General features: G+C 47.6%; 3 protein-coding genes, 1 long non-coding RNA gene and 1 pseudogene across 13 annotated transcripts in view; 1 reads left to right on the forward strand and 4 right to left on the reverse strand.

Moving 5' to 3' along the window:
* Positions 1-3,961: 3,961 nt before the first annotated feature.
* LOC148123106 (paired immunoglobulin-like type 2 receptor alpha) lies at positions 3,962-19,347 on the reverse strand. Of its 2 annotated transcripts, XM_087903361.1 has the most exons (7): positions 19,134-19,343; positions 18,424-18,825; positions 13,221-13,421; positions 8,952-8,982; positions 6,612-6,658; positions 6,297-6,328; positions 3,962-6,133 (listed from the first exon to the last, which is right to left on the reverse strand). In XM_087903361.1, the coding sequence occupies exons 1-7, from the start codon at positions 19,180-19,182 to the stop codon at positions 6,008-6,010; spliced, it is 888 nt and encodes a 295-aa protein (XP_087759487.1). In that variant the 5' UTR covers positions 19,183-19,343; the 3' UTR covers positions 3,962-6,007. The 2 variants fall into 2 exon arrangements, with proteins under 2 accessions (XP_087759487.1, XP_087759488.1); XM_087903362.1 differs by lacking the exon at positions 13,221-13,421 and having other exon boundaries at positions 19,134-19,347.
* A 7,680-nt stretch (positions 19,348-27,027) lies between these two features.
* LOC148123107 (paired immunoglobulin-like type 2 receptor beta) lies at positions 27,028-31,803 on the reverse strand (annotated as a pseudogene). The gene is made up of 3 exons (XR_015737271.1): positions 31,388-31,803; positions 30,687-31,074; positions 27,028-27,221 (listed from the first exon to the last, which is right to left on the reverse strand). The product of XR_015737271.1 is annotated as a paired immunoglobulin-like type 2 receptor beta (transcript).
* Positions 29,951-37,406, forward strand: LOC148123108 (uncharacterized). Its single transcript, XR_015737272.1, has 3 exons — positions 29,951-30,126; positions 30,754-30,844; positions 32,074-37,406. It is a non-coding gene; the product is annotated as an uncharacterized LOC148123108 (long non-coding RNA).
* Positions 37,407-39,138: 1,732 nt separating this feature from the next.
* Positions 39,139-45,250, reverse strand: LOC148123109 (paired immunoglobulin-like type 2 receptor beta-2). 5 transcript variants are annotated; one of them, XM_087903370.1, is made up of 5 exons: positions 45,015-45,250; positions 44,320-44,706; positions 42,250-42,439; positions 39,997-40,027; positions 39,139-39,487 (listed from the first exon to the last, which is right to left on the reverse strand). In XM_087903370.1, exons 1-4 carry the CDS (start codon positions 45,181-45,183, stop codon positions 40,015-40,017), a joined length of 759 nt encoding a protein of 252 aa, XP_087759496.1. In that variant the 5' UTR covers positions 45,184-45,250; the 3' UTR covers positions 39,139-39,487; positions 39,997-40,014. The 5 variants fall into 5 exon arrangements, with proteins under 5 accessions (XP_087759496.1, XP_087759497.1, XP_087759495.1 ...); XM_087903371.1 differs by having other exon boundaries at positions 39,970-40,027; XM_087903369.1 differs by lacking the exon at positions 39,997-40,027 and having other exon boundaries at positions 42,250-42,436.
* Positions 45,251-50,363: 5,113 nt separating this feature from the next.
* Positions 50,364-52,140, reverse strand: part of LOC148123110 (paired immunoglobulin-like type 2 receptor beta-2) — a 6,844-nt gene continuing 5,067 nt past the window's right edge. For 2 of the 4 annotated variants that reach the window (XM_087903374.1, XM_087903373.1), the window contains exon 4: positions 50,364-50,711. In XM_087903374.1, coding sequence (XP_087759500.1) covers positions 50,693-50,711 — 19 coding nt within the window. In that variant the 3' untranslated portion in view covers positions 50,364-50,692. Of the gene's footprint in view, positions 50,712-51,204; positions 51,263-52,140 lie in introns of all 4 variants that reach the window. The other 2 variants (XM_087903377.1, XM_087903376.1) reach the window with 2 other exon arrangements.

Consider the following 52,140-nt stretch of genomic DNA (forward strand, 5'->3'; position numbering starts at 1 on the left):
ATCAATCTGATTATAGGAGAAGGCCAGTTCAGGTTCCCTCTCCACTATTGCTAGGAATTTAGCCGTGGTCATTCTTGTGGATTATTGGGATTTTCCCTAGCACCAGGTTTCTCCCTAACCCCATAGTGGCTCCCTCTATCAAGATATATTTTCATTGTTCCCCCCGTCTCTCACCCCAAATTGCCCATCACGTTCTTTCATGTTCTCATCCCCTGTACCCTCCTCCTTTCCACTGTGCCCCCTGTTTACCCTGGAAATCTCATCTACTTCCTATGATGATTGCCTTCCTATGGCGATCCTTGTGTCTCTGTTAGGGTCCTCCTTGTTACCTCTTAGTTTCCCTGGGGCTGTGGATTGTAGCCGGGTTTTCCTTTGCTTTCATCTAGTATCTACTTATGAGTGACTACATACCATGTTGTCTTTCTGAATTTTGGTTACCTCACTCCGGATGATTTTTTTCTAGTTCTGTCCATTTACCTGCAAATTTGATGATGCCGTTGTTTTTTACAGCTGTGTAATGCTCCATTGTGTAAATGTACTACATTTTCCTGATCTATTCTTTGGTCGAGGGCCATTTAGATTGCTTCCAAGTTCTGGTTATGACAAACAATGCTGCTATGAACATAGTTGAGCATATGTCCTTGTGGAACAATTGAGAATCCTTTGGTGTATATACCCCAAAGTGGTATTGCTGGCTCTTGAGATAGGTTGTTGGCTAATTTTCTGAGAAATTGCCATACTGATATCCAAAGTTGCTGTACCAGTTTTCACTCACAATAGCAATGCAGGAGTGTTCCATTTACACCAAATCCTCTCCAGGATAAGGTGTCATAAGTGTTTTTGAACTTGGCTATTCTTACAGGTCTAAGATGGAATCTCAGAGTTGTTTGTACCCCATTTTTAAATGGAATTATTTGATATTTTGAGGTCTAGTTTCATAAGTTCCATATATATTTTGGAGATCAGCCCTCTGACAGATGTGGGTTAGTGAAGATCTTTTCCTTATTCTGTAGACTGTCGTCTGTTTTATTGACCATGTCCTTTGTCTTACAGAAGCTTTTCAGTTTCAGGAGGTTTCACTTACTGATGCTCTCAATGTCTGTGGTACTTGCGTCATATTTAGAAAGTGGCCTCCTGTGCCCATACATTCAAGGCTACTTCCCACTTTCTCTTCTATTAGATTTAGTGAAACTGGGTTTATGTGAGGTCTTTGATTTACTTGGACTTGAGTTTTGTCCATGACAATAGATACGTATCTATTTGCATTCTTCTACATGTCAACATAGAGTTCTGCCAGCACCATTTGTTGAAGATGTAATCTTTTTCCAATTGTTCCATTTTGGCTTCTTTGTCCAACATCAGGTGTTCATTAATGTCAGGATCATCAATTTGATTCCATTGGTGCTACATCCATGGCTGTCACGCCAGTGTAGCAGAAATGCTGACTGAATGGACTGTTGCCGTAGGATTGGGGTCTGTGCTCCATGGAGTTGTTGCCTCAGGCTGTCCCTTGGCAACCAGTTGTGGCCATGATGCCACCTGAAGTTGCTACCTGCACTGACTCGACCTCGCTGTCCTTGGCGCCGATATGGCTGTCTTTTCTTTGTCTTTATGTTTTGTGTGATTCTTGCATTTTGCCAACAAATCAGACTATTCCAGGCAGTTGCAGATACAAACAAGACTGCTGAGGACATTTTGAGCTCTGCCCCACTATTCATTAAAGCCTTTAAAGAAGTAGCCAGTTCTGGGAATTGGGGATCATCGTTAGAATAATTCCTTGATGATGTGGAGCTAAAGGAGTTGCTCTTATCAGGAGAAACTTAGAAGCCTTCTGTAGGAAAACAGCTGCAGCAACCCCCACTAGACATTTGCCTGGGGAATATGTGCAGTTTAACAGGAGGCCTATGAAGCCTTCCTTATGGCCAGAAAAAACCTAGGCTGATTACAACATCTGATCCTGAGAGTCGGGAGGGAGGAGAGTTGAGATTAATGGTATAAGACGAGTTTCAGACAAGTTTGAGATCATGTCTTTAAAATTTCCTAGCAGAAAGTTTTCCCAGGAAGATAGTGGCCTTCTCCTCTCACACCCCAAGATATTCTGAGCACAAGGTCACTTAGCCCAGCCAACTGCCTGGTACAAACTGAGCAAACGTCCTTGTACCCAAGTCAAAGCATTTTCAAAGATTCTCTTTGTAAACTGTTTTATGCTGTTCTTTTTTTATGATCTGATGATGTATGCCTTTGCCAAGTTCTTTGTTTGTAAAAATATAAAAGCCTTACAGTAATTGAAGTAAAGTTGCAGTAGCATATTCAACTACATTGAATGTGTCTGTCTGTCATTTTCCCCTCTGATTCCTGAATTCTCCTGAGCCTTCGTCCTGCTTCTCCCACAGCCTGAGTGGCTCCCCTGAGCAGGTCCGTGGCACATTGGCCCACAGGACACACTTCTTTATCCATTCATCCTGCCCCTGAAGATGAAGAGGCACAGAATCTTTGGGATGAGTTGACTCCAGATGGTTAGTAATGAGAGTGAACGGGGCCTACTCTACCTGTCTGAAAGCCGCCCCCTTTATTGAATGGGTTTCCTTTAGCCCAGGCTGGGCCTTGAACTTGTTATGTAATCAAGGACGACCTCGAACTCCTACAGATCCTCCTCTTTGCTCTTCCAAGTGCTGGGTGATAGGTGTGCCCCCATCGTGCCCATTTTTCTCCTGCTGGAGTAGAACCTTTAGGGTTCTGTGCATGCCAGGCAGGTAAGCACTCCCCCAGATGAATCATGTCTTTAGCTTCAGTGGGGTCTGAGAGGGGCCCTCATGGTCATGATACTCATCTCCAGACTTCATCTGCCCTTGCCCTACTGTCTGGGGGTCTGTGGGAAAGGTCACCTGATTGCTAAGTCGCCCACGGAGGCACTGACTTCACTAGACCTGACATAGCCAACTACTGGAGCACAAGGATTTTCTCTCATTGTTCTGTTGGGATCCACAGGGTCCCAGCTGCTTCATGTGCTCAGCCTCACTGCTGCCACCTGCTGGTTCATTAAAACCAAATCATGGGCTCTGTTCTAGGTTCAGTTCCTAGACAGATGAATCCCCAGAAGGACACTGCTGTAGGCTGACATTTCTGTCCAGGATGCTGCAATCAGTCTTCTGTACCGCCATTCCTATTTCACCCAAAGCTGTGTACGAGTCAGGGTTCTAAAGAATCACAGTATTTATGGAATGAGTCTCTCTCTTTGTCACTCTTATCTCTGTCTTCCTCTCTCCCTCCCTCCCTCCTTTCCCCCTCTCTTTTTCTCTCTCTCTCACACACAAATTGATCAAATAAAACAACAACAAAACAAATAAAAAATCCAAAATCAAAACAAGTAAACAAAGAAACAAAAATCTAAAAAACCCCACAGAAGTAGATGGTGCCCTGAGCAGTATTGCCTGAATTTGACCCCTGACCTCTACATACATGAGCACATACTTAGTTGCACCCACACGCACCTGTACAAAGACACATACAAATCACTCAAGGCACCTTACACAGTGGATCTGCACCACATGTATATCCAGTCCTCATCCTTAGTAAGCATGGCCTCCCCAGCCCAGCCTTCGTGAGTCTTCAGACTCCAATTCCTGATAGTGTCCTAGCACTCAGGCTCTGATTTTATACCCAACTGTGTTTTCCCATGACAGTGGTGGCAGAGAACAGGCTCAACCTTCCTGTTTCTGTCTGAACCATCCAATTCCCGTGCAAGTCTTGTGTGCCCTGACCCAGCAGATAACCTCCTTGATGAAACTGTCCATCTGTCCACACCTCCTGTCAAACACAGGTCCTGGTGTCTGTGTGGCCAGTGCTGTACTGACTGAATCATCTCTCAAGCTCCATTGCATGCGTCTAACATCAAACTTCCCCAACCACCTGTGGTAGTCAAAGTTCCATTGCTGTAAACAGACACCATGACCACAGCAACTCTTATGAAGGAAAGTATTTAATAGTGGCTGGCTTACAGTTTCAAAGTATAGTCCTTTATCATCATGGCAGGAAGCACGGTGGCAGGCAAGCCGACATGGTGCTGGAGAAGTAGCTAAGAGTTCTACATCCACATTGACAGGCAGTAGGGAGAGAGACACTGGGCCTGGCTTGAGCATTTGAAATACATAATCCCACTCCTAGTGACCTAATTTTGCTATCAATGCCTTGCCTATCCAACAAGGCCACACCTACTCCAACAAGGCCACACCCACTCCAACAAGGCCACACCTACTCCAACAAGGTCACACCCACTCCAACAAGGCCACACCCTCTCCAACAAGGCCACAACACTCCAACAAGGCCACACATCCTATGTGCCACTCCCTGGTGAGAAAGCATACAAATTCTTGAGCCTATGAGTGCCAGTCTTATTCAAATCCCTAAACAACCCCTCATGTGGTCGTTGGGAGGACAGACACCTTCATATCTGGGGTTTGGCTTTATCTGCTGTCCTGTAGGAGAAGCAGCAGTGAAAGTGTGGCAGCCATGCTGATCCTCCCTCTGTCTCTCAGCAGTTTCCTGGGTTCAGACAACATGAGGAGCCCAGGGCAGCAAACAGCTCTGCAACAGTCATTCAGGGACAGGTCTCAGAGTCACAAGACCTCAGCTGTCCTGTACTTCACAACCCATCAGAGGACAGCTCTCCTGTCCTCACCCCTTGTCCATGCCCTTCTCTTTTTCCTTCCTTCCCCTGCCTTGACCTCATGCCCCTCCCCTGCTTTCCCTGCTCTGCACTCACCAGGCCTCCCTTTTGTCTCCCTGGGACCTGGCTCTCCCACCTCTCAGTTGCTCCTCTTACCTTTGGTGGGCTGAGCCCTTTGAAAACCCAGTCACTTCCCATATGTGATTATCCTTTCAGATGCTTTAAACATAAGAATTCAGAAATCTGGGTGGTAAGACGTCAGAATAGGTTGACTTAAAGGGACTCTCAACTTTTCCTTTGTTCTCTTTGGCCCTAAAGAAATTTAAGGCTCCTGAAAGCAAGGCCTCAGCTAGCAACTAACCTGAGGAGAAAGAAATTAAAATTGCATCAGAGTGCTCCACCCTACCAGATCGAAATGGGGTTTGTCTTTTGGGAAAAGGAAGGTCCTGGACCTCAGGAGCCCCTGACACAGGAGGCGGCCAGTTTTCCCCCTGAAGATGATGGTTCCAGTGACCTGGACTTGGAGCAGCTCATGGAAGACATTGGAGAGCCAGAGGAGGGAGGGACTCGCAGCAGAGGGACGGCTCTGAGGAGTTCCTGGCGGCCCTTGTTGAGGAGTAGCGGCTCTGGTTCTCCTACTGCTGTCTGTCTCTCAGCGTTCTTGAGAAGCTGTTGAATTCAGGGTTGTTGCCCTGCCAAGTGGTTCTAGTCACAGCTGTGCAGCCCGTGTCAATAAAGCCGGTCTCTGGCTACTGCTGAGGTGTGCTTCCTGTCCTGTCTCTATGGCGGAGACCCAGACCTGGGGAACCTCCAGGACAGCGTGTCTGTGAGTCCTGGCTCTCCTTCCTGGCAGTGACTTGACCTTTGGAAAGCACCGTAACCATCTGGTGTTCAGTTCCCTGTCTCACGCCATCTCTCTAGGGTTTTTGCTGCTGTCTTGTGCGGTGGTGCGTGGGGACCAGTCACAGTGTGTGCTGGTCTTTATACTCACAGATGTGGGTGCACATCGTGTGGACAGCTGCCAACATTTGGGGCATCCCCTGCCTTAGGAAACTAGAAAAAGGTGATGGGGAGGGGTCTGAGAGGGCCCATTACTAATGATCCTTAATTAGATTCATTTAGCTTAATTCGGTGGATCTTTTTATTTGTATAAAAAAAGCCTAGGAAGTTAGAACAGGAAACTGGGAGTTTCTCAGTTTCTCTGAGTTCCTGATGTGTGAATTTCTGTCCTGGCCATGGGTATCTGTGACTTGTGAGCGTCTGACTCTGTGGGCATCAGTGGAAGCTGGGAGTCTTCCTACTAGAAGCAAAGGTGACTCTGAGATGGTCACCCAGACCCGCTCATTTGGCCTTGACAATGGAGTATACAGTCTCTTCTTGGGGGTTCTCATGGACAGCCAGGCAGGCTGGTGTTCCTGGGGAGGTTGGGCTTGAGAGGGCAATGGAGGCATACACGATGTTGTTGTCCTGCAGGGGTGGGGGGACAAGGCATTAGATAGCAGCAGTGCAACTGAGGCTCCCATAAAGCAGCAGCTGCAGCCCGAGTGTCCCTCCCACACCTTTGACCTCCAACCTTCTGCCTCTGTCAACACCCCTTTACCTCCTTCAGACCTGAGTCTGAATTGCTTACCTTGGGGATTTCTTTGGGGTCCATATGTCGTCCTAGAGAAAAAGCAACAGAGAGTTCTGAAGTCAAGGTGTGTGACAGGAAGGGAGACAGATGGTGAGGTGAGTACCTTGGTTACTTGGGAGGGACAGGGTGAGGAAGGGACAGGGTGGGGGAGGGACAGGGTGAGGGAGGGACAGGGTGAGGGAGGGACAGGGTGAGGGAGGGACAGGGTGAGGGAGGGACAGGGGAAAACACTGAGGGAATGTTTGTGTAAGTGCGGGGTCTTGGGAGAAGAAGGCAGAGCCAAGTGTGGAACAGGAAGCTGGCAGAATTTACCTTCAGGCTCAACTTTCTCACATTTCTCAGTGTTTTCAATGAGTTCTCTGCATGAGAACAAGATGGGCAACAGATTAGAGGCTGGACAAGAAAGAATTAAGACATTAGGTGCTGGGCTGGAGAGATGGCCCAGTTAATAAAGTGCTTGTCACATACACATGATGTCCTGACTTCAAACCCCAGAGCCCACCCACCTACAGCTGGATGCTGGAGAAGCAGAGACAGGCAGAGAAGTCCCTGGAGTCCACAGGCCAGCCTGGATTAACAGATGAACTCTATATTCAGTGAAAGACCCTGTCTCAGAAGATGAAGTTTAGGCTGGAGAGATTGTTCAGTTGGCAAAGTCATTACTTAAACATGAAGATCCAAATTTAGATCCCCAAGGACCCATGTAAAAAATGCTGGGTACAATGTGCCTGGAGGGTGGGGTGGAGATGGGTGGATCCCTGAAGTTGTTGTCTGGGAAGCCCAGGCAAACTGATGAGCTTCAGTTAGTGAGAGTCCTTACTATATATGTCTCAAAAATAAATATTAAATAAAGGTTAGAGAAACTTAGGAGAGTCACAACATAGACTTCTGGCCTCCCCACACACGTACAAGTACACACACAAGCACAACTTACATGCATGAACACAACATAGAACAGAAAGAAACCGAGAAGACTAACCATTGATCTCTAGCTTCTACACACACAGGGCATGTGAGCATGTGCACTGCCCATATATACATACACAGAAACATGTAATAACACACACAGGATTCGGCATGGTGGTGCATGCTTGCATTCTCAGTGCTCCAGAGATGGAGATGGGGACTCCTGATACTCAATGACCTATCACCCTGATCTAATTGATGAGTTCCTGACCACTGCAAGACCCTATCTCAAACAAAACAAAACAAAACAAAACAAAAATCCCAAATGCCACCACCAACAAAAGCCCAAATCGTGTCCAGTGAAATGACTTAGTGAGTAAGGCCATGCCATTAAGACTGACAACCTGAGTTTCATCCCAGGGATCAAAGGGTAGAAGAAAAGAGACAGCTCTCAGAAGTTGTCCTCTGTCCTCTACATGTGTGTTGTGACAAGCTCGTACCCATACACATGCACACAATCAAATAAAATGTATTAAAATAATTATTTACAGAATGTGAGAACAGACACACACACAACATACACGCTTGTGTATACCTATGTACACATGCCCACACACCAGGAACTACTTCCTTTTGAGTGGTCTCTGCCATCCTCAATGACTCACAATGAGCATGTTGGTGTTTGACCTTCCCTTAAAGAGGAATGAGAGGCCATTGGTAAGGGGGCCTGGCTGAGGTCTCTCAGCACTAGCTGAAGGTGAGTCACTCTAGGAAACCGCCTTACACTGGGCAGGAACAGAGGCTAGAAATAAGAAGAACCAACGCTATCCTCTCTCACTACCTTGATTAAAACTAGAAGGCAGAAAAATTTCAGATCTTCTGGGTAGGTGCTCAGGCTAAGTTCATGGAAGAAGGGACCTGAGATCAGACTGGAGGAAGGGCATCTGGCCAAAGAAGCCACAGGGAGAGGAAAGAGGGAGGAGCTGGGGATGCAGTGTTGCTCTCAGAGTGCTTGTGTTAATTGACAAAGCCCTGGGTTCCATCCCCAGCCCCTCATAAACCGGGTGTGGTAGGATGCCTGTCATTCCAACAGTTGGGAGGTGGAGGTGAAAGGATCAGAAATTCAAGGTCATCCTTGGCTACGCAGTGAGTTCAAGGCCAGCCAATCCAATCTGAGACCCTTTCTCAGAAAAAAAAAAACAAAAAACGAAGGCTCAGAGCAGGCCATGTGCAGTAAGGAAAAGAAAAGACAGGAGAGAAGGGCAGAGAGGTTGGGAGGTGAAGACAAAAGGGCAAGAGATGTGGAAGATCTAGAACAAAGGATTCCTGGTGAGCACGACTCACTGACCATAAAGACAGAAAGAAGAAAGGGAAAGATGGAGAGCTGGTGAAATCCAGGCCGATGTTCAAGGCTGAGAGGAGCCAGAGCCACAGAGAGGGAAGCCTAGGAAATGGAAGGAGAGAAGGAGAAAGACCCCATGAGGCCTGGGGTGGGGGTTGTTCTGGGAAGGAGACTCCCTGAGACTCTGCTGCACCCCTTGTCTGTGTGTGAAGCTGGTGGTCCTGAAGAGCATGGCGTCATGGAGGACATGGAGGAAGCAGACAGGATGAGTCAGGGGTGGGGAGATGTGCAGAGCCCTGTGTGCGGTTCTCCATTGCTCCTCTAATGCCATTTGAAGGGGCTGGAGAGATGGCTCAGTGGGCAAGAGCATTGGCTGCTCTTGCAGAGGACAGCATGGCGCTCACCTGGCTGGGGTTTCGGCTTTAGTCCTCTGGCCTGTGGGGAAAGAGACAGTGTCAGTGTGACATCCGTGCTGATTGTCCATCTGCCCCCCAGCTGTTCTCCATGTTCAGCTCCTTCAGAGGACAGGGGAGCAAAGAGACCACCTCAGACAGCCAGAGAAGAGCCTGGACTACCTCTGTTGGGTTGTTGTCCTACACAGCAACCCCTTCCCCAAATCCATGCCAGGTCCAGGCCCCACCCTTGTCTCCTTTGTTCCTTCACCAACCTTGAGTTCCCCTTGACCCTGACCCTGACCCTGCTCCTCTACTCTGTATTCTCCTAGCTTCCTTTTTGTGCCCTTAGGACCCGCCTCCTTCTGGATTGTATTTTACTCTACTTTCTCTATTTGTCTTGGTGCATACTGTGCTGTTTTAATTACTATAGCTTTTTTATTGCCACTTATTTATTATGTGGCAGGGGCTGTGCCAGTTTGTGCGGAGGTCGAAGGCATCTTGCAGGAGTTGGTTCCCTCCATCATCTGGTTCCCAGGAGTGGACACTGAAACATTTTACCCTCGGAGGGCTACTGTATCCTTTTTTCTTTGTAATTTATTCCATATTGATTTACCTACTGTATTTTTTTTCTAGAATTTTAAAATTTTGTGCGTCTGTTTTGGGGTAGATGCACATGAGAGCAGAGCCTGTGGATTCAGGAGAGAGCTCCCGATATGCCTAGAACTGGAGTTACAGGCCTTTGTAAACTACCTGATGTGGGTGCTGGGAGCAGAACTCAGGTTCTCTGCAAGAGCATTCAGTGCTCTTAACTGCTGAGCCATCCCTCCAGGCTCCTATTGCAACTTTGAATAAATTCTGGGGTCTGGCAATGAGTCCTCCATTATCGGTCATTTCATTTCTGTTGTTGTTCATCTCATTTTGTCTTGTTTTGTCTTTGAGAGGCACCTGAATTGGAGAAGATAAACTGTTGGTGCAAAAATGCCATTCTCATTTAGATGGGAATTATATTGAAATCAATTTTTGTTGTGTACACATCTTTTTAAAAAAATCCTTAATTATTTTTATTGTATGAATGTTTGCCTGCTTGTGTGTCTGTTTGCCACATGTGTGCCTGATCCCTGTGTCAGTTAGAGGAGGGCATCAGGTCCCCTGGAACAGGAGTTACAGGGGCTTGTGAGCCATCGTGTGGGTGCTGGGAATCAAACCCCAGTCTTCTGCAAGAGTATCCTATACTATACTAAATGCTATAGAGATTTGCATTGGTATTGATCTTAGTTTATTGATACAAATTTAAGATCAATTGTGTTACATGTATTTGTATTTCTGCTCTTGATTAAGGTATTGTAACTGTGTAGTTCATTTAAAATGTAATATATAATTAAAATATAGGTTAATAGATAATCATCTGTAATAGTCAAGCTTGTAGTCGTGTTAGTTAGATTTTCTAGATGTATAGAGAAACATTTCAGGTAGATAGGTATCCTTCAGATCTTTCAGAGACCTTCAGAATATGACATTTAAAGTGTTTAAGAACTTCAGACTTTTTATGTCAGTGAGACACATCTGCTCCTAGCAGCACCAAGCTACTTCAAGAAGATGTTGGCCATTGAAGAGGCTTCTTATGTAGGTGGTTGACCATTTGGCAAGAAATTGCTCTTGTTTGGACTGCTAGGACCCACAGAGAAATGACCGCTAACCTTGCCTAAAGGTGAGACAATCCTTCAGGGTTCCTGCATCATGAATGAGTCTGGTAGACATTCTGCAGGACACACGGACACACACACACACACACACACACACACACACACACACACACACACAAATGTGATGGACAAACTGCCAGCATAGATGGAACTGTCTTTGAAATTTCCTGCTTTGTAAAAGAGTCTGCTGGTTACTATGGGACTGTATGTAGGCTGAAGATGGATGCTCCAGTGGTACAGAAGAACTTTGGGTGACTGTCCAAGCAGTAAGATGTCTCTGTCAATTCTAGAGTTTTTGGAAGTCGCTTACAATGTACTTCCTGCTTACTTAGATAATATTGTAACCTTCTGGAGTCTTTGATTGAGTTGAAGAATAACTGGTTATAGTTATAGTTTTCCCTAATTATGATAAAAGATAAAATAGATATAAATGTTGTAACTGTAATTCTTGCTTGATACCTGTTTTGTTATATGTAATTTTACTATGTTAAAGTTAAAACCTTCCTTTTTATTTAAACAGAAAAGGGGAGGTGATGTGGAATTTCCCTCTGGATGCCATGATTACTGTGAATGAAGAAACTGCTTTGAGCCAATAGCAGAGCAGGGTGGGGCAGAACAGAACTAGGCAGGAAGGACTGGACTGAATGCTGGGAGATAGAAGGGTAGAGTCAGAGAGAAGCCATGTATCCTCCACCTGAGGCAGATGCTGGGGACTTTGGCTGGTAAGCCACAACCACGTGGCTATATACAAAATAATAGAAATGGGTTAGTTTAGAATATGAGTTTTGCCAGAAATATGCGTAAGCTATTGACCAAACAGTATTGAAAATAATATGGTTTTCTGAGTGGTTATTTCATGGCTGGGGGGTCGGGATGAACAAGCAACTCTTCCCCCAACAGTATCCAGTGCTCTTAACCACTGAGCCATCTCTACAACCACTTAATAGAGACATCTAAATTAATTTTTTCATTTTCAGAATGAGATGTTTCCTACTCACCCACTTCCTCTGTCATTCAACAACATCATTGTTATTTTTAAGACATCTGTACTGGCCCCTGAGGTTCAGACAAGATATGTTCTCAGTGCAGCCACTAACAGTACCTCCTGTGTGCATTTGCTAGGGTTCCTTTTAAAAAGTGGGCCTTGCCCACCTCTGTCTCTTCCACTCTCTTTCTGCTTCTCTGCCCTGCTCTCTGTCTCCCTCTGCCTCTCCTCTTCTGAAGATGGTCTCTCTTTGCCCATCCCTTTGCCTCTCTTATTGTAAGGCCTGGGACCTGACTTACAAGGTTCCCTCCTGTCATCTCCTGCCTCCTCTGCCAGCATCACACTACTCAAGAGTTCCTGACATGGTTTCCCTTTCCTGGAAAGCCAGAAAGTGTCCTGCATGACTCCCAGCACTTTCCTGACTATTCTGTTGAAGGGAGAAGGGTTGAAATAAATTGCAATGGAGTCAAGATCCTCCTGCCTCCTCCCCAGGTGCACAGACTGAGATGTGGACCACAGTGGCTGTCATTGTTTTTATTTTGTATTGTGTTATATTTATTTATTCACCGTGTGTGAGTGTGCACAGGCCATGGCATGCGTACGTCAGAGGACAACATACAGAACTCAGTTATTTCCTTTAGCCCTGTGTGTTCTAGCATGTCCAGTGCCTTGACCTCCTGAGCCATCTCACTGCCTCTGGCTGTCCTTATTTATTCTTTGACATTGTATGTAATTTTTCTTCCTCTGAGAGTTCCTCTCACCACCTGTCTCTCCTCTGACCATGTCTGTAAGTACCACAGCCCTCTGTGAAATGAACACTCAGCCCTTGGGACGCCTCCCCCGTCACCTGCAGTTACTGGGAAACTGGATGTTCATCTACTTAGGATCTTCCAGTTTCAAGCCAGACTTTGGGAAGTGGAGCAATCAATAGAGCTGAGCTGAGGCGACTTCCAGTCCCTTCTGCTTTCCCCTTCCCTGGCTTCCTCTGGGCAGGCCCTTTCTCCTCTGATGACGAAATAGCTGAGTCAACAGAAAAGAACTGACTTTGTGACTGGACTGTGCGGTTCACAAACTGAACCCTCAGAGGCTTCACTTGGGGAATCGGCTTAAAGCAGATTCCCGGTGGGGTTAGCAGTGCAGGCCTGCAGCCAACCAAACTGAAACAACAGCAACAAAAAGACCCCAGCTACTCTAAGCAGAAGCCTCAGAGCCTGACTCTGGACTCAAGAACAGGCCATCAGGGATCTGCCCTGGGAAAGTCGCAAGCCACCTTTAGGCATTGCTCCTCAAAAGCTGTCACCTTGTTGTTTTTAAAGACAGGGACTCTCACTGGGACCTGAGGCCCAACAATTAGGCTAGTGTGACCTAGTCATCAGCCTCGGGGTTGATCTTGTTCCCCCTGCTCAGCACTGGGATTGCAAGAATTGAGGTGACGGATCCTCAAGCTTGCGCAGTAAGCACTTTATGGACTGAGTCATCACCTGAGCCCTAGGATCTGAGCTGTCAACAATTCCCTTCAATGACTCTGGTGCAGATTGTCCTGTGGAAACACTCAGGAAATGTGATGGGGATGCAGTCTGGACCACGTACCTTTCCTCCTCTTCCACCTGATGAATACCATCAATCCCAAAACCCCAGCCAGGAGTACAGCAGCAGCCACTGCCAACACAACTCTGGTTCCCAGATTCAGGGTGAGATTTTCTTCACTCATCTGACTTTCTGTGGCCATGAGGGTATTTTTGGTGCGTGCAGAAGTTGCAGTGGTGGGGCTTGGAGAGGTGGTCCTGGGGGCTGGGAAGAGATAAAGGAAGTCAGCATGGAACTTCCCCAGTAGGAATGAAGATGTTCTAGAGATGCTTCTGCAGAACTCTTTGCCGTCAGATACTGAAGCATGAACTCCAAGGAACTGGGGACACCCAAGGAGTCTCAAGCTGGGAGAAGGAAAAGGCAAAGCATGGAACCAGCCAGTAAAGAACTGATCTCCTAGAAAGAGAGTTCACACAGTTCTGACAACTCCTCAGATCACCTTGCAGGAAAGACTGGAGACAGAGGCTGATGGCTCACTGTGGGCGGGGCCACCCCGGAACTGGAACTGCTTAGCTGTGCTTATGTCTAGTCTTCTATTCAGGCCTAAACCTCAGGTCAGGATGGGTCAGATCCCAAGTACAGAGTTTAGGGGTTGTCACTGGACCTCCTTGTTCCTCTTCCCAATCTGGCCAAGCTGAGCGCTGGAAGCTGCGACATCATACAGTAATTGCTCGGTCATCTTTCAGGTACGACTTATCAGAACCCAGGGATCCGCTAAAGGCTAAAACCAAAAGCAAGTCTTTTGGCGTTTTTGCTTTGTGAATAAAGTGACTGTCCTTTGCTGTAGATTTTTCACTGTAGTTGACTTCCCCTCTGTTACATATTTGGGAATTAATTCCCTAGTTCAGAACAGTTTCCCACTGCCAGGCCTTGTTCCTCTCTCCTAGGTAAGCGCAGAGATCTGCCTTCCTGCAATTATCTTTATCAGCAGGCATTTTGTCAGGGCTTAGGGTCCAGGCATAGAACATCACCTGCCCAAGCTGCTGCTCTGGTTTTACCCCACTTAAAAGATTCTTAACTCCTATGCTCACCTTCACCTCGGTTCACTGATGATTTTAGTTCAGGACTCTCAAGGGCAGCAGAAGAAATAATTAACTGCAACCCAGAGAAAGGCCCACAACACCCAGGATCACAACGACTGATACCAGCATAGCCCAGAAGTGAGAATTTAGAGGCCTGGCTGTCTTCTTGGTTTAGAACAGTGAGTCTCACTCCAGACCTAGACCATAGAAACTGCAGAGTCTGGTGTGTGTGCTGTCTGATCAGGAGCCATCAGCTTCTCCCTGACCATTTACATAGGTTACCTGGAAGCCTCTAGGCATGTTGGGAGAAAAGAAGTGGCATGCTGATTTAAACAATCCCTGCCCTGTTCTTAATTTTACTGAAATAAATCTTTTAGCTCTTTCTGCCATCTAAAAATGTAGTGTAGTGCACTAGCCTTCCCCTCTAGAGTCCTCTGATGTCTCTCTCTCTCTCTGTCTCTCTCTCTTTCTCTCTCTCTGTTTCTCTCTTTCTGTCTCTCTCTCTCTCTCTGTCTCTCTCTCTCTGTCTCTCTCTGTCTCTCTCTCTCTCTCTGTCTCTCTCTCTGTCTCTCTCTCTCTCTCTCTCTCTCTCTCTGTGTGTGTGTGTGTGTGTGTGTGTGTGTGTGTGTGTGTGTGTGAACCCTTATCTGACTTTCTATCAGGCAAAAGACTTCTGGCCCTGGAACCTTTCAGGGCTGAGGAATTGCTGGTTTTAAGGATATATATGGCTGGGAACATTTGTAATGGGTAGAACTGAGAACAATGTAGAACAAGGACCAAGGGAGAACAAGAGGAACAATGAGAAATGATGGATTGAAGAGAGAAGAATAAAGAATCGTGGATAGACGGAAGCTGTTGGGAGTAGACTTTTTCCCCTCAGATCTTTCCCCTCAGATTTTAGCCCCCCCTTTAGCTCATCCTGGCATCTTTAATTGAACCCTCAATGGGGAAGTCCTACAGTCAAGAACTTTAAGGCTCCCTAAGCTGAGAATGCCTCTTTCCTCTGCATTTCACTGTGACCCGTCTCTCTAATTGTCCTGTTGAGGACAGGGGGTCAAGCCTGGCTTGTTAGAGCTGCCAGGGCCCAGGCTCGGATCCTACACTCAGGTAACAAGTGGGTTGTTCTTCAATGGGGGAATGGACAGACAGACATGGGCATCCTGGCTCCTTTGGGGAATGCGGGATAGGGAACAGCTCTGAGAAGCTCACACAGGAAGAAGGGAACAGATGCTGAGGCTGAGAATCGGGTGAGCAATGCCAACTCTACTTCCTGGTAGGAATGTCCTCAGATGCTCATGTCATCCCTGACAAAGAGCAATCTCCAAGTCACACAGATCTAAACGGTTATTTTCTAGTAACAGTCCTTGTTAGAGCAGAAGTAGCCTGCCAGGGTGGACAAGGCTGCTCCTCAGATGTAGTTATGGAACCAAAATCTCAGTGACAGGCATGGCTTGCCTCCCTATGCGTTATCTGTGAGTGAGGTTCAGAATCTCAGTCCCACACAGACTACTGGCATTGCTCTTGGTTACCCACCCCAGCTAGATGGTAAGAACCTATTGCAGAAATCGCTGCTCGCTTTTAATGTAGATATGATGAAAATATATTGTAAAATGTATGAAATATTTACTCAAATACTACTAAAAATCTTTTTGCCATTTGTTTTATGTGTGTGTAGTAGTAGTATGCATCTGCTGAGTGCATATACATGCACCTATACACACAAGCATATGAGCACACACACACACTCTCTCTCAGAGGATAGAGATGTGCGCCTGACTATGTATGTGTGGGCAGAAGAGGCTTCTATGTCCTCTTGCAACATGTTCCATCTTTTCCTCAGGGACAGTATCTCTCTGTGAAATGGGGGCTCAAGCATCAGGTAGACTGAAAGCCAACAAACTCTGCAATCCTCCTGCCTCCATCTCCTTGGCATCATAGCATATGCAGGGACACCCAGCATCCTCCATGGGTGATGGGATTTGAACTTTGGTCCTCACAATCACAAAGCCAGTGCTCTTAACCATTCTTAACATTTACTTAAAGATGGAGTCCATGTTGCCCAGATTGGCCTTGAACTTGCTATGTAGCTAATGACCTTAGACTCGTGATATTTTTGTTTCCACCTTCCACTGGGATCACAGTTTTGCATTTCCCCACTTTAAAACATCACCTTTAAACTGACTTTGGTAGAGCACACCTTTAACCCCAGCATTTGAGAGGCAGAGACAGGCCTCAAGGACATCTAGTCTACATAGCAAGTTCTGGGCCAGCTAGGGCTACATAGTGAGACCCTGTCTCAGGTATAAATGTATGTAATGTACGAGATATCATTTGATATCAGCAGCAATATGTGCTCCAGTGTCTGACAGCGCACTCATTTTGTGAAGCAGCCATCATTACTATTCAGTTCCAGACTTTTTTATATATAAAGAATTTCCTTTGTTGCCCTAATCTTAACAGGTAATGTAGCAAACATGGTGTATACATAAGTGTGTGTATGCACACACACACACACACACACACATATACATATATATATATATATACATATATATTATCTTCTTTCCCAGAATGTCCCAAAAGAACAAAACAAAAAACAAAGTTGTTGGAAATGTCGGGGTTGAGTAAGGACTGAGAGGGAAAGAGTATCATCACCCGCTGTCATGGATACGGTTAGAGTCACTAAGAAAGTGTAGTCCTGAGAGAACAGGCAGGCCAGCAACTGAGGAGATGGCTCAGTCAGAAAGCACTTGCCCTGTGCTCTGGTTAGTTATTGTGTCAATTTAACAAAGCTGTAGTTATCTGGGAAGGAAACTCAACTGAGAAAATGTCTCCATCAGATTGCCCATAGGCATGTCTGTAGGACATTTTCTTGCTTTGATTGATATGGGGGGGGGAGGTCCAGCTCACTGTGGGTGGTGCCATGTCTGGGCTGGTGGTCTTGGATACTATAATCAAAGCAGGCTGAGCAAGCCCAGAAAGCAAACCAGTAAGCAGCCCTCCTCCATGGCTTCTGCTTCAGTTCCTCTCCCAGGTTCCTGCCTTAGGTGTTCCTTCCTGAGATATCATACACTTTCTTTCTATGACAGACCATGTGAGTACCTGTAACCACAACACCATGAGACACTGGGGACTAGAAGATCAGTGCAGCTTCATAGCCCTTCAGCCTGGCCCAGAACAGTGAGCTCCAGATTCAGTGAGAGACCCTGCCTCAAGGGAATAAAGTCGGTCTTACAAGAGGAGGATTCCCAGTGCCGCACACTGGCCTTCCCAAGCACAAAGATGCAGTATATGTACACACACACAAACATACTAGACACACGTACATATATGTTTACACCATATTTACATGCTCCACAAAAATCAAGATAGAAGGAGGCAAACAACAGAGAGAACTCCAGCAGAGACCATGTGTCTATAGTTGAGAGATGCTTGGAGATAAAGGGTCCTTTTGGGGTCTGTTGGTCACCAGCATGAACTTGGGTAGGGGTTGAATTCTTCTGGTCTCTGCATCTCTCTGTATAATGATCATGAGAGTGCCCAGCAGTGGTGACAGGTGGCAGGGGTAACGCTCACACAGTGACTAGGCTGGGCTGAGTGCACTCTGTGTGGAAGCTGAAGTCACAGTTGCAACAGAGGAGGTGAAGCAACCAGAAGACCTGATCATGGTGAGAACGTGAGGGAGAAGAGGGAACTGAGGGAGGGGAAAAAGAAACTGGGCCAGGGAGAGGTGAGGGATGTGTCTTAGAGGCAGGTGAAGTAGGGGGACCCCGAAGAGAAGGGGTATACATGGGAACCAAAAGGCACGAGATATGGTGTAAACCGGGAACTAACGGAGACCCTGAAGGCATCAAGTGGAGGCTGCTCCATCCTAGAGAGGCCATATATACATGGATATATAGCAATGAGGGCTGGGGTGGGCAGGGCAGTAGTGCACTTTGGAGAAAGGAGCAGGAGACTGGGCATCTGGGAAGAGCTGAGGCCTGGGAGTGCGGTGGGATCTGAGGGCACAGTGGGGGAGCAGCTTTGAGAGAGATGCTAAGGCTTACAGATGATTATGGGGAAAAAAAGGAGGTAGAGCTCTGGGGAGGGGACAGAACACACCAGAGGACTCTGGGAAGGATCAGACTTGTAAGATCTCCAATGATCTATGGTATAAAAAAGCCAGGAACATCAGGGCTGACCTGGGATGTGCTTAGGACGGGTGATGGTGAGTTGGGTCCCATCAACTGGCTGCCACTTCTGTATGCCATCTTTCGTGTTTAGATGAATTCGGCAGAAGTACACGGTCTCGTCCTTCTTCTTCAAGTTCAGAATTCTGAGGACTCCAGATGTCTGAGGCTGTGTCCAGTTCAAGATGAGTCGGTCCTTGAAATGCTCATGTATGAAACCCGAGGAGGAATTGTAGATAAATTCCCCATGGAAATGCTTCCATCTCCAGAGAATCCACATCTGTGGATCCTTTGCCAACTCCCAGTGGAAGTAGAAGGAGAAGGGGATCTCGATGGAGCTGCCCTGGACACCAGAGAGGTGTGCTGGTTGGTTGACACCAAAGGTATTGACTCTGTTGTATCCTGCTGAGTTCCCTGGAAGGTTGGGGGAGAATCTGAAACCGCCACAGGGGATGGAAAGGACAACCCAGATTTCCTGAGTCTCCATTCAAAGGCAGGCTTAGGACTCAGGAAGGGCTTTCCCCATGTCCCACTGATCAGTAGGGGACAGGACAGACAGGAAGAGCTGAGCTGGACCCACTCTGAAGATGAGCTCTCTCTTGTGGCTCAGAGGACAGGCTGGTTCCTCTAGCAGTCACTTGTCCACAGGACAGCATGCTCTTCCCAACCCCACTCACCCCTCCTGTGGTTAGGTTCCCAGTGGTGAGGTTCCCACCACTCACCAGCTTGCAGGCAGGCTGCTGGCAGCAGCAGAAGTAGGACCCAGGCCATGTCCGGAATCCCTCCTGGAAGTGAGATCAGCAGAGTCAGCAGACAGTCCAGTCTAGGAGTCTCCGTGGAGGAATCCTGGGTGCTCAGGAGTCAGGAGAGAATCAAGGTAAAGTGACCCACATTCCCTGGGTCTTCTCATGCGGAGAACTGAGTGGGGGCAGGACTTCCCCTTCTCCACTTCCTTGTGGCCAGCAACTTCCTTTATCATTCTGCCTTCTTTCCCATGTTGCAGTAGATCTGCCCTTGTGGTCACTGAGAAGATGACTGTGCCCTTGAGCCCAGCCCCTATTTTTGGCTGGAAGATACGACCTTGTCCCCTGCCTGCTGATTGTATCTCTCTCTCTCTCTCTCTCACTCTCTCTCTCTCATAATCACAGTCAAGGGATTGATGATTTTCTGCTCACCAGACACTGTGAGGAAGGAGGTGATGAGGAAACACATTCAGTCCCCAGCCCTAACTTGGTGCCCCCACCATTGTCTGCTCTTTGCACTCTTGCTGCCTGTCAGGGACTCCTCACAGCGGCCCTGGAATCCTAAGGCCCAGTGGACATTCTTGCCCTGGCTGCTCGCTGCTGCCGAGTCTGTAACTTCCCTGTACTTCTGGATAAGTTATATTCTCGTCTCCCTCACCCTGACCCTGGCTCCACAGAAACTCCATCTTCTGAAGGAGCCTTCCTGCCTCCCATCGCCCTTAACACACTCAGAAGAGGAAACCAAGGGTCAGAGAAGCCTGGCACATGTCACATGACTGTCACAGGGCAGGTGAATAGACTTCAGTTTCATTGAGTTCTCATAGTCTCACTCTCCACATTGACTTCCAGCTGCCTGCTTGGTGTAGCCTCTGATCTCCCCTCAAAGGCCACGGATCTGCTGCTGGGCTCCAGGGAGGCTGTTTCCACAGAACACTTCAGTGAGTCCTTCTAGCTGTAGCTGTTCTAGAACCTTCTTTGAATGGGCAAAAAGGGTTCAGAGCAGCAATGTGTCAGTCATGACATATCGCGTGGGATGTCTCTGACTGTGGACACAGTGGTCCATGAATAGGGTTGAGTCGTGAGATGTGGGGGCAGCGGCTGTGGTGGCCAAAGGGGTGGTTCCTTAGGAGGTCATCCTACCCTTCCCCATGACAAGGTGCCATCAGTTCCCTGAAGGGCAGGAAGATGTGATTGTGTCCGAGGAAGTGGCATTATTTTCTCTGAATGACGTGTGCAGAGGTGACTTCCCATTCCCTTAGATTTCCTGGCATTGACTGCCTTCTCCATGCTCCCCTGCAGGTGGCTACACCGCTGCCCTCTGTCATGTCTGCTTTCTCTGCCTTCCTCACCCCCTGCTAAGTCTCTAAAGGAAGGACTGGGCCTAATGAGCTTGCCATGTGCCAGCTGTTAGTCTCCAGCATTTTTACACAACAGGTTCTGGTTTTTCCTTCAGGATCCCAGCTGTCCCTTGTGTTCAGCCTCACTAATGCCACCTACTGGCCACTCAGTCCCAAACATGAACTCTGTTCTCATTTCAAGTCCTGGACTCAGTTGTTTCCCATGGGGACCCTGCTGTTGGACGATTTCTGTCCAGCAGGCTGTAATCATATTTCTGTTGTGAGAACCCAGTTTGCCCCAGTAGCAGTGACTGCGCCCTGCAGTCATGACGCTTTCATAGGGGAGGGGCACTTTCTGAGGAAGGTGAGGCTGGGGCTGTCCAGTGCACACATGGGGCTTTTACATACATGCGACCATGGGGAATGTCAGACTGCAGTGTTAGAACCTGGCTGCTGCTCAGGCTGTAGCACAAGTGTGCCTGCACCCACAGAATAAATACGTGCAATTTTAAAGACTAAACTTAAAGTGGGCTAGGCATGATGGTGCATGCCTTTAATTCCAGCTTTGGGGAGGCAGAGGCAGAGGCAAACTCAGTGAGTTTGATGCTATCCTGGTCTATATATCCAGTTCCAGAGCAGCAATGGCTATACAGATTTTGTCTCATAAAAAGCAGACCTAACAAACAAACAAAGAAATCCAAGGTAGAATGTGTTCTGAGTAGTAACGCCTGAGGTTATCCACTGGCCTCCATACAGATGAGCACACAGTTGCACACATGTGCACCTGAATACAGACAGACATGTCATGCAGGGAGACATCCATAGCTGATGTGCCCCACATGTCTACCCAGTCCTCATCCTGAGTAAACATGGCCTCCCGATGATAGCCTCTGTGACTCTCAGACTTCAGTTTCTGATCGTGTTCCCCAGCATTCAGACACCGATTTAACACCCAGCTGTGTTTTCCCATGCCAGTGATGGCAAAGAATAGACTCAACCCTTCCTATTTCTGTCTGAAAATCCAATTCCAGAAACTTCCCTCAAATAACACAGTGAAGGGCAGATTGGCCCTGCCGCAGCAGACAACTCATAGATGAAAACTGTCCATCTGTCCATCCATCTGCCACACCATTCAGTCTCCTACTCCCAGCATTTTTTTCCCAGTGACAACTGGTACAGCCCAGAAGGAACCCAGAGTAACAGCCCAGACTGGGTCTCGAGAGAGTTGAGGGGATGCTAGAGAGAGGGTGGAGGATGATGACCTGTGGTGTAGACAGGACACTCAGGCTGCACTAGGACAACACAGTAGCACAGATGCCCCGCCCCCATCTGAACTATTTTTTCTCTTCTTGATGACATCAACATCTGTCTTTTGCTGCTCAACCTAGTGTGAGCACCTCCGTGCACCCTGTAGAGAGGAGCCCCAAGAAGAGACTCTATACGCTGTCCTAAAATTCAGTGAGTGGCTGGGTGACCAGATCAGCTACCTACTCCTCTAGATGAAGTCATCCATATCCTGCAGATAGCCAAGACCAAGGAAGGAACTCACAAGTCACCGAGTTTGAGGTCACAGAAACTGAGACGCTCTCAATTTCCTCTCCAACTTTTTATATTTCTTAAATGAAACTATTCATAGTTACAAAATTTATTTCAGTGAATCTAAAGGAAAACTGGTTACGTCTTCAACTTCTCTGTCTCCAAACAAAGTGAATTAATGGATGACCTGCCTCCCTGAACTCTCTACTGTTTGGATTTGGTTAGTTTTGGTTTGTCGGTTTCAAAACAGAATCTTGTGTAGCCTAAACTGGATTTAGACACTATAGGTACTAATGATAGTTTCCAATTCATAATCTTGCTATGTCTACCTGTCAGTTATTGGGATTACAGGCTTATGTCACCATGCCTGGTTTCCTCTAGTATTTTTTGTTATGTTATGGCTCTGGCTGGGGAACACAAATCCTAAACTGTGGTAGCCTGGCTAGACCCCTTGTCTGCTCTTATTCAAACAGTACTGCTCCCTGCACCCTGAGGGAATTTTATGTAAATGATGTTGAGAATGCTGGTTCTGTGTAAGTCTTTGCTGTGGGCCCCTTTATTGTTCCTCCTTTTTGAACAAGGGAAATTTACATGGCAAGTCTCATGACTTTCAGAGTAACATCCATGAGGTCTTTTCTCTGTGCCAAGCTGCCTGTACGGAGCTGATAGTAAATTAACCATACTGTAGATGACTGGGCAGATGGTCATCATGGCAGCCTGCTTGTGTGAACCCCTCATCGATGCTCAGAGGAGAAACCACCCCAGATTCCAAGATCACTGTGACCACGGCTGCGGCTAAGTTCAGCCTCAGAGGCTTGGATCCAGTTACACCACAGCAGACATCTCATAGCTGCCCCAGGAGACTCCACTTTAGTCATGAGAAGCCTTGGTGATGTCTCCATCACCCCTCCTAGCTTCAGCTAGTCCCATGGGAATGGCACAATTTCCAATGACTCAGCAAAGGCCCCTGATTGATACACATTCGAGACTTGTCACTGATGGAATAAGAGCAGCATCTATGCAGGACTGTGATTGGTGGATCTGAATCATGCATACCTGTCTCAGGGTTTCTATTGCTGACAAGAGACACCATGAGCATGGCAACTCTTATACAGAAAATAATTAATTTGGGGTAGCTTTCATTTTCTGAGATTTAGTGCATTATCTTCATGGTGGGACATGGTAGCATGCAGACAAACATGGTGCTGCAAAAGGAACTGAGACTTCTCCACCTGAATCCACAGATAACATCAAGTGAACAGTATCGACAGTAAGTGCATCCTGAGCATTGGAAACATACAACCCACCCCCACAATGACACACTTCCTCCAACAAGGCCACACCTTCTCCAACAAAGCTATGCCTCCTAATAGTGCCAACTACAGCCACACTGCCAAATGCCCATGCACCTCTTCTGGCTGTGAAAGCAGCCTGAATTTCATCCTTAATGGTCATTATGGATGCTGTCCTTATGTCCCAGCATGCTCTTTGGTAGAAGCTGACCCACTGACTATCAAATGTTAAGACAGACTGGACTTAGGAAGGAAGTCTTGTTCTAGGGGAGACTCCCGAAGTCAGAATATCAACATGGCAGGAAATAAGGAAAGCCAATGCATGTAGATGGGCCTGTGAGGAAAGGAAGCCCAGCTTGGGACCCAAGCAAGCCATGGTCTGTCACCTGAGGAGGAGCATGGAGTGGTCAGAGGGTGTGGCTGAGATGACAGCATCCAGGGAGAACGGACAGAGGAACAGGGTTCTCATGCAGTGGTTCTCAGTGTGGACCATGGTCCCTGCCTCTTTCAGTGTCCCTGCTCATGGACATAATCTGCTATTCTCTAAGGTCTCAGATAGGTGTTAAGAGAGACAGGATACACATTGCTTGGAGGAATATATTTATTAAAATGTTATTAACTCCATGGACAGATAGGTAACAGCACAGTTGGGGTCTCAGGACAAGAGACAGAGAGATTGACTGGATTCCGAGGAAAGGAAATCAGAGCTCACATGGCAGAAGTGGTGTTGTCATCTTGTACCTGTCTATAGACGGATGTTTCAAGCACATTCTGCAGCCCTGCTCTCTGATCCTCAGGTTGATGTGAAGGAAGAAGGGGTTCAGATGCAGGATGTGTGGCCACCAATCGCTACTTTGATGGAAACTCACCACCCTGGTGAGCGATGCTGCCCCCTGGAGTTCTGTTAGCTGGGGACTAACAGACTGTGCAGTGCCTAAGAAGGAGAGGACAGTTTTCAGTAGTCAGTTTTCTACTTGCCCCATTTAGTTCCCCAAATGGATGCAGGTCATTGGGCTTGGCTGCAGATACCTTCTCCCACAGAGCTCTCTCTGTGCTCCCTCTTTTTCTTTTGTCCATTAGTATGTAATTTTCAAACTCTTCATTTAAAATAAACTTAGAAAATGACATGACCATGATTTATCCCCTAGAAGAATCCACATTATTTTTTATGACATGGTTTCTTATTGGCCTGAAACTCAGCAATTACGCTAGACTAGCTGGACAGACTGCTCCACGCTTCTGTCTGTCTCTTACTTGTCCGGAAGTGGGATTACATATTTCTATCACTCCCCTTGTTTACAGTGTGGGTGCTCCCAGTCAGACTCAAGTCCTCCTGATCGTGTTCAAAGGTTTCTAACTCAGATCATCTCTCTAGTTCCCTTGAATGCTCTCATAATAAACTTACTCAAGCAGCCCCTCACCTGCTCCTTGGGATGACAGCTGCTCACCTGGCTGGATTTGGGCTTTACTCTGCTGGCCTGTAGGAGAAGAACCAGAGTCAGTGTGGCAGCCATGCTATCCTCTGTCTGCCTCTCAATTGTTCTCTGTGTTCAGACATTAGGGACCAAGGGCAGCAATCAGTTCTGCAGAGACCATTGAGTGACAGGTCTGAGAGTCTGTTCCTCAGCTGTCCTTCTGCCAAACGTGACCATCAGAAAAACGCTCTTAATGTCCATGGTCCCTTCTCCATGCCCTTCTCCCTTTGCTTCCTTCCCCTGTCTTGAACTCACGTCCCTTCCCTGCTCTCCCTGCTATGCACTCACCAGGCCTTGCTTTTGTCTCCCTGGAACCTGGCTTCCTGGCTTCCCTGTGAGTGCAGCTGTTGCCCCCTGCAGATTCAGTCTCAGGGTTCAAATCCCAGTCAGACTTCTGCTGCCCCCCAGACTGCTGCTCTCCAACTCTCAGCTGCTCTTCTTATCCATTGCAGGGCTGAGCCCTTCTGAAAACCAGGACTCCATGTTCAAGTCTGTATTTCTGGGCTTTCCAATACACTCTGCTGTCTGCTCATCTCTGCTCCTGTCCTGTAGTCTACACATTATGAATTTAAGTCTGCTCTGAATCCAGTCCACACTTTGCTTTTGTTTTATGTGTGTACAAGGTCTTATAGAAGCCAAGTTTACCTTCAAATTTTTAGAAGCTTCAGATCAGCTTGAACTCTTAATGCCCCCTGTGTACTTCCCAGTGTTGATATTAGGGTACCTCCTACTGTGTCCCCATGTGTGTTTCTTAGAATCTTTTTGATTTTAGTATACAAATCATTTGTCTTTACAGACAAGCAATTGGGATTTGAATAGAGACTGCATTGATTTTTAGACGGCTTCACATTGTAAAGAGTTATTGTATAAAATTTTCCATTATGCAAATAATCTTACATATTTCAGTATTTTCCTACTTTTTATAATTTTATTTCTGTCAGTACACATATGTATGTATAGATTTGCATATGTGTACACACATATGGGTGGTAGAGGACAACCTTGGGTATCATCCGGCAGGAGCTGTTTACTATAGTTTTGGGGACAGGTCTGTCTTTGGCTTGGGGTTCCCTGATTGAGCAAGTCTAGCAGCACAGTGAGCCTCATGGATCCTATCGTCTCTTCCTGTCCAGTATCTATCTGTCAATGTGGTCAACTTATCTGTGAATATTGGAGATGGAACCCATGTCCTCGTGTTTGTGAGGCAAGCACTTCAGCAACTGAGCCATCTCCCGGCTGCTATGCAATTTCTCTCAGCAGTGTGTCGTTTTAGGGTACAAATCTTTCACCTCTCTTAGTATAGGAACTTCTCAGACTTGTTCTTTTCACTCATGGGTCTATTGCACACTGTTGTTTAATTTCTGTGTTGATACCATATCCCCAACTCAGCAGTTCTCTGTCTTCACGGTCTCACCTCCTGTGAGATGCTGTCCCTGAAGGCTGCTCTACCTCAGACCTTGTTTAGCAGCCACAGCTCTTTCCAAATGAGACCCTGGGGCTCCCGCGTGCCCCTTGAATTCCTTAGGAGCGGGCTGTGTTCATCTGCACTCGATCCTCTAATTTCCAGCTTGGACTCTAAGGAAGTAGGAGCAGATTCAGTCCTGGGTGGGTTCAGCCTCCTTTCTGTCCCTGTGTCCTCTGGACTCTGCCTCACACAAGTTTCCTGTGATGGCTATTCTTGTCGATGGGACTGTATCTGGAATGAACTATAGTCCATTAATGAAGGAACATACTTGTGATCTGGATCTTGAGGGAGGAAGACAGCATGCCTTTGATCCAGACCATGAGGCTGGAAGGCACACCTTTCATCTGGGCCACACCTTCTGTCAGAAGCCTGTGTAAGGACAATGAAAGAGGGAAGGGTGTTCTTCATCTGCTTGTTCTCACCTCTGTCACACATTCATTTCTGTTTTCGAGATCCTAACACAGCAGCTGAGACACCCAGCCTCAGGGGACAGAGTAGCTACTGGGTTCTTGGTCTTTCCATTCATAACTGGTCACTGTTAGACAGTTGCCTGTAAGTCATTCCAATAAATCCCCATATATATTCATTATATGTATTCATAAATCTATCTATCTATCTATCTATCTATCTATCTATCTATCTATCTATACATTCATTTAATAAATTCTGTGAATCTACAGAACCCTGACTAATACATTTACCTATCTCCATGTCCCACAGCTGAGAAAACTCAGAGGTAAGCTCAGGTGAGAGCCTGTCCTGGACCACTCACCTTTTCTTCCACCAGAGGAAGATCAGCATCACATAGATGGGGGTAAGGAGCACAGCCGTGGCCACCACCACCCCGACCGTGGTTCCCAGGTTCACAAGAGAAGGATTCCTCTGGCCCTCTGTGTCCTCCAGTTCAGCCGTGGTGACTGCAGAGTTGACGATGGAGGGGCTCTGCATGGTGGTGCTGACTGCTGGGGAGAGATGAGGAGTGAGCAGATCCTCCCTGGATGAGGAGGGATGGGGTGAGTGTCACGTCTTGTCTCCTCTGTGGGAGGTGGGATGGGGAGCGGCTGGTAGAAGTTCACAGAGAGAAGGGGACACATGCTGAAGGCTGAGACTCTAGGAGAGCAAGCTCAGTGCACACCCTCCACCTCTCCCGGCTGTGTGCCCTCAGATTTACATTTAGTCATAGATAATTAAGTCACAGAAATGCAGTTGTTTTGATCATAAATGTATGGAACAAGCAGATGTCTCAGTCTGTATTGTGTTTGCTCTCTGGAACTTAGACCCTGAGTTAGATCTCTAGAGTCCATCTGATGAGCCTGGTGAGCTGGTCATGGTCTTTAATCTCCTTCCTAAAGGCAGAGGCAGGCAGATCTATGTGAGTTAAAGCCAGCCTGTCTTTATATATTTAGTTCCACACCAAACAGAGTTGAGTGAGTTGTGTCCCAGTGAAAGGAGGTGGGGACAGGCATATCCCTGGGGCTCACTGGTTAGCCAGCCTAGTCTATTTGGCAAAGTTGTGGTGTGGGAGAATTGTCTGTATTCTGTCATTCATATTTTAAATAAACACTAATTGGCCAGGCAGAAAGTATAGGAGGGTCAACCAGACAGGAAGTAGAGGTGGGGCGATGAGAACAGGAGAATGATGGGAAGGAGGAAACCCATTCTTCCCAGACTCCTGCCCAGATCATAGAAGAAGCAGGATGTGACCTGCCCTACTAAAAATGCTACTGAGCCACATGGCTAACATAGACTAGAATAATGGGCTAACATAAGTTATAAGAGGTAATACGAAGCCTGTGCTAATGATCCAATCAGTTTATTCTGTACAGGGCAGCATACATTCATCTGCTCTGCAATCCCCACTAAGGTCAATGTCCACATTTATCTATTTGGAAACACTAGACCAACAGTTCCCACCCTGTAGTTTGCTACCACCACAGTGGTAGAATATAATATCACATGCAGTCAGATATTTACAATATGATTCATAACAGTAGAAAATTATAAAATAATTTTATGGTGGGGGTTCACCACAACAAGAGGAGCTGTATTAAAGGCTATTTGCATTAAAAAGGTTGAGAATCACTGCTCTAGACCCAAGAAGCATCTCCTTTCTCTCCCTTCCCTGAGCCCTGACAGCTGCCTTTTGACATTATATCTGATCAACATGGCAGCTGTAGAGACTGCACCCGAACTGTGCTGTGGGCGTCCTCACATAGGTTGGCTTTAATCCAGTCAACAGCCACTGCTGGATGTGGTGGCACATGACTCTAGTCTCAGCACTCGGGAGACAGAGGTACGTAGATTTCTCTGTGTTCCAGAACAATCAGCGCTACATGGTGAGACATGTCTTAAGAAAATCAAAACACCAAAATATAAAAAAAAGAGCAACATAGCAAGGTTGTGGTCAAAAAGAAAGCACACAGAGTTCCCAGCTCCTGCAGGACCATTTAAAGGGTGCAGGGGTAATAGAAACATAATATTCCACTCTGTGTTCCCAGTGCATGTGTCTGCAGTTACTTCTGCTTCAGAGGAGAGGCAAGGATCAGAACACAGAGCAGCCACTTCATAACAATGGTGACATTAGTTCCCAAGACCCTTGGGGCTTGTGTGGGAGAGGTGAGGGCAGGAGGACAAGGAAGGGGAGAGGGGAGTTGGGAAATGGAGACCTTCTAAGGAAGTTGTCCGGAGAATTTCTACAGTGCTACAACTGGTTTGACTCCAGAGTGTTAGCTCTTTGCCTTAATCTGCCTTTTGTGACGGCTACAGTTTGCCCCCTGTCCCCTCTATGTGATCCTTGCCTGAGAATTTTCTGAAGGTGCAAAGCCTATGCAAATTTGGTTGAAGCAGTGCTCAGAACACCTCAGGTATTTTTCATCTGAGGATTTGGGCAGCTTAGATGAGAGGTGTTGGGGTGCAGAAATCAACTTGCTAAAAGGTGTAAGTTGGAGAGCAATAAAAGGGTCCTCCCTATGCTACAGTGGTTCAGTCTGAAGACATGGAACCCCTGCAGCAAAAACGGCTAGAATCATCCTTGAGGTGCCTTATCTCTTGATTTCCTGAACCAGAGAGTGGGTAGGGAGAGGTGAGGGATGTGTCCTGTGGAGCTAGGAAGGGACACATGGGACTGTGGTGACAATGTCAATTTACAGTTGGGTTGTAGGACACCAGGAACATCCAGTGGGCACCTACTGCTTGTTCTGGCCTTAGGTTGGGGCTGTGTGGAGATGCTCCACACAGGGTCTAACTGGAGCCCTGACCCAGGACCAAGTGAGTCAGCTGCATTCTGAAGAAATCAATCCACCTGAAGGAAATAGGGAAGGGAATGTAACTTCATAGCCCTTCAGCCTGGCCCAAAACAGTGAGCTCCACATTCAGTGAGACACCCCAATTCAAGGGAATGAAGTCGGTCTTATTAGAGGAGGATTCCCAGTGCCTCATTCTGGCCTTCCCAAGCACAAAAATGGGGTATATGGACACACACACACACACAGACACACACAACACAGACGTGCACACACATACATGTACACTTACTATATATCCATGCTTCACAATATCAAGATATAAGGGAGGCAAACAATAGAATGAACTCCACCAGAGGCCATGTGTCTACTGGTTGAGAGATGCTTGGAGGTAAAGGGTCCTTTTTAGGGTCTGTTTGTCACCAGCATGATCTTGGGCAGCGGTTTAATTCTGCTGGTCTCCGTGTTTCTCTCTATATAATGACTTCAGGAGTGGCCAGCAGTGGTGACAGGTGGCAGAGGTAACGCCCACACGGTGACTAGGCTGGGCCTGAGTGAACTCAGTGTGGAAGCTGAAGTCACAGCTGCCACAGAGGAGGTGAAGCAACCAGAAGACCCGATCATGGTGAGAACGTGAGGGAGAAGAGGGAACTGAGGGAGGGGACAAAGAAACCGGGGCAGGAGAGATGAGGGATGTGTCTTAGAGACTGGTGAAGTAGGAAGACCCAGAGGAGGAGGGGTGTACATGGGGACACGAAGGCACCCTCTGTGGAAGGCACGAGATATGGTGTAAACCGGGAACTAACAGAGACCCTGGCACAGCACCAAGTGAAGGCTGCTCCATCCTGGAGGAGACACACACACATGGATTTCTGGAAACAAGGGCAGGGGTGGGCAGGGCAGTAGTGCAGTTGGGAGAAAGGAGCAGGAGACTGGGCATCTGGGAAGAGCTGAGGCCCAGGAGTGGGGTGGGATCTGAGGGCTCTGGGAGGGGGCAGCTCTGAGAGAGGAGCTGAGGCTTGTGGATGGCTGTGGGGAAGAGGAAGGAGGAAGTTGGCAGAGCTCTGGGGAGGGGACAGAACACACGAGAGGAATCTGTGGGAAGGATCAGAAGTGTAGGATCTCTAGTGCCATCTATGTTATAAAAAAGTCAGGGCCACCAGGGCTGACCTGTGATGTGCTTACCACGGGTGATGGTGAGTCGGGTCCCATTAATCGACTGCCACATCTCCTTTTGATTTCTTGCTTTCAGATGAACTCGGCAGAAGTATGTGTTCTGGTCCTCCTTCTTCAAGTTCAGGATTCTGAGGACTCCGGATGTCTGAGGCTGTGTCCAGTTCAGGGTGAGCCGGTCCTTGAAATGCTCATGTATGAAACCCGAGGTAGAGTTGTAGATAAATTCCCCATGGAAGCGCTCCCATCTCCAGAGAATCCTCATCTGTGGATCTGATGCCAACTCCCAGGGGAAGTAGAAGGAAAAGGGGATCTCAATGGAGCTGCCCTGGACACCAGAGAGGTGTGCTGGGTTGGTTGACTCCAAATTTTTTTATTCTGTTGGATTCTGCTGAGTTCCCTGGGAAAATCAAGGAGAATCTGAAGTAGGCAGGGTATGGAAAGCACAGCCCAGAGCTTCCTGAGCCTTCATCCACAGGCAGGTGTGGGACGTAGGGCAGGACTATCCCTAGGTTCCACTTCCCATGTGACAGGGCAGACTAGCAAAGTTGTTGGGTTGGACCCACTCAGAGGGATAAGCTCTCTCTTGGGGCACAGAGACAGGCTGGCTCCTCTAGCAGTCAGCTGTCCACATGACAACCCACTCTTCCCAGCCCAAATGACCCCTTTGTGATTAAGACAGAGTCCATGATAGCAAGGTCCCCACCACTCACCAGGTGGTAGACATGTTGCTGGCAGCAGCAGAAGCAGGATCCAAGCCATGGTCCAATTACCTCTCCAAAATGAGACCAGTGGAGCCATCAGGCAGGGGAACAAACCCTTTGGAGGGACCCTGGGTTGCTCAGGTGTCAGGAGAGAATGAGGGTAAAGGGATGCATATTCTCCCGGCCTACCCATGTGGAGGACAGTGTGGGTAGGACCTCCCCATCTCTACCCCCTTGTGGCCAGCAACTTCCTTTATCATTCTGGCTTCTTTTTTCCCACACTGCAAAAGATCCTCCCTTGTGGTCATTGACAGGATGGCCATGCCCTTGTGCCCAGCACCCATTTTTTGCTGGAATATACAGCCTTGACTTCTGCATTCTGTGTTCTCCTCTCTTCCACCTTGACCCCCTGTCTCATCCAGTCTTGCCCATTCCCTATGCAGCCTATAATCACTGTTTCCTCAGCTCCTGATTTCCCCCACTCCCGCCCTCCCCTCAGTCTGTTTCTCACTATGTCTCCCCTCATGCTGGCTGTCTGTGTTTCTCTCTCTCTCTAATAATCTCAACTAAGGAAGTGGTCAGCTTCTGCTCACCAGACACAATGAGGAAGGAGGTGATGAGAAAACACATTCAGTTCCCAATCTTATTGTGGGGCCTCCACCATTGTCTGCTCTTTTCCTTTTCTTGCCTTTCAGGGACTCTTCACAGGGCCCTGGGAAAATCAAAGTTCAGTGGACACTCTTGTCATGGCTTGCTCACTACTGTTGATTGAGCTTGTAACTTCCCTTGGTTTCCTGGGTGACCGTTGCCCTCACCTCGACAGTGACTCCCAAGCTGGTCTAGCTTCTGAAGGAGCCTTCCTGCCTCCCACCAACATTGACACAGACTCAGAAGAGGAAATCAAGGATCGAGAAGCCCTGGCATATATCACATGACTGGCACACAGCAGGTGACTGGACTTCAATCCCATCGAGTTCTTGTAGTCTCATTCTCCACATTGACTTCTGGTTGCCTGCTCAGTGCAGTCTGTGAAATCCCCGCACAGGACACTGGTCTGCTTCTGGGCTCCAGGGAAGCTGTTCCTACAGAACACTTCAATGATTCCTTCTAGGTTTGGCGGTTCTAGAACCATCTTTAAATGCAGTGGGCAAAAAGTGTTCAGAGCGGCAATGTGTCAGTCATGACATATTGCCTGGGACATCTCTGAGTGTGGACACAGCTGGTCTGTGAATAGAGTCAAGTTGTGAGATGTGGGTACAGGGGCTGTGGTGGCCAAAGGGCTGGTTTTGTAGGAGATCATCCTACCCTTTCCCATGACAAGGTGCCATCAGTTCCCTGAAGGGCAGGAAGACAGAGGGAGTGGCATCATTCTTCCAGAGTGACATGGACAGAGTTGACTCTCCATTTCCTTAGTTTTCCTGGCATTGATTGCCTTCTCCATGTTCCCCTCAGGTGGCTATGCAGCGCCCTCTGTCATGTCTTCTTTCTCTGCCTTCCTCACAATCTCATGGTCCTCTGATTCCTTGACCTGAGTTCTCATGGTCATGGACCTCATTCTCATGGCCTCACTGCCAGCTGTACACGGACGCACTTCTTTATCCATCCATCCTGTCCTTGGAGATGCAGAGCACAGAACCTTTGGGATGATTTAGCCCCAAATGGACCATCAATCAGGAGAGGGGACTGGGCTTGTTGTACCTGTCAGAAAGGTCTCCCTTATTGGATGAGGTCTCATGTAGCCCAGGCTGAGCCTTGAACTTGTTTTGTAGCCAAGGATGACTTTGAACTCCTACAGAACCTCTGCTCTGCCCTTCCCTTGTGCAGGGTGACAGGTGTGACCCATTGTGCACATTTGTCTCTTGCTGGAGATAGAACCCAGTGTACTGTGCATGCCAAGCAGGTAAACGCTCCACCAGTTGAGTATTGTCTTTAGTCTCAGTGAAATCTGAGAGGGGGCCCTCCTGATCCTGATTATTCACCTCCAGGTTTCATCTGGCCTTGCCCTACTATCTAGGGTCTGTGGGAGAGGGTCACCCAGTTCCTAAGACTCTCTAGGAAGGCCTGGACCCCATGAGCCTGCATTATGTCAGCTGCTGGTCTCCAGCATTTTTATACAACAGGCTCTAGTTGGTCCTTCAGGATCCCAGCTGTCCTTTGTGTTCAGCCTCACTGCTGCCACCTGCTGGCCCCTCAATCCCAAGTCATGGACTTTGTTCTGATTTCAAGTACTGGACTCATTTGAATCTCCTTAAGGACTCAGCTGTAGGACGATTTCTGCCCAACAGGCTGTAATCATTTTCCTGTAGTGAGAATCCAGTTTCCCCAATAGCAATGACTGGGTCCTGCAGCCATGATGCTTTCACAGGGTAGGGGCACTAAGTGTGGAGGAGCAGCCTGGGGCTGTGGTGTGCACACATGAGGATTTTGCATATATGTGACCATGGAGAGTTTCAGACTGCAGTGTTAGAACCCTTTGCTGCTCAAGCCAGTCTCTGTGACTCTTCAGACTACAGTTCATGATCATATCTCCACCATTCAGACTCTGATTTTATACCCAGCCCTGTTTTCCGATGACAGTGGTGGCAGAGAACAGGCTTAACCTTCCTGTTTCTGTCTGAACCATCCAATTCCAGAAACTTCCCTCAAATAACACAGTGAAGGGCATAAGGACCCTGCCCCAGCAAATAACTCATAGATGACAACTGTCCATCTGTCCACCCATCTGTCACACTCTCTACTCTCCTACTCATTGAATTCTTTGCTTTGTGTCTAAAAGTCCCTTATGAGTGACCACATATGATGTTTGTCTTTCTGGGCCTGAGTTACTTCACTCAATATGATGGTTTTTAGATCTATCCATTTGCCTGCAAATATCAAGATGTCATTATTTTTTTCTGCTGTGTAGTACTCCATTGTGTAAATGTACCACATTTTCCTTATCCGTTCTTTGGTCAAGGGATATTTAGGTTCCTTCCAGGTGCCTGCTGCTGGCAGCAGCAGAAGCAGGAACCAAGCCATTTTCGGAATCCCTCCAGGAAGTGAGATCAGCAGAGTCAGTGGACAGTCTAGGAGCCCCCATGGAGGAATCCTGGGTGCTCAGGAGTCAGGAGAGAATCAGGGTAAAGTGACCCGCATTCCCTGGGTCTTCTCATGTGGAGGACTGAGTGGGGGGCAGGACTTCCCCTTCTCCACTCCTTGTGGACAGCAACTTCCTTTATCATTCTAACTTCTTCTTTCCCATGATGCAGAAGATCTGCCTTGTGGTTACTGAGAAGATGACTGTGCCCTTGAGCCCAGCCCCCATTTTTGGCTGGAAGATACAGACTTGACCTTTGTATGCTGATTGTGTCTTTCTCTCTCATAATCACAGTCAAGGGATTGATGATTTTCTGCTCACCAGACACTGTGAGGAAGGAGGTGATGAGGAAACACATTCAGTCCCCAGCCCTAACTTGGTGCCCCCACCATTGTCTGCTCTTTGCACTCTTGCTGCCTGTCAGGGACTCCTCACAGCGGCCCTGGAATCCTAAGGCCCAGTGGACACTCTTGCCCTGGTTGCTCACTGCAGCCGAGTCTGTAACTTCCCTGTGCTTCCGGGTAAGTTATAGACTCGTCTCCCTCACCCCGACAGTGACTCCAGAGCTACTCCAGCTTCTGAAGGAGCCTTCCTGCCTCCTACCACCCTTAACACACACTCAGAAGAGGAAACCAAGGGTCAGAGAAGCCTGACACATGTCACATGACTGTCACAGGGCAGGTGAATGGACTTCAGTTTCATTGAGTTCTTGTAGTCTCACTCCCCACACTGACTTCCAGCTGCCTGCTCAGTGCAGCCTCTGAACTCCCCTCAAAGGCCACGGATCTGCTGCTGGGCTCCAGGGAGGCTGTTCCCACAGAACACTTCAGTGATCCCTTTTAGCTGTAGCTGTTCTAGAACCTTCTTTGAATGCAGTGGGCAAAAATGGTTCAGAGCAGCAGTGTGTCAGTCATGACATATCGCGTGGGACGTCTCTGAGTGTGGAAACAGTGGTCCGTGAAAAGAGTCGAGTCGTGAGAAGTGGGGACAGTGGTTGTGGTGGCCAAAGGGGTGGTTCCTTAGGAGGTCATCCTACCCTTACCCATGACAAGGTGCCATAAGTTCCCTGAAGGGTATGAAGATGTGATTGTATCAGAGGAAGTGGCGTTATTCTATCTGAATGACATGTGCAGAGGTGACTTCCCATTTCCTCAGATTTCCTGGCATTGACTGCCTTCTCCATGCTCCCCTGCAGGTGGCTACACGGCTGCCCTCTGTCATGTCTGCTTTCTCCACCTTCCTCACCCCCTGCTATGTCTCTAAAGGAAGGACTGGGCCTAATGAGCTTGCCATGTGCCAGCCATTGGTCTCCAGCATTTTTACACAACAGACTCTGGTTTTTCCTATAGGATCCCAGCTGTTCCTTATGTTCAGCCTCACTGCTGCCACCTACTGGCCACTCAGTCCCAAATCATGAACTCTGTTCTCATTTCAAGTCCTGGATTCAGTTGTTTCCCATAGGGACCCTGCTGTGGGACGATTTCTATCCAGCAGGCTGTAATCATTTTTCTGTCGTGAGAACCCAGTTTGCACCAATAGCAGCGACTGGGCTCTGCGATCATGACGCATTCATAGGGGAGGACCACTTTCTGTGGAAGATCAGCCTGGAGCTGTCCAGTGCACACATGGGGCTTTTACATACATGTGACCATGGGAAATGTCAGACTGCAGTGTCAGAACCTGGCTGCTGTTCAGGCTGTAGCACAAGTGTGCCTGCACCCACAGAATAAATACGTGTAATTTTAAAAGTTAAAACTTATGGTGGGCTAGGCATGATGGTGCATGCCTTTAATTCCAGCTTTGGGAGGCAGAGGCAGAGGCAAACTCAGTGAGTTTGATGCTATTCTGGTCTATTTATCCAGTTCCAGAGCAGCAATGGCTATACAGATTTTGTTTCATAAAAAGCAGACCTAACAAACAAACAAAGAAATCCAAGGTAGAATGTGTTCTGAATAGTAACGCCTGAGGTTGTCCGCTGGCCTCCATACAGATGAGCACACAGTTGCACACATGTGCACCTGAATACAGACAGACATGTCATGCAGGGAGACATCCATAGCTTATGTGCCCCACATGTCTACCCAGTCCTCATCCTGAGTAAACACGGCCTCCTCAGCCCAGCCTCTGTGACTCTCTGACTCCAGTTCCTGATCGTGTTCCCCACATTCAGACCCTGATTTTATACCCAGCTGTGTTTTCCCATGCCAGTGATGGCAGAGAATAGACTCAACCCTTCCTATTTCTGCCTGAAAATCCAATTCCAGAAACTTCCATCAAATAACACAGTGAAGGGCAGATTGGCCCTGCCGCAGCAGACAACTCATAGATGAAAAGTGTCCATCTGTCCATCCATCTGTCAAACCATCCAGTCTCCCATTCCCAGAATTCTTTTCCCCGGTGACAACTGATGCAGCCCAGAAGGAAACCAGAGTAGCTGCCCAGTCTAGGTCCTTAGAGAGTTGAGGGGAAGCCTGAGAGAGGGTGGAGGATGATGACCTGTGGTGTAGACAGGACACTCAGACTGCACTAGAACGTCACAGTAGCACAATTGTTCCCCCCATCTGAACCCTCTTTTTTCCCCTTGATGGCATCAACATCTGTCATGTGTTCCCCAATCTCAGTGTAAGCACCTCCCTGCACCCCGTAGAGGAGAGCCCCAAGAAGAGACTCTATATTCTGTTCTAAAATCCAGTGAGTGGCTGGGTGACCAGATCAGCCACCTACTCCTCTGGATGAAGTCATCCACATCCTGCAGATAGCCAAGGCAGAGGAAGGAAGTCACATGTCACTGAGTTTGAGGTCACAAAAACTGAGACGCTCTCAATTTCCTCTTCAACTTTCTATATTGCTTAAATGAAATTATTCATAGTTACAAAATTTATTTCAGTGAATCTAAAGGAAAACTGATAACTTCTTCAAGTTCTCTGTCTCCAAATAAAGTGAACTAATGAATGACCTGCCTCCACGACATTTCTACTGTTTAGATTTGGTTAGCTTTGGTTTGTTGGTTTCAAAACAGAATCTTGTGTAGCCTAAACTGGACTCAGACTGTATAGGCCCTAATGATAGTTTCCAATTCATATTCTTGCTATGTCTATCTATCAGTTATTGAGATTACAGGCTTATGTCACCATGCCTGGATTCCTCTAGTATTTTTTGTTGCATAATGGCTATGGCTGAGGAACACAAATCCTAAACTGTGGTAACCTGGCTAGACCCCATGTCTGCTCTTATTCAAACAGTCCTGCTCCCTGCACCCTGAGGGAATTTTATGTAAATGATGTGGAGAATGCTGTATCTGTGTAAGTCCTTGCTGTGGGCCCCTTTATTGCTCCTCCTTTTCGAACAAGGGAAATTTACATGGCAAGTCTCATGACTTTCAGAGTAACGTCCATGAGGTCTTTTCTCTGTGCCCAGCTGCCTGGACGGAGGTGATAGTGAATTAACCATACGGTAGATGACTGGGCAGATGGTCATCATGGCAGCCTGCATGTGTGAACCCCTCATGGATGCTCACAGGAGACACCACCCCAGATGCCAAGGGCACTGTGACCACGGTTGTGGCTGAGTTCAGCCTCAGAGGCTTGGATCCAGTTACACCACAGCAGACATCTCACAGCTGTCCCAGGAGACTCTGCTTTAGTCATGAGAAGCCGTGGTGACTTCTCCATCACCCTTCTAGCTTCAGCTAGTCCCCTGGGGATAGAACAGTTTTCCAATGACTCAGCCAAGGCCCCTGATTGATACAGATTTGAGACTTGTCATTGATGGAATAAGAGCTGCATCTATGCAGGACTGTGATTGGTGGATCTGAATTGTGCATGTCTGTCTTAGAGTTTCTATTGCTGACAAGAGACACCATGAGAATGGCAACTCTTATAAAGGAAATAATAATTTGGGGTGGCTTACAGTTTCAGAGGTTTAGTTCATTATCTTCATGGTTGGACATGGTAGCATGCAGGCAGACATGGTGCTGGAAAAGGAGCTGAGACTTATCCGTCTGAATCCACAGGTAACATGAAGACAACAATATCTCCAGAAAGTTCATCCTGAGCATAGGACCTAAAACACACTCTCACAATGACTTACTTCCTCCAACAAGGCCACACCTACTCCAACAAAGCTATGCCTCCTAATAGTGCCACTCCCTATGGGCATATGGGGGCCGACTACAGTCACACTGCCACAATGCCCATGCACCTCCTTTGGCTGTGAGAGCAGCCTGGATTTCATCCTTATTGGTCAGTGTGGATGCTGTCCTTATGTCTCAGCATGCTCTTTGGTAGAAGCTGACCCACTTACTATCAAATTTTAAGACAGACTGGACTTGGGAAGGAAGTCTTGTCCTAGGGGAGACCCCAGAGGTCAGAACATCCACATGGCAGGAAATGAGGAAAGCGAGTGGATGTAGATGGGCCTGTGAGGAAAGGAAGCCCAGCATGAGACCCAAGAAAGCCATGGTCTGGTACCTGAAGAGATGCATGGAGGGTCCTAGGGTTGTGACTGAGATGACAGTGTCCAGGGAGAACGGAAGAGAGGAACAGGGTTCTCATGCAGTGGTTCTCAGTGTGGCCATTGTTTCCTGCTTCTCTCTGTGTCTCTGCTCCTGGACACAATCAGCTACTCTCTAAGGTCTCGTGTGTGGGGGGAGGGAGGGCAGCGTTAAGGGAGACATGAGAGCAAGTCTGGGGAGTAGAATATTTATTAAAAAGTGTTATAAATTCCATGGACAGATAGGAAACAGCACAGTTGGAGTCTTAGGACAAGAGACAGACAGATTGACTGGGTTCTGAGGAAAGGAAACCAGAGTGCACATGGCAGAAGTGGGGTTCTCTTCTTGTACCTTTCCATGGACAGATGTTTTACAGCACAGGCCTGCAGCCATGATTTCTGATACCAGGCCGTAGTCAAGGAAGGAGTGAGATGCAGGATGTGTGGCCACCAACCCCTATTTTGATGAAAACTCACCACCCTGGTGAGCAATGCTGCCCCCTGGAGTTCTGTTAGCTGGGGACTAACAGACAGTGCTGTGCCTAAGAAGGAGAGGACAGATTTCCATAGTCAGTTTTCTACTTGCCCCACTCTGGTCCCCCAAATGGACGAAGGTCTTTGGGCTCGACTGCAGACACCTCCCAGTGAGCTATCTCTCTGCTCCTCATTTTTATGTTGTTCATTAATATGTCATTTTCAAATACTTCATTTAAAGTAAATTTGGAAAATGTTATAACCATGATTTATCCCCTTGAAAAATCCACATTGTTTTTTATGACATGGTTTCTTATTGGCCTGGAACTCAGCAATTATGCTACACTAGCTGGACAGACAGCTCCACTAATCTGGCTGTCACTTGCATGTCCAGACTGGGATTACATATTTCTGTCACTCCCCTGGTTTACAATGTGGGTGCTCTCAGAGACTCAGGTCCTCCTGTCCATGTTCAAAGGTTTCTAAGTCAACCATCTCCCTAGCTCCCTTGCATGCCTCTCATAACAAACTTCCTCAAGCAGGTGCTGACCTGCTCTTTTGGATGTCAGCTTCTCACCTGGCTGGGGTGTCAGCTTTAGTCTGCTGGCCTGTAGGAGAAGAAACAGTGTCAGTGTGGCAGCCATGCTGATCTTCCATCCTCTCAGCTGTTCTCTGTTCAACATTAGGGGCCCAGGACAGCAAACAGCTCTGAAGCAGATATTCATGGACAGGTCTGAGAGTCCCCAGGACCTGCGTCCAGTCCTCAGCTTTCCTTATGCATAGCACAGCCAATCAGAGGACAACTCTCCTGTCCACTGCCCCTTGTCCATGTCCTTCTCCCTTTGCTTCCTTCCCCTGCCTTGAACTCATGTCCCTTCCCTGCTCTCCCTGCTCTTCACTCACCAGGCCTCCCTTTTGTCTCCCTGGAACCTGGCTCCCTGGCTTCCCTGTGAGTGCAGCTGCTGCTCCCCGCAGATTCAGTCTCAGGGTTCAAATCCCAGTCAGACTTCTGCTGCCTCCCAGACTGCTGCTCTCCATCCCTCAGCTCCACCTTTTAACTATTGCAGGGCTGAGCCCTTCTGAAATCCAGGGCCTGCATGTTCAAGTCTTGTTTCTGGCCTTTCCATTACACTCCACTATCTGCTCATCTCTGCTCCTGTCCTGTAGTCTTCTTACCATGGATTTAACTCTGTTCTGAATATAGTCCACACTTTGCTTCTGTTTTATGTGTGTCAAGATCTTGTGGAAGTCAGGTTGATCTTCACCTTTCTATGTAATTTCATAACAGTTTGAACTCTTAATTCTGCACCCATGCACTACCCAATGGTGGGATTAAGGTGTCCACTACCGTGTTCCCATGTTTGTTTCTTAGAATCATTTTGATTTTAGAAGACAAATCATTTGTCTTTACAGAAAAGCAATTGGGATTTGAATGGAGACTGCATTGACTTTTTAGACTGTTTCGCATTGTAAAAGTTATTGTCTAAAATTTTTCATTATTCAAATGTCCTTACATATTTCAATATTTTCCTACTTTTTATAAATTTATGTTTGTGCAGTACATATATGTATGTGTACATTTGCATATGTGTACACACATGTGGGCTGTAGAGGACCACCTTGGGTATCATCCTGCAGGAGCTGTCCACTATAGTTTTGGGGACAGGTCTGCCCTTGATTGAGGTTTACTGGTTGGGCAAGCCTGGCAGCACAGTGAACCTCATGGATCCTATCGTCTCTTTCTGTCCAGTATCTGCCAATGTGGTCAACTTTATCTGTGAATCCTGGGGATGGAACCCATGTTTTTGTGTTTATGAAAAACACTGCACCAACTGATCTGTCTTCTGGCTGATCTGCAATTTTTCTCAGCAGTGTGCAGGTTTTAGGGTACAAATCTTTCACCTCTCTTAGTGTAGGCTGTTCTCAAACATGTTCTTTTCACCTGTGGGTCTATTGCATACTGTTGTTTAATTTCTGTGTTAATACCATATCCCCAACTCAAACAAATCTCTCTATTCATGGTCTCACTTCCTGTGAGATGCTGTCCCTGAAGGCTGCTCTACCTCAGACCTTGCTTAGCAGCCACAGCTCTTTCCAAATGAGCAGTTAGCCCCTGGGGCTCCCGCGTGCCCCTTGAATTCCTTAGGAGCAGGCTGTGTTCATCTGCACTCGGTCCTCTAATTTCCTGCTGGGATCTAAGGAAGTAGGAGCAGATTCAGTCCTGGGTGAGTTCAGCCACCTTTCTGTCCTTCTGTTCTCTGAACTCTGCCCCACACGTTTCCTGTGATGACTGTTCTTGTCAACAGGACTGTATCGGGAATGATACTGTATCCAGTAATGAAGGGCACACTTGTGGTCTGGATCTTGAAGGAGGAAGACAGTGTGCCTTTGATCTAGACCATGAGGCTGCGGGACACACCTTTCACCTAGACCACACCTTCTGTTGGAAGCCAGTGCAAGGGCAAGGGAAGCAGGAAGAGTGTCCTCCATCTGCCTACGCTCACCTCCGTCATCACATTTGTTTTCATAGTCAAGATTCCAACAGAGCAACTGAGACACCCAGCCTAAGGGGACTGAGCAACTATTGGGTCCTTGGTCTTTCCATTCACAGTTAATCATTCTTGGATGGCAGCCATAAGTCATTTCAATAAATTCACATATATTCATTGTATATATTCAAAAATATTTCACTATATATTTATATATATATTCATTCCATAAATTCTGTGACTCTACAGAATTCTGACTAATACACATACCTATCTCCATGTCCCACAACTGAGAAAACTCAGAGGTAAGCTCAGGTGAGAGCCTGTCCTGGACCACTCACCTTTTCTTCCACCAGAGGAAGATCAGCATCACATAGACAGGGGTTATGAGCACAGCCGTGGCCACCACCACCCCGACCGTGGCTCCCAGGTTCACAAGAGAAGGATTCCTATGGCCCTCTATGTCCTCCATGCCAGCTGTGGTTACTGCAGAGGTGCCGATGGAGGAACTCTTCGTGGTGGTTCTAACTGCTGGGGAGAGATGAGGAGTGAGCAGACTCTCCCTGGAGGAGGAGGGATGTGGGAGTGTCACATCTTGTCTCCTCTGTGGGCGGTGGGATGGGGAGCAGCTGTTAGAAGTTCACAGAGGGGAACACATGCTGAAGGCTGAGACTCTGGGAGAGCAAGCTCAGTGCACACCCTCCACCTGTCCTGGCTGTGTGTCCTCAGATTTACATTTAGTCACAAATAATTAAGTCATTGAAATACGGTTGTTTTGGTCATAAATGCATGGAACAAACAGATGTCTCAGTCTGTATCATGATTGCTCTTGGGAACTTAGAAGCCAAGTTTGATTTCCAACATCCATTTGAAGAGCCTGGTGACCTGGGCGTGTCCTTTAATCTTAGCCCTAGACCAGAGACAGGGAGATCTATGTGAGTTAAAGCCAGCCTGTCTACATATATTTAGTTCCACACCAAACAGAGTTGAGTGAATTGTGTCTCAGTAAAAAGTGGCGGCGACAGGCATGTCTCTGGGACTCACTGGTAAACCATCCTAGTCTATTTGACAAACTTGAAGCTAGTGAGAGACCCTGTCTCAGAAAATAAGGGAACAGCCCCTGAATGTTTCCTCTAGCCTCTGAATGCATATGAAGAATTGTCAATGCTTACACACACACACACACACACACACACACATACACACACACGAAATAACAGACCCTCATGATCACACCCACAAAATATACAAAATGTATAACAGAAAATATATAATTTTGATCATAGGTGTCCAGTTCAGTATAGGGCAGCATACATTCATCTGCTCTGCAATCCCCACTAAGGTCAATGTCCACATTTATCTATTTGGAAACACTAGACCAACAGTTCCCAACCTGGGGTTTGCTACCCCTACAGAGGTAGAATATGAGATAAAAAGCAATCAGATATTTACAGTACGATTCATAACAGTAGCAAAATTATAGTTATGAAGCAGCCATAAAAACAATATTATGGTGAGGGCGTCACCACAACGTGAGGAACTGTATTAAAGTGTGTCTCCATTAAGAAGGTTGAGAATCACTACTCTAGACTCAGGAAACAGCTCCTTACTCTCCCTTCCCTGAGCACTGGCAGCTGCGGTTAGACATTACATCAGGTCAACATGGAAGCCGTAGAGACTGCACAAGAATTGTGCTGTGGGCATCCTGTCACAGGTTGGCTTTAATTCAGTCAACAGACACTGCTGGATGTGGTGGCACAGGCCTTTAATCTTAGCACTTGGGAGACAGAAGTAACAAGTTTCTGTGAGTTCCAGAACAACCAGTGTTACATAGTGAGACCCTGTCTTGTATAAACCATAAAAGTACACACACACACACACACACACACACACACACACACGAGTATGTGTGTGTGTATGAGAGCATCAGAGCAAGGTTGTGGTCAGCCAGGAAGCACACAGAGTCCCCAGCTTCTGCAGGACCATTAAAAGGGTGCAGGGATAACAGCAAGGTAGAATTCCACACAATACTCCCAGTGCATGGGTCTGCAGTTACTTCTGCTTCAGAGGAGAGGCAAGGATCAGAAGAGAGTGCAGTCACATCATAAAAATGGGGACATTAGTTCCCAAGACCCTTGGGGCTTGTGTGGGAGAGCTGAGGTAGGAGGGCAAGGAGGGGAGACAAGAGTGGGGAAATGAAGACCCTATAAGGGAGTTGTCCGGAGAATTCCTTCAGAGCTACAAGGTCAGAGGAGACGGCAAACAACCACAATGGAAAGAAAATGTTTGCAGTGTTGTGCGCAGAGCCAATGAAGAGGAATATCAAACTAAGGTCAGAATTGTGGAGCCTGAGGTGACATCTAGGGGACAAGGAAGTCAGAGGCATCAAAGCCTGAGCCAGGGTGACTCACCAGGAGTGACGGTGAGTTGGGTCCCTTCAGTAGACTGCATAAACTCTATGCGTTTTGTCGTTTTCAGACTAACTCGGCAGAAGTACACTGTCTGGTCCTTCTCCTTCAAGTCCAGGATTCTGAGGACTCCGGATGTCTGAGGATGTGTCCAGTTCAGGATGAGCCGGTCCTTGAAATGCTCATGTATGAAACCCGAGGAAGAGTCGTAGATAAATTCCCCGTGAAAGTGCTTCCATCTCCAGTGAATCCTCATTTGTGGATCTGGTGCCAACTCCCAGGGGAAGTAGAAGGAGAAGGGGATCTCGATGGAGCTGCCCTGGACACCAGAGAGGCGTGCTGGTTGGTTGACCCCAAATTCTTTTACTCTGTTGGATTTTGCTGAGTTCCCTGGGAAAATCGAGGAGAATCTGAAGTCAGCAGGGGATGGAAAGCACAGCCCAGAGCTTCCTGAGCCAACATCCATAGGCAGGTGTGGGACACAGGGGAGGACTACCCCCATGTCCTACTGTCCCATATGGGACAAGCCGATGGGGAAAGGTTGGGCAGGACCAACTCTGAGGATGAGATTTCTCTTGGAGCACAGAGGAAAGCCTGGCTCCTAGAGCAGTCACCTCTCCACATGCCAGCCGGCTCTTCCCAGCCCCACTCCACCCTCCTGTGATTAAGTCCCCAGTAGTGAGGTTCCCACCACTCACCAGCTGACAGCAGCAGAAGCAGGAACCAAGACAAGGCCTGCATCATTCCAGGAAAGGAGACAAGCAGAGCCATCAGATGGGAGAACAGTCCCTGTGGATGGACCCTGGGGTGCTCATGAGTCAGGAGATAATCAGAGTAGAGTGACCCACATTCCCTGGTTCTTTTCATGTGGAGGACTGACAGGAGCAGGATCGCCCCATCTCCACCTCCTCGTGGGCAGCAACTTCCTTTATCATTCTTGCTTCTTCTTTCCCTTTTTAAAGAAGATCCGCCCTTGTGGTCACTGAGAAGATGACTACACCCTTGAGCCCAGCCCCAATTTTTGGCTGGAAGAAACAGACTTGACCTCTGATGCTGGGCTCTCCTCTCTTCCACCTTGACCTCCTGTCTCATCCAGTCTTTCCCATTCCCTATGGCGCCTGCAATCACTGTTTCCTCAGCTCTGTAATTTCCTCCACTCCCGTCTTCACCTCAGTCTGTTTCTCACTGTGTTTCCTCTCAAGCTGGTTGTCTGTGTCTTTCTCACTAATGATCAGAGGTAAAGAACTGATCGGTTCCTGGTCCCTTCAGACACAATGAGAAAGGGGCTGATGAGAAAACACATTCAATACCCAGCCCTAGTATGGTGACCCCATCTTCATCTGCTCTTAGACCTTTTGTTTCCCTCAGGGACTCCTCACTGCGCCCCAGGAAAACCAATGTCCACTGGGCACTCCTGCCCTGACTGCCTGCTGCTGCTAAGTCTGGGCTTCCTGGGTGACCGTCTCCCTCACCTTGACAGTGACTCCCAAGCTACTCCAGCTTCTGAAGAAGCCTTTCTGCCTCCCCCCAACCTTAACACACACTCAGAAGAGGAAACCAAAGATCAGAGAAGCCCTGGCACATGCCACATGACTGGAACACAGCAGGTGCTAGACTTCAGTCCCATGGAGATCTTGTATTCCTCCACTCCACATAGATTTCTGGCTGCCTGCTTGGTGCAGCCTCTAAACTCCCCTCAAAGGCCACGAATCTGCTGCTGGCCTCCCAGGATGCTGTTCCCACAAAACACTTGAGTGATTCCTTCTATCTATGTCTGTTCTAGAACCTTCTTTGCATGAAGTGGGAAGAAGGCTCAGAGCAGCAGTGTGTCATTATTGATATATTGCCTGGGACATCTGTGAGAGTGGACACAGCTGGACTGTGGCTGGGGTATATGTGTGAGAGGTGGGGACAGAGGCTGTGGTGTCCTCAGGGCTGGTTCTCTAGGAGGTCGTCCCATCCTTTCTCAAGACCAGGTGTCATCAGTTCTCTGAAGAGCAGGAAGACAAGACTGTGCCAGAGGCAGTGACATCATTCTCCCGGAGTGACATGCTTCCCTTTCCATGCTTCCCTGCATGTGGCTATGCAGCACCCTCTGTCATGTCTTCTTTCTCTGCTTCTTCACAGTCCCCTTGGTCCTCTGATCCCTTGACCTGAGCTCTCATGGTCATGGACCTCATTCTCATGGCCTCACTGCCAGCTGCACATGGATGCACTTCTGTATCCATCAGTCCTGTCCTTGGAGACTCTGAGCTCACAATCTTTGGGATCATCTAGTCCCAAATGAACCATCAGTCAGGAGAGGGGACTGGGCCTATTGTACCTGTCAGAAAGTCCCCCCTTATTGCATGGGGTCTCAAGCTGAGCCTTGAACTTGTTATGTAGTCAAGGATGACTTTGAACTTCTAAAGAACCTCCTCTCTGTCCTCCTATGTGCTGGGTGACAGGTGTACCCCATTATTCCCCTTTGTCCCTGCTGGAGATAGAACCTGGGGTTTTGTGCATGCCAGGCAGGTAAGCACTCCACCAGATGAACCTTGTCTTTAGTCTCAGTGAGGTCTGAAAGGGGACCTTCCTCATCAGAAGTACTCACCTCAGGTTTCCTCTGGCCTTGCCCTACTGTCTGGGGCCTGTGGGTAAAAGTTATCTGATGACAAAGTCTCTCAAGGAGGGGCTGGACCCGATGAGGTTGCATTATGTCAGCTGCTGGTCTCCTTCATTTCTTAAAGTTTTCTTTTGTTTTTAATTCTGCCATTTTCTCTTAAATTTTAGGTATTAAAAAGATAACAGAAAAAAAAGGTCCTGTTTCTTGAGGATCCCAGCTGCCCCTTGTGGTGAACCCCACTGCTGCCACCTGCTGGATCCTTAATCCCAAGTCATGGACTTTGTTCTAGTCTCAAGTCCTGGACTCATTGAATCCCCATAGAGATCCTGCTGTGAGATGGTTTCTGTCCAGGATGATGTAATCAGTCTCCTGCAGTGACAGCCATGTTTCTGTGGAGGAGCAGACTGGACTGTGGGGTGCACACATGGGGCTTTTACATACATGTGACCATGGGGAGTGTCAGACTGCAGTGTTAGAACCTGACTGCTGTTCAGGCTGTAGCACAAGAGTGCCCTGCACCCACAGAATAAATGAGGGTAATTTTAAAAGCCACTTAAAGTGGGCTAGGCATGACAGTGCATGCCTTTAATTCCAGCATTGAGGAGGCAGAGGCAAACACGAGTGGATCTCAGTGAGTGTGAGGCTATCCTGGTCTATATATCAAGTTCCAGGCCAGCAATGGCTATATAGAATTTGTCTCATAAAAACCAAAAGAAGCAAAAAAATCCAAAGTGGAACGTGTTTTGAGTAGTAATGCCTGAGTTTGTCCGCTGGCCTCCACATAGGTGAGCACACTCATGCACACATGTGCACCTGAATACAGACACAGAAGTGTCATACAGGGAGACATCCACAACTGATGTGCCATGCATGTATACCCAGTCCTCATCCTGAGTAAACACGGCCTCCCCAGGCCAGTCTCTATGACTCTGCAGACTCCAGATCCTGATGGTGTCCCCATCATTTAGACCCTGATTTTAATCCCAGGTGTGTTTTCCCATGACACTGATAGCAGAGAATAGACTCAACCCTCCCTATTTCCATCTGACCCTTCCAATTCCTTCAAATAACGCAGTGAAGGGCAGATGGGACCCACCCCAGCAGACAACTCATAGATGAAAACTGTCCATCTGTCCACCCATCTGTCACACCATCCACTCTCCCACTCCTTGAGTTCTCTTTCCCAGTGAAAACTAATTGCAGCCCAGAAGGAACCCAGAGTAGCTGCCCAGACTGGGTCCTGAGAGAGTTGAGGGGAAGCTTGAGAGAGGGTGGAGGATGATGACCTGTGGTGTAGACAGGACACTCAGGCTGCACTAGGACATCACAGTAGCACATTTGCTCCACCCCCATCTGAATTCTTTTTCTCCCCTTGATGACATCAACATCTGTCAGTTGCTGCCCAACCTCAGTGTGAGTATCTCCCTGCACCCCTGTAGAGGGGAGCCTAGAGAAGAAACTCTATACAGTGTCCTGAAGTCCAGTGAGTGACTGGGTGACCACATCAGCCACCTACTCCTCTGGATGAAGTCTGCCAGATCCTGCAGATAGCCAAGGCAGAGGAAGAAACTCACAAGTCACTGAGTTTGAGGTCATAGAAACTAAGAAACTCTCAATTTCCTCTTCAACTTTCTTTATTGCTTTAACAAAACGATCAATCATCACAAAATTTATTTTAGTGAATCTAAAGGAAAACTGGTAACATCTTCAAGTTCTCTGTCTCCAACCAAAGTGAAGTAATGGATGACCTGCCTCCATGGCCTCTCCGCTGTTTGGAGTTTTGGTTAGTTTTGGTTAGTTGGTTTCAAAACAGAGTCTCATGTAGCCCAGGCTGGCTTAAGACTCCATAGGTACTGATGATAGCTTCCAATTCTTCATCTTGCTATCTCTCTCTACCTGTTTATTAGTGGAATTACAGGCTCATGCCACCATGCCCGGATTGCTCTAGTACTTTTTGTTACATAATGGCTCTGGCTGGGGAACACAAATCTGAAAGAGTGGTAGCCCGCCTAGACCCCATGTCTGTTCCCATTTAAACAATCTTGCTTTCTTCACCCTGAGGAAATTTTATGTAAATGATGTTGAGAGTGCTGGTTCTGTGTAAGTCTTTGCTGTGGGCCTGATTATCATTCCTCCTTTTTGAACAAGGGAAACTTATATGGCAATCCACATGATCACTGAAGTACCATCCATGAGGCCCCTTCTCTGTTCCCAGCTGCCTGTATGGAGGTGATGGTGAATTAACTCTCTTTTAGGTGACTGAGCAGATGGTCAACATGGTAGTCTGCCTGTGTGAACACACAAGGATGCTCAGAGGAGACACCACCCCAGTTGCCAAGATCACTGTGACCACGGCTGCTGTTGAGTTCATCCTCAGAGGCTTGGATCCAGTTACACCACAGCAGACATCTCACAGCTGCCCCAGGGGACTCTACTTTAGTCATGAGAAGCCTTGGTGACTTCTCCATCACCCCTCCTAGCTTCAGCTAGTCCCATGGCGATGGAACAGTTTTCCATAGACTCAGCAAAGGTCCCTGATTGATACAGATTTGAGACTTGTCACTGATGAAATAAGAGCTGCATCTATGCAGGACTGTGATTGGTGGATCTGAATCAAGCATGCCTGTCTTAGGGTTTCTATTGCTGTCAAGAAACACCATCGGATTGACAACTCTTATAAAGGAAAGAATTTGGTGTGGCTTAGAATTTCAGGGATTTAGTTCATTATCTTCATGGTGGGACATGATAGCACGCAGGCAGACATGGTGCTGGAAAAGGAGCTGAGATTTCTCCATCTGAATCCACATAAAGACAACAGTATCTCCGGATAGTGCATTCTGAGCATAATACCTAAACCCACCCCCACAACGTCTCACTTCCTCCAACAAAGCCACACCTACTCTAACAAAGCTATGCCTCCTAATAATGCCACTCTTTATGGGCATATGGGGCCCAACTACAGCCACACTGCCACAGTGCCCATGCACCTTTTCTGGCTCTGAAAGCAGCCTGGATTTCATCCTTAATGTGTGGATGCTGTCCTTATGTCCCAGCATGTTCTGTGGTAGATGCTGACCCACTGGCTATCAAATGTTAGACAGACTGGACTTGGGAAGGAAGTCTTGTCCTAGGGGAGACCCCAGAGGTCAGAGCATCCACATGGCAGGAAATAAGGAGAGTGGGTATATGTAGATGGGCCTGTTAGGAAAGAAAACCCAGCATGGGACCCAAGCAATCCATGGTCTGTCACCTTAAGGGGGTCATGGAGGGGTCGGTGGGGTGACTAACTTGTCAGTGTCCAAAGAGAATGGAGAGAGGAACAGGGTTCTCATGCAGTGGTTCTCAGTGTGAACCATGGTTCCTGCCTCTCTCAGTGTCCCTGCTCATGGACACAATCTGCTATTCTCTAAGGTCTCACAAAGGTGTTAAGAGAGACAGGATATGCATTGTTAGGAGGAAGATATTTATTAAAAATGTTATGAACTCCATATAGGAAACAGCACAGTTGGGATTTCAGGACCAGAGACAGACAAATTGACTGGGTTCCGAGGAAAGGAAATCAGAGTTCGCATAGCAAAAGTGAGGTTCTCTTCTTGTACCTGTCCATGGATAGGATGTTTCAATCACATCCTGCAGCCCTGCTCTCTGATTCCCAGGCATTGGTGAGGGAAGAGGTTGAGATGTAGGATGTGTGGCCACCAATCCCTACTTTGATGTAAACTCACCACCCTGTTGAGCAGTGCTGACCCCTGGAGTTTTGTTAGCTGGGGACTAACAGACAGTTCTGTGCCTAAGAAGGAGAGGACAGATTTCCATAGTCAGTTTTCTACTTGCCCCATTTAGGTCCCCCAAATGAATGCAGGTCATTGGGCTTGGCTGCAGACACCTTCTCCCACGGAGCTCTCTCTGTGCTCCCCACTTTTCTTTTGTCCATTATTATGTAATTTTTAAACCTTTCATTTAAAATAAATGTAGAAAATGCCATGAACAACCATGATTTATCCCCTTGAAGAATCCACATTATTTTTTATGACATGGTTTTTTTATTGACCTGGAACTCAGCAGCTATGCTACACTAGCTGGACAGACAGCTCCATGAATCTGGCTGTCACTTGCTTAATCAGAACTGGGATTACATATTTCTGTCACTCCCCTGGTTTCCAGTGTGGGTGCTCCCAGTCAGACTCAGGTCCTCCTGTCCATGTTCAAAGGTTTCTAAGTCAACCATCTCTCTAGCTCCCTTGCATGCCTCTCATAACAAACTTCCTCAAGCAGGTGCTGACCTGCTCTTTGGGATGACAGCTTCTCACCTGGCTGGGGTTTCAGCTTTAGTCTGCTGGCCTGTAGGAGAAGAAACAGTGTCAGTGTGGCAGTCATGCTGATCCTCCATCAGCCTCTCAGCTGTTCTCTGTTCAACATTAGGGGCCCAGGACAGCAAACAGCTCTGAAGCAGATATTCGAGGACAGGTCTGAGAGTCCCCAGGACTGAGTCCAGTCTTCAGCTGTCTTTCTGCACAGCACAGCCAATCAGAGGACAGCTCTCCTGTCCACTGCCCCTTGTCCATGTCCTTCTCCCTTTGCTTCCTTCCCCTGTCTTGAACTCATGTCCCTTCCCTGCTCTCCCTGCTCTGCACTCACCAGGCCTCCCTTTTGTCTCCCTGGAACCTGGCTCCCTGGCTTCCCTGTGAGTGCAGCTGCTGCTCCCTGCAGATTCAGTCTCAGGGTTCAAATCCCAGTCAGACTTCTGCTGCCTCCCAGATTGCTGCTCTCCACCTCTCAGCTCCACTTTTTAACTATTGCAGGGCTGAGCCCTTCTGAAAAGCAGGGCCTGCATGTTCAAGTCTGTGTTTCTGGGCTTTCCATTACACTCCACTATCTGCTCATCTCTGCTCCTGTCCTGTAGTCTACACATTATGGATTTAAGTCTGCTCTGAATCCAGTTCACACTTTACTTTTATTTTATGTGTGTACAAGATTTGTGAAAGCCAGGTTGACCTTCAACTTTCTATGTAACTTCATAACAGCTTGAACTCTTAAATCTGCCCCCATACACTACCCAATGCTGGGATTAAGGTGTCCCCTACCATGTTCCCATGCTTGTTTCTTAAAATCATTTTGATTTTAGAAGACAAATCATTTGTCTTTACAGGAAAACAATTGGGATTTGAATAGAGACTGCACTGACTTTTTAGACTGTTTCGCATTGTAAAGAGTTATTG

The sequence above is a fragment of the Myodes glareolus genome, chromosome 2 (genome assembly GCF_982192425.1).
Source record: "Myodes glareolus chromosome 2, mMyoGla1.1, whole genome shotgun sequence".
NCBI classification, from domain to species: Eukaryota; Metazoa; Chordata; class Mammalia; order Rodentia; family Cricetidae; genus Myodes; species Myodes glareolus.

Bases quoted from the DNA above. Each gene is read 5' to 3' on its own strand.
- LOC148123106 (XM_087903361.1), bottom strand. From the start codon at position 19,182: ATGGCCTGGGTCCTACTTCTGCTGCTGCCAGCAGCCTGCCTGCAAGCT. The intron at 18,826-19,133 runs GTGAGTGGTGGG...CCAACCTTCCAG, and splicing joins AGCAGCCTGCCTGCAAGCTG to GGAACTCAGCAGGATACAAC. The intron at 6,329-6,611 runs GTAAATTCTGCC...CTTTTTCTCTAG, and splicing joins TGAGAAAGTTGAGCCTGAAG to GACGACATATGGACCCCAAA.
- LOC148123109 (XM_087903368.1), bottom strand. From the start codon at position 45,183: ATGAAAAGAACCAGGGAATGTGGGTCACTCTACTCTGATTATCTCCTG. The intron at 44,707-45,014 runs GTGAGTGGTGGG...CGATTTTCCCAG, and splicing joins GCTTCTGCTGCTGTCAGCTG to GGAACTCAGCAAAATCCAAC. The intron at 42,440-44,319 runs GTGAGTCACCCT...ATCTCTCCCCAG, and splicing joins CCAACTCACCGTCACTCCTG to CAGTTAGAACCACCACGAAG.